A 62668-nucleotide genomic window follows, 5' to 3' on the forward strand; every position below is an offset into this window, starting at 1 on the left:
CCTTTCTCCCTTGCTTTTCACTTCCCTTCTTTCCTCAGCTACTTGTAAAGCCTCATCAGACAGCCACTTTGCTTTCTTGCATTTCTTTTTCTTTGGGATGGATTGAGTTGCTGCCTCCTGAACAATGTTACGGACCTCCGTCCATAGTTCCTCAGGCACTCTGTCTATCAGGTCTAATCCCTGAAATCTATTCCTCACCTCCACTGTATATTCATAAGGGAAATGATTTAGGTCATACCTGAATGGTTTAGTGGTTTTCCGTACGTTCTTCAATTGAAGCCGAAATTTTGCAACAAGAAGCTCATGATCTGAGCCACAGTCAGCTCCAGGTCTTGTTTTTACTGACTGTATAGAGCTTCTCCATCTTTGGCTGCAAAGGACATAATCAATCTGATTTCGATATTGACCTTCTGGTGATGTCCATATGTAGAGTTGCCTCTTGTGCTGTTGGAAAAGAGTGTTTGCTATGATCAGCGTGTTCTCTTGGCAAAACTCTGTTAGCCTTTGTCCTGCTTCATTTTGTACACCAAGGCCATGCTTGCCTGTTATCCCGGTGATTTCTTGACTTCCTACTTTAGCATTCCAATCCCCTATGATGAAGAGGACATCTTTTTTTGGTGTTAGTTCTAGAAGGTGTTGTAGGTCTTCATAGAACTGATCAACCTCAGCTTCTTCGGCATCAGTGGTTGGGGCATAGACTTGAATTAGTGCGATGTTGAATGGTTTGCCTTGGATTCGTACTGAGATCATTCTATCGTTTTTAAGATTGTACCCCAGTACTGCTTTTCCCACCTTTTTGTTGACTATGAGTGCTACTCCATTTCTTCTTAGGGATTCTTGCCCACAGTAGTAGATATGATGGTCACCTGAATTAAATTCGCCCATGCTTGTCCATTTTAGTTCGCTGATTCCCAAGATGTCGATGTTCAATCTTGCCATCTCATGTTTGACCACCTCCAGCTTACCTTGATTCATTGATCTGACATTCCAGGTTCCTAAACAATATTGTTCTTTACAGCATTGGATTTTCTTTTCACCACCAGACACCTCCACAGCTGAGTGTCCTTTCGGCTTTGGCCCAGCCGCTTCACTCTTTCTGGTGCTACTTGGAAATACCCTCTGCTCTTCCCCAGTAGTATATTGGACACCTTCCGACCTGAGGGGCTCGTCTTCCAGTGTCATATCTTTTAGCCTTGTGATACGTTCCATGGGGTTTTCTTGGCAAGAATACTGGAGTGGGTTGCCAAAAGAAAAAACTTCAAGTAAGAGAACTTACTTGCTATAATTAGCCTAAATGCATAACTCTTAAAGGTTTGTTTGTTCATTTTTATAGTTGACTGTCTTATGTTCCATCACTGATCAACTAAACAATATTATTGCAGGTGATATAGAGAACATTCAGTGAGAACTGTAGTCTTGCTTGTCTAAATAACCTGAAAAAATATTTTGCTTGGGAAATAATTAGTGATGCTGCCGAATTTTGTAATCAGTCAGCTCGTTGGTCAAAACTCATGCATTTGTAATGTTCACCTTTGTAATGAGGTTGGATCCCAATTTGATATTGCGCATTTGCAAAAACCGATATACAGAGAATGAGATTAAAAGAGAACTCTTGTCCGAGAGCATTGCATGGATGAAATTATTACTTTTCAAGGAAATAATGAAATCATTTGGGGTAAGTTTGTCCATCACTAGAAATAATCAGGAACACATTGCCTTAATCAATACACATGTAACATATGCCTCTTGTAGCAAAAGAAGACCTCTTGCAGCAAAAGTGCTCATCTAGCATTGTGGTGAAGGCTGCAATCCCATGCATGCTTGTAGGAAAGTAACTTCCACTGAATACAGTGGGATTGACTTCTGCGTAAATATCACAGAATTGTGCAGCAAGAGAATGAGCTGGCAAACAGGAAGTCCCTAATTAAATCTCTGGCATAAGCTTACCCACTAGCAGTAGGCAAGCCACTGTCTGATAATCAAACACGTTGAAATGTGAGGATAGTCATATTTATTTATTATTTTTCTGTGCTTTTCCTCTAAGGAACTCATAGCAGCATCCATGTACCTTTTTCCTTTGAATCTTCACAACAACCCTGCACAGTTAAGCTGAATGGAAATGACTGTTCCAGGGTTACCTAGTGAGCATACACCTAGATTGTACTCCTTTCGGTGCCAGGTGAAGATCTTTTTATTTTCCCAGGCATTTTAGCTTTCTAAATTTTTATCTTTGCTGTTTTAAATCTGTATTTTAAACTCCTGCACTGCTGCTAGGTTTTATTGTGGTTGTATTGTTATATTGTGGTTTTAATGTTCTATGTATTTTAAATTGTTTTATTGTGTGCTGTTTGGTTTTAATTTTTGTGAACCGCCCAGAGAGCTTCGGCTATTGGGAGGCATAGAAATGAAATAAATAAATAAATAGAATCATGTCAAGCAGGGATTTGAAGCTGCAGTCTCCTTAGTCTAGTCCCAAGGCTATAACTGGCCCACCACACTGGCCCACCTTACAGAGTTGTTGTAAGGATTGCCAGTATGCACTGTACATGAAGTGCATAAAGGGCTTAGAACATATGGGAAACCAACTCCCATTAGCCCCAGCCAGACAGCATGGCCAATGATTCGAGATCATAGGAGTTGTAGTCCAACACCATCTGGGCTACAGGTTCCCCATCCATGATGTACAGTAACATGGTTATTATTACAACAATTGCGATTTCAAGTATAGGACATGAATACATTTTGTGGATAGTGAAAAAAGAGTAGGCTTTCCCCCCTTCTTTTTCTTTCCCTTCCCACTCACCATGAAAAGCTCCATGGAAACAGCTTTGGGGGCAACCACTGCATACCCATTGCTCATTGGGAAGGCCCTTTCCCTGACATGGTGGCCAGTTTTTCCCAATTTTGGTTCCAGGGATGGAGCTCCAGGGATACCTTTTGGTTCAACTGCCTCTCTTCTTCATTTGAGAAATGGGACCTGTGGAAATGTTTCCTGGTGTGTGTGTGTGTGATGTGGGATACCCCAATAAAATGTCACACAGTCACACATACCAATAGGCTAAGAGTATTAGACTGGGACCTGGGAGTACCCACTCTGCCATGAAGCCCACTGGGTGGCTTTGGGTCAGTCACTGACTGTCAGCTTACCTCGCAGGTTTGTCGTGATGATAAAATGGAGACGAGTATCATGTATACTGCTTTGGACTCCGTGGAGGAAAAGGTGGGATATAAATGTAACAAAGAAATAAAAATATTAATCACCTTCTTCCACTTGCCCCCAACCTCCCCTCCCCTCCCCTCTGCTCCCTCCTTGCCCTCTGTCCCCCTTCCTCCTGCTTCTCCTTACCTGTGCCACAACTGCTGCCTTGCAGACTTACCATACAGCTCCACAGAGCTGGTGGACAAGAGGTCTGAGCAGCCAGCCATGGGGGACTTGAGACATGGCTTCCATCTGGCAACAGGAGGCAAGTCGATGCAAGCAGCATTTGTGGCCCAGAAACTTGAGATGGATTCTCCAGCTTTGTGAAGGAACTGGACAAGCCACAAGCCAGGGTTGATCTGTGGCTGCAAGAGACTGGTAGGCAAGAAACTTTGGTAGGCAAGAAATTGTGCATGGCTGCTGCACCCTGAGGCATGAGATGCAGCTTCCACTTGGCATATTTTCCATTTGCCTAGTGGCTTCACAGAGCCAGCAGTTAAACAATCCAGGTAGCAATCATGCCCTGGGAGATTGGGAGTAGCTGGGAGTAGCTGCCACCCTGAAAGAATTCTTCTTGCCTGGTGGTTCCATGGACCCTGGATGTAAGAGGATCTTTGCAGCTAGGGATGGACGGAACACTTACCTTCTGTTCCATTCTGTTTCCGCTGGGGAGGGGGAGGCGCTCTGTCCCCCCCCCAGAATCCTCGACGGGGGGGAGGCAGCGCTCCGTCCCTCCCCCCCGGAATCCTGTCCGGCCAGCTCCGCTCTGCAGCCAAGACACAAGGACATCCGGCTGCTGGGCAGCCTGCAGGGACGCAAATGGCGGCTGCCGTAGCCACAGCCATTTGCGTCCCTGTATTTAGCTGTGATAGGCTATGTAAATATTTACGTAGCCTATCACGTCTGGGTAGGTTAAAACAAAAAACAAAAACACGTACGCAAATGGCGGTGGCTATGGCAGCTGCCATTTGCGTTCCTTATTTTTTGGCATCTTAGTCTATGTAAATATTTATGTAGACTATTACGGCGAAAAGAAAGGGGAACGCAAATAGCGTAGTGGGCACTATTTGCATTCCTTTCTTTTTGCCATAATAGTCTATGTAAATATTTACGTAGACTAAGACAGCAAAAAATAAGGAACGTAAATGGCAGCGGCCGTAGCCACTGCCATTTGCATACTCTTTTTTTTTTTTTACCTACCCAGATGTGATAGGCTACGTAAGTCGTTACGTAGCCTATCACGTCAATGTAAAAAAACAGACCAGACTGCAAATGGCGGCGGCCGGTTGGAAGACCAGCTGCCGCCGCTGCCACCGAAGCCACCACTGGAGCCATTGCCAGAACATCCGCCCCAGGTTAGCTTTGTCCCAAGGGGATCCGCAGGGGGGGTGGCAGGCCATTCCGCCATGGTTTTTGGGGGGCCAAATGCCAGTGCATTTGGCCTCACTGCAATCCGTGGCGGAATTCTCTGCCATCCCTACTTGCAGCAGCTCCTCTTGCCCAGTGATGCCAACACAATTCCTCCACCCCAGTCTTTTAGGGTGCAGTCCTACTGATATAGTCGGTAGCATCTGAATTCAGAGGCTACTGACTATCCAATGCAGAGTGGACAGAGGACATCCTGTCCTCTGCTCCTTGCCTGGTCTGCATTTGTGGTTAGATGAGTATTTTCAGGGAGGGGGAGGGAAGGGGCCTGGAGACCAGACAGGAAGCTTTCTAAAACAGCTTCCACAGTCTCCTCCCCACCCCACCCCTGGGAACACCCCATTTTCACCCTCTCCATGCTCCATGTTTATGAGCATGGAGACACAGAGGTGGTGGGGAAAACCATGCCAGTTACAAGGGGGAGGAGGCAGGGAGCACGGTTGCTGGGAACCAGAGTGGGACAACCTTGGTTCGTAGAAACCGAAAACTCCTATGGCCATCTAGACAGTGTCTAAAGCCTGTAGGATTGCTCTCTTAAGCCCTGAGTGGAAAATCTCCCTTATATGTAAGCCCTTCACATATTTTTAAATATGTAAAATATGTAACATGTCAAAGGCTCTTGAGTAAACACCAAAGGCTCTTGAGTAAACTTAGCAGTCGTGGGATAAGAGGACAGCTCTTGGTAACTGGTTAAAGAGCAGGAAGCACAGAGTAGAAATACATGGACAGAGTTCTCACAATTTGTTCAGTCATTCAGTTGTGTCCGACACTTCGTGACCCCATGGACCATAGCACGCCAGGCCTTCCTGTCCTGTGCTCTCTCCCGGACTGTGCTCAAGTTCATATTCATTTCATCGGTGATGCTATCTAGCCATCTCATCCTCTGTCGTCCCCTTCTCCTTTTGCCTTCAGTCTTTCCCAGCATCAGGGTCTTTTCCAGAGAGTTTTCTCTTCACATTAGGTGGCCAAAATATTTGAGCTTCAGCTTCAGTATCTGTCCTTCCAATGAGCACTCAGGGTTGATTTCCTTTAGGATTGACTGATTTGACCTCCTTGCAGTCCAGGGGACTCGTAAGTAGGAGTGTACGAAAGTCACTTACCTGGTCTCACAGCTTGCTTCGCAGTGGGGGGGAGGCGCTTCGCTGCTCCCCCCGAAGTTCAGGCCTAGGGGGGGAGGCTTCCTGCCTCGCCCAGCCGAAATTCAGGCAGGGGGGGAGGCTTCCCGCCTCGCCCAGCCGAAATTCAGGCCGGGGAGAAGCGCACCGTCTCCCCGGCCGCGAACTTCAAAAGAAAAAAAAGCAACACCCCTGTTATAGGCTACGTAACGATTAACGTAGCCTATCATGGCTAGATTTGCAAAGTCAGCCGTGATAGGCTATGTAAATCGTCACATAGCCTATCACGGGTGACTTTGAAAAAAAAAAAAAGCGCGTACGCAAATGGCGGCCCCCATAGGGAGCCGCCATTCGCGTTCCTTATTTGGTCCCTGTAGTCTACGTAAATCTTTACGTAGACTACAGGGACCAAATAAGGAACGCGAATGGCGGCTCCCTATGGGGGCCGCCATTAGCCGTAAGCGCTTTTTTTTTTAAAGTCACCTGTGATAGGCTATGTGACGATTTACATAGCCTATCATGGCTGACTTTGCAAATCTAGCCATGATAGGCTACGTTAATCGTTACATAGCCTATCACAGGGGCGTTTTTGTTTTTTTTTACTTTTCTTGTAATGGCGGCGGCGGCAGCCGGTCAAAAGACCGGCTGCCGCCCCTGCCGAAGACCTGCCGAACCACCACCGGGACCTGCTGCCGGGAGGGACATTCATGAAAGGTAAGTCCCATCCCGGGGGGGGGGGGCAGGGTGTGTGTGGAGAATTTCTCCCCGAACAACCTTCGGAGGACTGAATGCGTTGGCACTCAGCTCCCCGAAGTTTCGAGGAGAAATTCTCCCCCATCCCTACTCGTAAGAGTCTTCTCCAGCACCACAGTTCGAAAGCATCAATTCTTCAGCGCTCAGCCTTCCTTATAGTCCAGCTCTCACAGCCATACATTACTACTGGGAAAACCATAGCTTTGATTAGATGGACCTTTGTCGGCAAGCTGATGTCTCTGCCTCTTACTATGCTGTCTAGGTTTGCCATAGCTTTCCTCCCAAGGAGCAAGCGTCTTTTAATTTCATGGCTACAGTCACCATCTGCAGTGATCTTGGAGCCCAAGAAAGTAAAATCTGTCACTGCTTCCATTTCTTCCCCTTCTATATGCCAGGAAGTGATGAGGCCAGATGCCATGATCTTAGTTTTTTTAATGTTGAGTTTCAAACCAGCTTTTGCACTCTCCTCTTTCACCCTCAACAACAGGCTCTTGAGATAAAACCCGGATTTCCCCAAGGATCTGTACTGGGGCCAGTGCTTTTTAATTGTTCATAAATGAGGGTGAGCAAGGACATGACCACATTTGTTGATGACAACAAATTATTCAGGACAGTAAAAACAGAAAGTGCTTGTGAAGAGCTCCCAAGTGTTAGCAGGTATCATACGGCCCAATATAGCAGGGGTAAGTCCTGTCTCACTAAAATTTTAGAGTTCTTTTCCAGAAAGTAAAGGGCTTGGCAAACTTTACTGAGTCATAAACAGATAGTCTCCTGGCTAAGCAGCCAGAAGTATAAAATAGTAGAGCTAATTATTATACTAATATTGAACAGCCAAGCTGAGACACATAGCTATTACTTCGGTTGTGTGACAATAATTAGACATGTCTGACAAGATGTTCATTACCTTACAACAACTCAGATGGATTTAGGTGAGTATTTGCCATCTATAAACTCACCACATGTTGACTGCAAGTACATGGAGATCTTGTCAACTGTCACATACAGCTGCATTTTAAGGTCACACCACCCCTAATTCCTGAGCAATTGTAGGGGTATGGCAAAGTATCCCCACTTTGCAGTGCAGGATGCTTCAGATGACTTATGCAGTCACAGTCACCCCATGATGTAAATGCGTTTCCCCAGACTTCTCCCAGAGGAAACAAACCAACAAAAACATTTAACTAGAATTGGGGTATGTGTGTGTGTGTGTGCATGCATGTGTGTGTGTTTGGATTTTGTTTGCCTCCTTCAAGTTTATTTGCTTTTCTGCCATGTTGAAATAGAGTTGTCCACATAACAACATGCCATTTCAAGGACAAAATGGCCCCTTGATGATCCTGTACTGGGAGTCCCTTTCTCTAATGATGCTAGAAAATTGCAGAGGCAATTTGAGTGTGTCCATGTTCTTTCATTTTGACTGTATCTTCACCCAGAGGGGTCAAGAGCATATCCATTTGGGAGTGTTGCTTTTTGAATGTCATTGCTTTTTGACTCTCATTCATTCATTTGTAGGTCCTTTCTTTGGTCCTAATTATTTACAAGTGAGGAACTAGGATGCTTGGTAAATAACAGCAGTCTACAGGGTTTATGCTGTTTCTCCTTTCCTATATCCAAGAGAAACAGCATGCACTAAAGCCCTATGGTGTCTTCCATAAACATGTTGGGATGTTTCTCACTTAGGTCAATAGTGACAATTATTAGAACTGGCACGTATAAACACAAAAAGCAAAAGGCATTAACAGGTCTATTCACTAAGGGTTCTGCACCCTTTAGATGAAAAAAGTCCCTTTAAGTAAAAGCAACATGTCTAAATTGTGTAAATGTCAAGATTTTTGTATTCTTTAATTTCCATCTCCTTGATCTACAAAAATTGCAACAGCGTGCAGATTCCATGGAAAGGTGTGGGACCAAAATAAGTGCCATTCTTGCATATTTGTGAACTCAAAAAATAAAAAAGAGGAGGAAAATGGAAAAGGATCCAAAAATGCACTTATGTGAATTGCACTTAGGAAGCATTCACTTCGGCACTCATTTTGCTCTGTATCCATTTGGGATTTCCAGCAATAGTGTTCACTGCATGAGCCCTGTTGTCCATGAGAACAACAATATTACGGTGTACATCTTATTCATGATATATACAAACCTACACGCAACATTTCAGAACAGAATATGCAGACAACACAAACTATCGGCACTACTTTGCTTTCTTCCATTAATTTTTTGTCACAGGACTAGTCTTTTTAAAACATAGCTGAAAATGAAATACCATTAGAGGCATTTTATTTGTTCCCAGGGAGCAATTTAGCCATTCTCAGGGCAAGATCAGATGAATTCACAATAGCACTTCTGGTGCTGTGGCCACAGTTTGTTGTTTTCTCTTATTATCCTAATTCAAGAAAACTGTGTCACTATCCTGCAAAGGTGTTGACTTCTTCTTTTCTTTTTTAATAAGAGCACTAATCGCCACATGTCACATTGCTTTTAACTTCAGGCTGGTGATGGTTCTAAGGCTGTTTGTGATATGGAGACTGCGGTTTGAATGCAGCAATGCAGGGCATACCAGGGAATAATATATCCCACCAGTGTCCAATGAACAGACGAACCCGGGACTTAGGCCCACCACTCTGCCACTGCCAGTCATTCAGCTCTGAGGTACTGGTGAAGTAGGAACTAATCACAGCATAGGATAACATACCAAATACATATTGTCTAAATAATCTGTCTGTTAGGGTGTGGCCCTTAACAGCTGTGATCTCCCACCATTTTGGCACTTGAGTGAACATGGAAAACTCTTATCCTTCCTAAAGGTTTTTTGTTACTGTTAATTGAATATTGTTTATCATGGTCCTCCTCCACTTTGCCCCTTCATTAAATATGTTATTCTTATGTACGTATGTACAGTACTTTTATGCCACCTAATAATAAGTCTCTGGATAGTGTGTACAATACATTAAAACATTAAATGCAAACATTAAAACAAAGAATAAAACCAGTGGAGAATAAAACCAACATAAACCAGCAGCAAAGAAAAAAAGCCATTCCAGCACACAAAACCAAATCAAAACCACCAGCAGAATAAAGTACTAAAAGCACTAAAAAGAAGTTTTTGAAATGCCTGGGAGAATAAAAAGGCCCTCACCAGGTGCTGAAAAAACATAGGAGCCAGGCGAAAAGGCCCTCTCTGTTGTAGCCACGCATCTCACCTCATAACTTTCATTCCTTCAGCCCTGTACAGTTTATGTTAAGGAACTTGGATTGAAATATTTTGGAAAGTTCTAGACTGATTTAGCCATTCTGAGATTGAATAGTACTGGCCTAGTGGGCTCTTTTACACACACACTAAGACTCTTTGGTTTGGCGGTCTGAAAATGAGAGGTCTACAAGCATTTGCACACAGTAATATTGTAACTCTCATCCATCTCATCTCGGTTACAATTACAAACCAAGGTTCCATAGTACCTTCCTGCAGAAGGATGGAGAAGAAAGTGAGATACGTGTTATATATCATTGGATAGTATGCTGATGCCAAATAGCAAATATTTGGAAGACAATTCAAATAATATTTTCCAAAAAATAGCTGAGAAGGTTTGAAAGAACATTCATTTATGAACTTTAGATATGGCAGAAAGCCAAAACAGACATTACTTTAAATCTGTATCGAGCAGGATGTCTTCTTCTTTTCATTTTTACTCTAGGAATGTAGGATCATTGATCCATCTAGCCCAGTATTGTCAACACTGACTGACAGCTTCTCTGAATGGCAGCCCTACCTGGAGATGCTGGAGATTGAACCTGGGACCTTCTACATTCAAAGCATGAGCTCTACCACTGAGCTACAGCTTCTATTCTAGAGTAGGCACAGGGCCCCCAATCTGGATTGGGACACTAGCTTGGTGGGTAGGGGGCTTTTAAGATCCAGATCAGCCCCCCTCCACCTACTTTCGAATATAAATGAAAAAACTGTAGCTGCTAGATACAAACTTAAAGTAATGTCAGTTTTGGCCCTTAGTACAGTACTGCAGGATTTCCCAGGATGAATGCTCCCTCCTAAATAAAATCCTTCAGTCATGCCTATGACAGTTTGCTGCCATCTAAACTACCTTCAATTATAGGAAATCTTTTGGGCATTCTCTAGAACTGAGAAAATATGAGACTGAAGAATTCCCTAAGATTGAAAACTTTTCAGGCTTGTTTCACATTTCTTCACAAAGCATGGGTCAAAATGAATCCTGCTTAAATCTCCCACATATACTGTAACAATCTATGGATGCATAATAAGAAAATAGAGTGGGGAGCAATCTAGACAGTAGAATAACTTCATTCATTACCATCCTATTTGAAGAATTACGTAAAGTGCTTAGATGCCAACGAATAGTGCTCTGCAGTGCAATCCTATACATGTCTACTCAGAAGTATATCCCATTGAGTTCAATAGGACTTACTCCCAGAATGGGTGCATGGGATTGCAGCCCTAGTTGTCTTGCAGGGACAAGATCCATATAATAGCATCATACTCAAATGGGCTAAAAGTTTTCATACACATTTGTCTCCTGCACTATGCAAGTACTGAAAAGTGAAAATGTCTCCTTCATCTGCTACCAGCACTAATTGTATTATACAGTTCCTCACCCAGAATTCATTGTATATTTGTTGAGATCATGACATCACCCAACAACCTTTATTTTGTTACAAAAAGTAAAACTGCATTTTCTACTGAATTGGGTATTAAACTACAACTTTGAAAAAAAATGTTTTCTATTTTCTCTCAATTTAGTTAAAGTTTCAAATGAAAAAAGTGCTTTTGTCTTTTGCTAAATAATAGACTCAACCAAAGAAAAATGTGGTAATTTGTAATGATGTTTCCTTTTAAAAATAGTCACTGTGTTTCTTCTTTTAAATTACCAATGATCTCTGCAATCTCTCCGTGTCACTTTGAAAAGCATGGGTCCTTCCAGAGGACCGCCCCCAACCAAACAACCTACCGAAAAATAGCATGAAATATGTCGTCATGCTGACCTTCTACAACTTCCCTTCAGTCGTCTTTTCCCATCTGGGAAAATATATTAACACAGAAGTGTTGCCAACACATCTGCTAATCTGTGCCCTGATACAGAAATCTGTGCATGCTCAGACCCATATGTGGTCCTTTTGTGAGTGTGGATTTCCTCGTTCAGTTCAATGTAGAAATGCAATCCACATGCACATTCTACAACAAATACATCCTAAAATGGATGTCTGTGCCTTTATTCACCATGCCCATGCATTATAAGTGCCCTCTTTGGTGGAAGTTGACAGGAGAATGTTGTTGTGTTGTTGTTTTGCCTTTGGCAGTCCAGTTGCAATCACACTCTACATCTGTTTTGATTGTCAACCTAATTCTGGAAGCAGTCATAAAACTTAGTTAGATCTCCCATGAATACCCTGACAGGTTATAGCTTATTTAGTCTTCGAGGAACTCTTCTGGCATCATTTCCAAACGTATCAGAAATTGACCTATTTGCAAGTAGGAATCCTTTGTCATTTAGAGTACCAATTTCTGACCATTTCTTACAGGGAGGGGGAAGCTTCCCATCAACAAAGATGCATAGAGTAGCCTGCTAATTTCCTACTATTTTCTGTAGCTACGCTTATGGTATCTAAAGCCTGGGCATGTCCGTTGCTAATAGTCCTCCTTCTCTTCCCCATCCAGTTGGTCTGCGGGTGGGGCTCAGTTTTTACGCAGCTGCAGCCGCATCAGCAAGGTGAAGTGAGGGAGCTCTTCAGGGAGGGCAGAGCAAATTAAAGCTCACCGCAGGAAAGTTGTGCCCCTGGCACTGTTCTTATGCAACAGCTGCAGATACAACAACTATCATCTGACATTCTGACATATACGTTGAGCAAAGCAGCAAGCAAGCCAATGCCTACACAATATCGCACAGGACTCCAAGTCCCAGCCTTAAGCAAAACAGGTGTATGACATCCTGTTGCTAGTCTTCAGAGGTTATGGGCACAAGCAGAGACATCTGAGAGGAGAGCAGATGAAAATAACAAAGAAGGTTAGGGCTTGGCTTGACAAGCTCATTGATAATATTTTAGATGGAACAGACCTGCATGTTGAGTACAAATTGCTCCTAATATCTCTTTGTAGACTGCAGGCCACAGTCAGAGAGGTAATGGGTTCATTATTCATTATTTTAGGCAAGCAAATTTCTATGAAAAGGAGCCCACGGTAACCCAGGCGGCTCCCAGTTGTCACAAGGGCTTTGACTGGAAAAGATGTTTTAGTACCAAAACAAGATGGCAATAGAATGTACCTCAGTTGTGTTCCTGCTCAAGATTAAATAAATATGGATGCTGAAATCCTTTAGTAAATATTTGGAGGGAAAATCTGCTTCAGTGTATTGCATTTTAATGCTCCAAGGCTAATTGAGTATTTGCTGTGAGGCATGTACATTGGCAAAGATTTGTTGAAATTATCCTCACACCACTGTGGCCAGACACCCTACCCTCCCACCCTGAAATGTTGTGAGCATATTCATTAAATAAGTAGCAAAATGCTTTTAAACAATGGAAGGATACTACTTTCTGTTATTGATCATTAGTTATGTTACATTCACTATAGTCCAGTAATGGAATGTCAACTGTCATTTTTATGAGCTGATTGCTTCATTACACACAGCGCACTAGGCTAATCAGCCTTTACCAAGCTGGCATATTTCTGGGAAAGGAAAAAAAAACTATATTAAAGTATGGACACATGCATATAAAAGATGCTCTGAAGAGCACTGTTGGATATTAAAGTTAGCATCTGCTATTGTCTGGTTAACAATTGGCAATAAACAGCCAGTTTCCAGTATGGCTGATGAAACCACAGATGGCTGATGAAAAGTACACTTGGTCTTACCAAGTATAGTCCTACAGTATAATATATTAGGAAAATACAAGTTTAACTAGCAGTACTTAAAAATAAAAAGTGAAATAACAGGAGTCCTCGTGTTCCTGTAAGCTCGTGAACTCTTCACATTTTAGTCCCCTTCGCCTGCTATTGTGAATACACAACAAACCCAAAGGTAAGGAAAGAAAAATAAGACATTATACATGTTGCCAGATTGTTTGATTCATTTTAAATATGTGTGATATTGCTGGCTGGTTTATTGTTGTTTTATAGTGGTCTGCTTGTAAGATATTTTGAGAGCCATTGCTGAAAAGGTGTGGTAAAAATATGAGAGATGGGAACAAGTCATCAGTTAATTGTGACTAACAGAGCAATCCCATACGTGTCTACTCAAAAGTAAGTCGCATGGAGTTCAGTAGGGTTTGCAAGCTAAGTACCATTGGAAAATAATGGAAATGAGGCTTGGCCCTTTAGTACCATTGATTTCAGTGGCACTTTGGCTTGATTCAAGTGTTACTCAGGCCATCTACTGGCTGTGGGAAAGCCCATGTTTGAGCCAACATTACACTCCAGGAGAATAATATTTAAAAGCTTATGAACATGTGCACAGTGCACAGCTGTGGTAGCACTGCGTAGAGTAAGAAGGTTAACACACATGATAAGGAAGTTTCTAATATTCTGTGCCCTACGTACCTTGGTGCAAGTAAGGGCTTTCCTCATGGCATCCAGATAGTGTAAGTAGCATTTAAATTGGGCCTAACTCACAGGTACTGTTTGATGGATTACAGCTTTGAATAGCAAAGAGATACTGCTTGACTTGATCTCATTTGGGCAGAGTACAGGTGATGATTTTGTAGATTCGAGCAAATGCTGGCTTAGAAATACTATTTTCTGCGGAGGCAGTTCACACCTCCAGTTTACCATTTGCTGTCATAAAGCTGGATCCACTTTGGCTCTACCAATATTGGAGGAGGACTCCTGGAGGCCCCCACCGTGTGCAAATGCATGGCTATCATGGCTATCAGTGGGGACTAGTCATGATGGCTATTCATTACTCCCAGTATCACGGGCAGTATGCCTCTGAATACCATTCAGGAACATGAGTGGGAGGGTGCTGTTGCACTGATGTCCTGCTTGTGGGCAATGCTGGCGCCTGGTTCTTCTTCTTTATGATCCAGGCTATATGTAAAAGGTGATCATTCCTAGCATCGTATGTCTGGGAGAATAGTTAGCGTTGTTTAATTATTTCATTGGTTTAGCTGCTTAGGAAATGTGATTTCTATAGAGTTCTTTCCAATGGGGCTTGCAAAAAAAAAAAAAAAAAGAATGCTTGGTGCCCGCAGTCACTCTCTGGATTTGTTCTCAACATATAAACTGCTACTATTTGGCACTTGGTTCAATGTTTGCCTATAAGAGTGAATGGGGTATTCAGCTGAGTAAATTACCTCAGCAGAAAAGAGCCTTTAAAGCCAGGATTCACAATCACAGGATCTGCACAACGACCACCTACACTCTGACCTAACAAATTAAAGCCAAGCACACTCTGCCTTTGATATGATTGCTTTTCCGCTTCCACAAAAACATGCTTTATGCTAGAACACAGGTTTCAGTTTGGAGTTCTTTCTCTGCCACATTTCTAAGCCTCCGTGTTTGTTTGTTTGTTTTAGGTGTGGTACATGCTTGCGCGCTCCTGAAAAGTTTTCTCCTCAGCTTATTCTACAAAGCTGACAACCAGTTTGCCAGGAATTTCCTATTATGTGCTTTATTCCATATGAAACCATGTTTCTCGATGTAAGTAAAAAAATGTAAATAGTCTGGGTGATTATATTACTACTGTCATTTAAATTAGAAATGAAAGCCAAGTGTCTCAATATTTAAAAACAGCCATCTAATATGAAAAGGAAAATGCCCAAATGACATAAAATTGGTTAATTTAACTAACTGATTGCTATATTTCATTAAAATACAGAGGCTGGCTTTAACAGTCTGCATTATTATTCTTTCAGGCATGTTTGTTTAAGTATAGGCTTGCTGGTGTTCATTGATAACAGTGTGTTCAAAAGCCAAATAATGCCATTTCTGGAATTATCTTCTTCCCACAGAGAAACAAAACTAAAATTAGACTTTGGAGCCTATTAGGCAAAATGCACTCTTGTAACGGCATTCCACTTTGGCAGTGTTTTGTTCTCTGGAAGCCATGTAGTTTTCCTATCGCTGCTGTATCTTGGTGTGAACTCCGATTGCATGCAGAGCACCAACAGGATAAATGGTGGATCTTGAAGAGTTAATCGCAACATTAGGAATGGAGCTGTTATTTCATATAAAATTTATTGCATTCAAATATTCACCCCACACACACACACCGCATTTTTGAAGTGTGTATGTGTGTGTTTCCATCCTTGCCGTGAAGGAGTCCAAATTTTGCACCTGCCTAGTTCTAAAAGGCAAACCCTGGATAAAGCTGTAAATTGTTTAACAGCCAATCTGGATAAGGAATAGTGCTTTAAAAAAAAAAGCATAATACCTCTGAAAGGCTGGAGGCAAGATTCGTTTTTAAACAGTTTTCACTGTCATCGATGTCACCAATTTGAAGCTTGTCTTGTTTACCGGATGAAGGTTTCACACTGTGTCAGTGTTCTGCCAGGAATCCGCATTAAAATGAGCAGTTAGTACAAGTCAGCCATAAACATGGCAGATCTGTTAGACTGGCAGAAGCCACTGTGAGCTCCCTGGTGCAGCTTTTAAGCACTTGGCATGCTGTTAGCTCAAACTGGAGAGGGGGCTGTGTGCATCATTTGGGCCTGAGTGCAATGCACTTGAAATAATTACTTTAATCAGCAAAAGTTAATTACTTTAAATCATAAATTAATGGCAGAGCATTTGGCAGAGCCTGATGTGTGTGGCGAAGCTGTCAAGCAAAAATCACAGGTGAACCTGCGACCCGTTCTCAATATCACGGGGATGAAAGAAAGAAGCACACCTACTGTGCGCGCCACCTCGGCTGCATTAAAAAGAACTCTTTGTAAGACGGAGAACGGCCACCTTAAACTGTCACCTATAAAAAAAAGGGGGGACTATAAACAAGCAGATTGCTGCTAAGCAGGTGCTGCTGGAGGAGTTGGCCCTTGATAATAATAAGATGTTAAAATGGCATCTGCCTTTATTTTATAGCACAATTGGAAAGATGGTTAAAAGTAATAAAGCCAGCTGATATGTTTTATGAGTTAGTAGTTAGCAGTGTTTACTGTGGGTGAACCAAAGATTCCAGAGAAGATACAGCATGTTGGAAAACGGCACATAGAGAACCTTATGAAGGAAAACAGCGTTGTGTTGAATGCATGCAATTCAGGCTGGAAGCAGGTGGGGTGGGGGGACAACTACAGGACTAGGAGTTTCAAAGGGTCCCTCGTGATATTTCCAGAACCGCAATCCTCATGTCTGTTATTAAGGAGCATTTCCATGGCTTTCAGTAATAGACAAAGAACTAACAAATGGCCCGTCTGTATAGGCTGCTGCTCTATGGCAGTGCTGAGGCATGAGGCTGGCGAGGCTGACACACGGAGATAGATGATACCCTTGTGCTTCTGACTGAGAGAGCCCAGTGCTGGAGCTCTCTCCAAGAGTAAGTCAATCTTCTCTCACTGGCACCTCACTGTCTGTGTGGCACCTCCTCCTGGCCACACAACAGATATTGTGCAGTACAGGAACAGGGGTGCCCTCAAGGAAGGACTTTGGGGCAGATGTCCAGAGCTCCGCTTAGCAGAATGAGCAGGAGGGACCCCAAATGCAGTGGGGCTGGCTTAGGGATGTATGGATTTTGTAAAACCCATTCCATCTGCATTTCACGGATTGTCAAGTGCCTTTTATTGTATTGTCCGCTCATTAATGGAACTGGATTTTTTCCCCAATTTCCCATCTGCAAATTCATTTGTGCAAATTCACATTTATGAAAATGCCCAAATGCTCCCACCCTAGTGTGCAAATCCTCCCTAAAATGTGCATTTTCATGCTTTAGCCTGTGGGGGAAATGCACATTTTCATCCAGTGTTTTTTAATTTTACATATTTTTCTCTAACTAAATTTGCATAAAACTACGGAAAGTACAAAAAAACAGTCCACAAGTCCACAGAATCCATGCAACTCAGGAAAAGCTGGCCCAATGTGGAATCTGCAGATTGGATTCATAGAAATCAAAACTCATTTGTTTCCATTGCAGCTTTTTCCAACATCCCTAAGCTGACTTACCACATTTTGAAGTCAAGTAATACATCTTACTGTCTAAAGAGTGGGGCCCTATAAGATTATTGCATCCAGAGACTAACATTATTTAACTGCACTGCACGGTTTGAGAAAAGGTACAAGATCCTCCACCATTGTCTTGTCTGGTATCCTAAGCTTATAACCAGAGGTTTCCCACTGAGCCAGTTGAAGCAAAGCCTTTGAAATGATTCCAGCTCCTTATTTTCCTTTTTTAAAATCATAAATCTGTATTAAACATTGCCTGAATTTGGTTTGCATAGCTACTCATTATCTAATTAGTAATAGGCATATGATAACGTGTCATTTATTGTTCGGCATCTGGCATGTTAATCTACAAACCAATTTCGTTTTATGGCAAACAAGTTTAAAAAGTTGTAAACCAAAATGGCAGAATGGAACCAAGTGTTGTTCCCTGGAAAACATGCATGATTTAAATCAAGGGAGAATGAAATATTAATGTTGTTGTTGTTGTTGTTCAGTTGTTCAGTCGTGTCCGACTCTTCGTGACCCCATGGACCATAGCACGCCAGGCCTTCCTGTCCTGCGCTCTGTCCCGGAGCATGCTCAAGTTCATATTCATTGCATCGGTGATGCTAACTAGCCATCTCAGCCTCTGCCGTCCCCTTCTCCTTTTGCCTTCAGTCTTTCCCAGCATCAGGGTCTTTTCCAGAGAGTTTTCTCTTCGCATTAGGTGGCCAAAATATTTGAGCTTCAGCTTCAGTATCTGTCCTTCCAATGAGCACTCAGGGTTGATTTCCTTTAGGATTGACAGATTTGACCTCCTTGCAGTCCAGGGGACTCGTAAGAGTCTTCTCCAGCACCACAGTTTGAAAGCATCAATTCTTCGGCGCTCAGCCTTCCTTATAGTCCAGCTCTCCATACATTACTACTGGGAAAACCATAGCTTTGATTAGACGGACCTTTGTTGGCAAGGTGATGTCTCTGCTTCTTACTATGCTGTCTAGGTTTGCCATAGCTTTCCTCCCAAGAAGCAAGCGTCTTTTAATTTCATGGCTACAGTCACCGTCTGCGGTGATTTTGGAGCCCAAGAAAGTAAAATCTGTCACTGCTTCCATTTCTTCCCCTTCTATATGCCAGGAAGTGATAGGGCCAGATGACATGATCTTAGTTTTTTTAATGTTGAGTTTCAAACCAGCTTTTGCACTCTCCTCTTTCACCCTCAACAACAGGCTCTTGAGATCCTCTTCGCTTTCTGCCATTAGAGTGGTATCATCTGCATATCTGAGGTTGTTGATAATTCTCCCAGCAATCTTAATTCTGACCTCTGATTCATCCAACCCAGCATTTCTCATGACGTACTCTGCATATAAGTTAAATAAGCAGGGTGACAATATGCAGCCTTGTCGTACTCCTTTTCCAATTTTGAACCACTCGGTTGTTCCATGTCTGGTTCTTACTGTTGCTTCTTGACCCTCGTACAGGTTTCTCAGGAGACAGGTAAGGTGGTCTGGTACTCCCATCACTTTAAGAATTTGCCACAGTTTGTTGTGATCCACACAATCAAAGGCTTTAGCGTAGTCAATGAAGCAGAAATAGACATTTTTCTGGAATTCTCTTGCTTTCTCCATGATGCAGCGAATGTTGGCGATTTGATCTCTAGTTCCTCTGCCTCTTCGAAACCCAGCTTGTATTTCCGGTAGTTCTCGGTTCGCCTACTGCTAAAGCCTAGCTTGTAGGATTTTGAGCATCACCTTGCTGGCATGTGAAATGAGCACAATTGTGCGGTAGTTTGAACACTCTTTGGCGTTGCCCTTCTTTAGAATTGGAATGTAAACTGACCTTTTCCAGTCTTGCGGCCATTGTTGAGTGTGCCAAATTTGCTGGCATATTGAATGCAGCACTTTAACAGCATCATCTTTTAGGATTTTAAATAGCTCAGCTGGAATACTGTCATCTTCACTGGCTTTGTTGTTAGGAATGCTTCCTAAGGCCCACTTGACTTCACTCTCGAGGATGTCTGGCTCAAGTTCAGTGACTGCACTATCATGGCTATCAGGGACATTCAGATCTTTCCTGTATAGTTCTTCTGTGTATTCTTTCCACCTCTTCTTAATCTCATCTGCTTCTGTTAGGTCCCTGCCTTCTTTGTCCTTTATCATGCCCATCTTTGCACAAAACGTTCCCTTGATATCTCTGATTTTCTTGAAGAGATCTCTAGTAATTCCCATTCTGTTGTTTTCCTCGATTTCTTTGCACTGTTCATTTAAGAAGGCCTTCTTGTCTCTCCTTGCTATTCTCTGGAACTCTGCATTCAGTTGGATATATCTTCCCCTTTCTCCCTTGCTTTTCGCTTCCCTTCTTTCCTCACCTACTTGTAAAGCCTCATCAGACAGCCACTTTGCTTTCTTGCATTTATTTTTCTTTGGGATATATTGAGTTGCTGCCTCCTGAACAATGTTACGGACCTCCATCCATAGTTCCTCAGGCACTCTGTCTATCAGGTCTAATCCCTGAAATCTATTCCTCACCTCCATTGTATATTCATAAGGGATATGATTTAGGTCATACCTGAATGGTTTAGTGGTTTTCCCTACGTTCTTCAATTTAAGCCAAAATTTTGCAACAAGAAGTTCATGATCTGAGCCACAGTCAGCTCCAGGTCTTGTTTTTACTGACTGTGTAGAGCTTCTCCATCTTTGGCTGCAAAGGACATAATCAATCTGATTTCGATATTGACCATCTGGTGATGTCCATGTGTAGAGTCGTCTCTTGTGCTGTTGGAAAAGGGTGTTTGCTATGATCAGCGTGTTCTCTTGGCAAAACTCTATTAGCTTTTGTCCTGCTTCATTTTGTACACCAAGGCCATGCCTGCCTGTTATCCCGGTGATTTCTTGACTTCCTACTTTAGCATTCCAATCCCCTATGATGAAGAGGACATCTTTTTTTGGTGTTAGTTCTAGAAGGTGTTGTAGGTCTTTATAAAACCGATCAACCTCAGCTTCTTCGGCATCAGTGGTTGGGGCATAGACTTGAATTACTGTGATGTTGAATGGTTTGCCTTGGATTCGTACTGAGATCATTCTATCATTTTTAAGATTGTACCCCAGTACTGCTTTTCCCAACCTTTTGTTGACTATGAGAGCTACTCCATTTCTTCTAAGGGATTCTTGCCCACAATAGTAGATATGATGGTCACCTGAATTAAATTCACCCATGCCTGTCCATTTTAGTTCACTGATTCCCAAGATGTCGATGTTCAATCTTGCCATCTCATGTTTGACCACCTCCAGCTTACCTTGATTCATTGATCTGACATTCCAGGTTCCTAAACAATATTGTTCTTTACAGCATCGGATTTTCTTTTCACCACCAGACACATCCACAGCTGAGTGTCCTTTCGGCTTTGGCCCAGCCGCTTCACTGTTTCTGGCGCTACTTGGAAATACCCTCTGCTCTTCCCCAGTAGTACATTGGACACCTTCCGACCTGAGGGACTCATCTTCCAGCGTCATCTCTTTTAGCCTTGTGATACGTTCCATGGGGTTCTCTTGGCAAGAATACTGGAGTGGGTTGCCATTTCCTTCTCCAGTGGACCACATTTTGTCAGAACTCTCTGCCATGACCTGTCCGTCTTGGGTGGCCCTGCACGGCATAGCTTATGGCTTCGCTGAGTTACGCAAGCCCCTTCGCCACAACAAGGCAGTGATCCATGAAGGGGAAATATTAATACATGTGGTGAAAACTGGAAGTAGAAAAAAGCAAATCAACATTAACTCTGGGTGACATCAGGACAGTTCATATATTTATCTTCAGAATTTGAGACACATACTGAGGTTATTCTTTTAAAAAGAAAAGTACTTATTTTATTTGATGGAATTTCCTTATATTTTAATATATTATTCACAGTCACCATTACAACTATTACTGAAAATGTACTTATAATGCAGGTCTAAGTATTTTAAGATGTCTAAAAGGCCCTCTTTTTAATCCTTGCTAGATATTTCCTTTCATCTAGCTTTCATATGTATATACAATGTAGGATGAATACAGACAATCATTTACCAAGTAGTAGGTTATTGCAGTTGCTGGACATACAACCATATGGTGAACCAGAAGTTTCTGAGCATCTACCCACATGGTTAGGAAAATGTTGCCACACATCTGCCACCAATCAGACATCTGGCAAAATAGGGGCATGGAAAATGCTACTTACCATGTGGGTTAAACATTGCAGGTAACCAGCTCTTCATTTGGATTTATGCCAATCTTGGTAAGTTACCAGCTGGTAAATGGTCTTTCTATACTCTATACTCACTATTGTCATGCCACTTGACATGGCAAAATGTAGATGGCTTCTTTGTGATGTTTGTGAAATCCGTGCTGTACTATTGATGAAAGATAGCGTCTAACACATTTCCCTTCTGCCCTGGTGTGCGCATGTCTCCTAGCACTGTTTCTGATGAGAGGAACATCCCACTCAATAGAGGGATAATGAACAGTGTATATTTAGTGTTCTCTATTCCTTGTGCATGATTGCCCACATTTATTCAGAAACTACCGATCCTAAATGTGAGCATGCAAAAGTCATTCATGCAGATGTTCATGAACAGTGAAGAGAAAGCGCTTTAAAGGCAAAGTAACCAGCTGTTTGGAATTTAAATGAATGTTTCTGAGCAAACTTCTGCCCATAAAACTCCAGCTATGTTAACTGTGCTGACCTGTGTTAACAGCAATTTCCAGAATGGTTAAGGTGTTTTTGGTGTTGATGCTCTCCCATACAATTTCCAAGTGATCTGTGAGTTGCTTGGGAAAGAGTGGGCCAGTTAATAGGCATACTTTCCCCATACCTCACCATAACCACCAAAATGAAGACCTGAGACAGATAAATTGGATGAAGATTCACAACTTTGTTAACGACAACAGGAATCTGCAATGAAGCAAATAATTACATGGATATGTGTGGACACCTTCTAACCTTAGAAGACTTCTTGTAGTATCCCATTCTCTCTCTCTGGGTGATACCACCCTGGCTCAAAGCACCAGAAAAACCAGTGACCAATCCATTCTCTTCATTGCCTGCCCTTAATGAAGGTGCACTCAGGGGACCCATGGCTGATTCATCCCATCCCTGCTGGTTAGTGTTTAATGTGCTGAAGCCTAAATGAGCCAAGGTCTGCTTCCTTCCTCCATACTCTTGACCTAGCTGGAAATGAGAGGTAGGCTGAGTAAGCAAACCTTCACCCTCAAAGAAAAAGAAATGCAAGAAAGCAAAGTGGCTGTCTGATGAGGCTTTACAAGTAGCTCACGAAAGAAGGGAAGCGAAAAGCAAGGGAGGAAGGGGAGGATATATCCAACGGAATGCAGAGTTCCAGAGAATAGCAAGGAGAGACAAGAAGGCCTTCTTAAATGAACAGTGCAAAGAAATCAAGGAAAACAACAGAATGGGGAAGACTAGAGATCTTTTCAAGAAAATCGGAGATATCAAGGGAACGTTTTGTGCAAAGATGGGCATGATAAAATGACAAAGAAGGCAGGGACCTAACAGAAGCAGATGAGATCAAAAAGAGGTGGAAAGAATACACAGAAGAACGATACAGGAAAGATCTTAATGTCCCTCATAGCCATGATAGTGCGGTCACTGAACTTGAGCCGGACATCCTAGAGAGTGAAGTCAAGTGGGCCTTAGGAAGCATTCCTAACAACAAAGCCAGTGGAGATGACAGTCTTCCAGCTGAGCTATTTAAAATCCTAAAAGATGATGCTGTTAAAGTGCTGCACTCAATATGCCAACAAATTTGGAACACTCAGCAATGGCCACAAGACTGGAAAAGGTCAGTTTACATTCCAATTCCAAAGAAGGGCAATGCCAAAGAGTGTTCAAACTACCGTACAATTGCGCTCATTTCACATGCCAGCAAGGTTATGCTCAAAATCCTACAAGCTAGGCTTCAGCAGCATGTGAACCGAGAACTACCGGAAATTAGGGATGGTGGAGAATTTCTCCCCGAATCTTTGGGAGGCTGAGCGCTGAGGCATTCAGCCCCCCGAAAGTGTTAGGGAAATTCTCCGCCGGCCCCCCGCCCCCCCCCCCGGATGGGACTTACCTTCAGTGAATGTCCCTCTCAGCGGGGGGTCCTGGCAGCGGTTCGGCGACGTTTCATGGGGGGCGGGGGCAGCGGCCGGTCTCCCGACCGGCTGCTGCCGCCACCATTACAAAATAAAAAAGTAGGTAAAAAAAAAAAAACACCCGTGATAGGCTACGTGATGATTTATGTAGCCTATCATGGCTAGATTTCCAAAGTCACGGGCTATTTGCTTTGCCCTTATTTTCACTGTAGTCTACGTAAATCTTTATGTAGACTAGACGTGCCAAAATAAGGAACGCAAATGGCAGTGCCCATGGGCCGCCACCATTTGCGTACGCGCTTTTTTTCCCCCCCAAAGTCACCCGTGATAGGCTATGTGACGATTAACGTAGCCTATCACGGCTGACTTAGGAAATCTAGCCGTGATAGGCTACGTTAATCGTTACGTAGCCTATCACGGGTTTTTTTTTTCCACTTTTTGTTTCGCGGCTGGGGAGACGGGGCGCTTCTCTCCGGCCTGAATTTCAGCTGGGCGAGGCGGGGCGCCTCCCCCCCCTCACCTGAACTTCGGGGGGAGAAGTTAAGTGCCTCCCCTCCACCGCGAAGCCAAGCTGCAAAAAGGTAAGTGACTTTCGTACATCCCTACCGGAAATACAAGCTGGGTTTCGAATGGGGATGTCAGAGAATTTTGCCATGAATCTCGGGGAGGCTGAATGCCAGCGCATTCAGCCCCCCGAAATAGGTGGCGAAACGGTCTGCCCCCCCGCCCCCCCCGGGACGGGACTTACCTTCAGTGAATCTTCCTGGCGGTGGCGGCTCCGGCAGCAGTTCGGCAGCGGTTTGGCGGCAGTGGCGGCGGCTGGCCTTCCAACTGGCTGCCGCTGCCGCCATTTCCAGTAAAAAACAAAACAAAAAACAAAAAACGTGATAGGCTATGTAAAGATTTACGTAGCCTATCACGGCTAGATTTTTAAAAAACACTGTGATAGACTATGTAAATGTTTACGTAGCCTATCATGGCTGCCTTAAAAGAAAAAAAAAACCCGCGTACGCAAATGGCAGCACCCATGGGCGCCACCATTTGTGTACGCGCATTTTTTTTCTTTTAAAGCAGCCGTGATAGGCTACGTAAACATTTACGTAGCCTATCACAGCTGACTGCGGGGATGCAAACGGCGGCGGCTACGGCCGCCGCCATTTGCAGAGCCGGCCGGCCAGGATTCAGGGGGGGAGGGACGGAGCGCCCCCCCGGCCAGAATTTCAGGGGGGAGGGACAGAGCGCCTCCCCCCCACCGCGAATGTCACCCATCAAAAAGGTAAGTGACTTTCATACATCCCTAGTTTCGGAGAGGCAGAGGAACTAGAGATCAAGTCGCCAACATTCACTGGATCATGGAGAAAGAAAGAGAATTCCAGAAAAATGTCTATTTCTGCTTCATTGACTACGCTAAAGCCTTTGATTGTGTGGATCACAACAAACTGTGGCAAATTCTGAAAGAGATGGGAATAGCAGACCACCTTACCTGTCTCCTGAGAAACGTGTACGAGGGTCAAGAAGCAACAGTAAGAACCGGACATGGAACAACCGATTGGTTCAAAATTGGGAAAGGAGTACGATAAAGCTGCATATTGTCTCCCTGCTTACTTAATTTATATGCAGAGTACATCATGAGAAACTCCAGGTTGGATGAATCACAGGTCGGAATTAAGATTGCCGGGAGAATTATCAACATCCTCAGATACGCAGACGATACCACCCTAATGGCAGAAACAGAAGAGGATCTAAAGAGCCTCTTGCTGAGGGTGAAAGTGGAGAGTGCAAAACCTGGTTTGAAACTCAGCATTAAAAAAACGAAGATCATGGCATCTGGCCCCATCACTTCCTGGCATATAGAAGGGGAAGAAATGGAAGCAGTGACAGATTTTATTTTTTTGGGCTCCAAGATCACCGCAGACGGTGACTGTAGCCGTAAAATTAAAAGACGCTTGCTCCTTGGGAGGAAAGGTATGACAAACCTAGACAGCATAGTAAGAAGCAGAGACATCACCTTGCCAACAAAGGTTCGTATAATCAAAGCTATGGTTTTCCCAGTAGTAACGTATGGCTGTGAGAGCTGGACTATAAGGAAGGCTGAGCGCCGAAGAATTGATGCTTTCGAACTGTGGTGCTGGAGAAGACTCTTACAAGTCCCCTGGACTGCAAGGAGGTCAAATCAGTCCATCCTAAAGGAAATCAACCCTGAGTGCTCATTGGAAGGACAGATACTGAAGCTGAAGCTCAAATATTTTGGCCACCTAATGCGAAGAGGAAAAGACCCTGATGCTGGGAAAGATTGAAGGCAAAAGGAGAAGGGAACGGCAGAGGATGAGATGGCTAGATAGCATCACTGATGCAATGGATATGAACTTGAGCACACTCTGGGAGAAAGCGGAGGACAGGAAGGCCTGGCGTGCTATGGTCTATGGGGTCACGAAGAGTCGGACATGACTTAACGGCTGAACAACAACAACACCCTCCATGTAACTCAGGGTGCTCACCACACCAAGGCAGCCTGTCTTACCTCCCACACTACTTGTGACCAGGACTAAAGAAGCCAATTAGCCAAATAAAGTGTGAAAATGAGGCATCCAAGGCCAATCAGGACCCACCAAGAAATTCCTGTTCAGTCCCCAACAGGGTGACTGGGGAGCCTCACACTATTTCACAGGAAGATTGCGTGAGCAGCCACACCAAAATGGAAAGAGGCCAAGGGAGAGGTGGGGCTTCCTTAAACAGATGCACTTCCCACTCTCCTGCACAGGCCAGACACTTCACACAATGATGCGGAGATGCATCCTACCTGTCTGCCTTCAAGTTTGGGGGGACGGGCAAATTCGCCCCCAGCTTCCCACATGTCTGCATGAACATGATGTTACTGTAGCTGTGTCAGTGCAAGCCATTCACTCTGCCACTCCTACAGTGATGATAGGGCTGGGGTGTTAATATATCACTTCTGCTCTTGCATGTTCCAGCCCAGGAGATGGGGCAAATTCGCCCCCAGGTAAGGCAAGAGGAGTAGCATTCCTCTCTTGCGGTTTTTAAAATCCCTTGTTGTTGTTGTTGTTCAGTCGTTCAGTCGTGTCCGACTCTTCGTGACCCCATGGACCATAGCACGCCAGGCCTTCCTGTCCTGCGCTCTCTCCCGGAGAGTGCTCAAGTTCATATTCATTGCATCCATGATGCTATCTAGCCATCTCATCCTCTGCCGTCCCCTTCTCCTTTTGTCTTCAGTCTTTCCCAGCATCAGGGTCTTTTCCAGGGAGTTTTCTCTTCGCATTAGGTGGCCAAAATATTGGAGCTTCAGCTTCATTATCTGTCCTTCCAATGAGCACTCAGGGTTGATTTCCTTTAGGATGGACTGATTTGACCTCCTTGCAGTCCAGGGGACTCGTAAGAGTCTTCTCCAGCACCACAGTTCGAAAGCATCAATTCTTCGGCGCTCAGCCTTCCTTATAGTCCAGCTCTCACAGCCATACATTACTACTGGGAAAACCATAGCTTTGATTAGACGGACCTTTGTCGGCAAGGTGATGTCTCTCCTTCTTACTATGCTGTCTAGGTTGGCCATAGCTTTCCTCCCAAGGAGCAAGCGTCTTTTAATTTCATGGCTACAGTCACCATCTGCGGTGATCTTGGAGCCCAAGAAAGTAAAATCTGTCACTGCTTCCATTTCTTCCCCTTCTATATGCCAGGAAGTGATAGGGCCAGATGACATGATCTTAGTTTTTTTAATGTTGAGTTTCAAACCAGCTTTTGCACTCTCCTCTTTCACCCTCAACAAGAGGCTCTTGAGATCCTCTTCGCTTTCTGCCATTAGGGTGGTATCGTCTGCATATCGGAGATTGTTGATAATTCTCCCGGCAATCTTAATTCCGACCTCTGATTCATCCAACCTGGCATTTCTCATGATGTACTCTGCATATAAGTTAAATAAGCAGGGTGACAATATGCAGCCTTGTCGTACTCCTTTCCCAATTTTGAACCACTCGGTTGTTCCGTGTCTGGTTCTTACTGTTGCTTCTTGACCCTCGTACAGGTTTCTCAGGAGACAGGTAAGGTGGTCTGGTACTCCCATCACTTTAAGAATTTGCCACAGTTTGTTGTGATCCACACAATCAAAGGCTTTAGCGTAGTCAATGAAGCAGAAATAGACGTTTTTCTGGAATTCTCTTGCTTTCTCCATGATGCAGCGAATGTTGGCGATTTGATCTCTAGTTCCTCTGCCTCTTCTAAACCCAGCTTGTACTTCCGGTAGTTCTCGGTTCACATACTGATGAAGCCTAGCATCACCTTGCTGGCATGTGAAATGAGCGCAATTGTGCGGTAGTTTGAACACTCTTTGGCGTTGCCCTTCTTTGGAATTGGGATGTAAACTGACCTTTTCCAGTCTTGTGGCCACTGTTGAGTGTTCCAGATTTGTTGGCATATTGAATGCAGCACTTTAACAGCATCATCTTTTAGGATTTTAAATAGCTCGGCTGGAATACTGTCATCTCTGCTAGCTTTGTTGTTACTAATGCTTCCTAAGGCCCACTTGACTTCACTCTCTAGGATGTCCGGCTCAAGTTCAGTGACCGCACTATCATGGCTATCAGGTACATTCAGATCTTTCCTGTATAGTTCTTCTGTGTATTCTTTCCACCTCTTCTTAATCTCATCTGCTTCTGTTAGGTCCCTGCCTTCTTTGTCCTTTATCATGCCCGTCTTTGCACAAAACGTTCCCTTGAGATCTCCGATTTTCTTGAAGAGATCTCTAGTCTTTCCCATTCTGTTGTTTTCCTCGATTTCTTTGCATTGTTCATTTAAGAAGGCCTTCTTGTCTCTCCTTGCTATTCTCTGGAACTCTGCATTCAGTTGGGTATATCTTCCCCTTTCTCCCTTGCTTTTCGCTTCCCTTCTTTCGTGAGCTACTTGTAAAGCCTCATCAGACAGCCACTTGGCTTTCTTGCATTTCTTTTTCTTTGGGACGGATTTCGTTGCTGCCTCCTGAACAATGTTACGGACCTCCATCCATAATTCCTCAGGCACTCTGTCTATCAGGTCTAATCCCTGAAATCTATTCCTCACCTCCACTGTATATTCATCAGGGATATGATTTAGGTCATACCTGAATGGTTTAGTGGTTTTCCCGATGTTCTTCAATTTAAGCCGAAATTTTGCAAGAAGCAGCTCATGATCTGAGCCACAGTCAGCTCCAGGTCTTGTTTTTACTGACTGTATGGAACTTCTCCATCTTTGGCTGCAAAGGACATAATCAATCTGATTTCGATATTGACCATCTGGTGATGTCCATGTGTAGAGTCGCCTCTTGTGCTGTTGGGAAAGAGTGTTTGCTATGATCAGCATGTTCTCTTGGCAAAACTCTATTAGCTTTTGTCCTGCTTCATTTTGTACACCAAGGCCATGCCTGCCTGTTATCCCGGTGATTTCTTGACTTCCTACTTTAGCATTCCAATCCCCTATGATGAAGAGGACATCTTTTTTTGGTGTTAGTTCTAGAAGGTGTTGTAGGTCTTCATAGAACCGATCAACCTCAGCTTCTTCGGCCTCAGTGGTTGGGGCATAGACTTGAATTACTGTGATGTTGAATGGTTTGCCTTGGATTCGTACTGAGATCATTCTATCATTTTTAAGATTGTACCCCAGTACTGCTTTTCCCACCCTTTTGTTGACTATGAGTGCTACTCCATTTCTTCTAAGGGATTCTTGCCCACAATAGTAGATATGATGGTCACCTGAATTAAATTCGCCCATGCCTGTCCATTTGAGTTCGCTGATTCCCAAGATGTCAATGTTCAATCTTGCCATCTCATGTTTGACCACCTCCAGCTTACCTTGATTCATTGATCTGACATTCCAGGTTCCTAAACAATATTGTTCTTTACAGCATCGGATTTTCTTTTCACCGCCAGACACATCCACAGCTGAGTGTCCTTTCGGCTTTGGCCCAGCCGCTTCACTCTTTCTGGCGCTACTTGGAAATACCCTCTGCTCTTCCCCAGTAGCATATTGGACACCTTCCGACCTGAGGGGCTCATCTTCCGGCGTCATATCTTTTAGCCTTGTGATACGTTCCATGGGGTTTTCTTGGCAAGAATACTGGAGTGGGTTGCCATTTCCTTCTCCAGTGGACCACATTTTGTCAGAACTCTCTGCCATGACCTGTCCGTCTTGGGTGGCCCTGCACGGCATAGCTTATGGCTTCACTGAGTTACGCAAGCCCCTTCGCCACAACAAGGCAGTGATCCATGAAGGGGATCACTGACATCTAACAATAGGTATGCCGCAAGGAAGACGTGAGATGTTTCGGTCTCTGCCAGTGTGCAGAATAGGCTTCAGGAAGCAGGATGAGCAGTGAGTAGACTAACATAGTTCCTATGCCAAATGGTGTGAGGCAATTGCAAAAATGCCAGCCCCTTTGACTCATACCACTGGCAGAGAGAGGCGTAAGGAGGAAGGAATGTAAGGACAGCAGCTCTTGTACAATTCACAAATGGAGAGGGCGTTTTTCTCTCCCTCTCATAACCCTAGAACCCAAGTTCATTCAATGAAGCTGACTGATGGGAAATCCAGGACGAAGGCAAGTACTTCTTCACTGGTGATGGCCACTAGTTTAGATATCTTTAAACAGGGGCTAGAAAAAATAATAGAGGGTAAGTCTATCAATGGATATAAGTCATGAGAGCCAAGTGCTACCTCCAGGTTCAGAGGCAGTATGCCTCTAAATTACCTTTTGCTGGGGGAGAACTGTGCAGAAGGGTTACTGCCCTCCCATCCTGCTTGTAAACTTCCCGGATTTGCCCCCTGCAGGAAACAGGCTATTGGACTAGACAGGCCTTGGACAGATCCAGCACAGGTCTTCTAATGTACTTATGTTCTTAATGGCCATAGCAAGTTCTATTGACTCATGCTGATGTTGCTACATTAGCAATAACTTCTGCTGCCATATGTAATGCAGTGGCACATTAATAAGACCTTGTTCATGTGATGTTTTGGCGGAACAGATCAGGAAACTTATCGATCATTGCAAAGCCCCTTGCTTGCTTAAGAGCAGGAATGGGCAATGTGCTGTGCCTGTTGCACCCTGAAATTGTAAAACAAAAAACAAAATGGTGTCCAGGGTGGCCATTCTGAAGCTTTTTTTTTTTTTTTTTGGCCCTTTGAGTGCTCCGAAGCACTAAAAGGGTCTAACTTAGCTTAAAAACAGGCTACATTTGATCATTTTGGTGCTCTGTAGTCACTCCAGACACTATTTATTTATTTAAAATTCAGCATCCTGTGGTTGGAAGTGAGGCCTGCAGGAGGAGCTCTGGGGTGTGTGAAAATGGCCCCTGGACCTCCCGAAGTTGCCCACCCCTGCTTTAGAGCCAGCGACATTGACGCAACCCTACATTTCTCAAAATGGGATGCGAACTTTATAATTCGATTACACACCTAACAAGCAGAAGTGCACCATGCAATGTTCCCACTTGTCTCACACTGGGTGTTGTTTAGTGAACAGAAGAATTATAAAGCCCCTTGCACAATAAAATCATGATTATGGATGATTGATTGTAATAGTGCATGTACATGATGTTATTGTAGCTGTGTCAGTGCAAGCCATTCACTCTGCCACTCATACAGTGACTATAGGACTGGGGTGTTAATATGTCACTTCTGCTCTTGTCCTACAGGTTTATTGTGATTTGTTTTTCATAACCACTATAAAAAGGGGGGGGATTTCAAGGAGCCTTTAATGACAGAGTCCTCGAGTGCTATGGATTTTGGAACAGCTCAGCTTTGGTTCATAGTTCAATAATTCAAAATTACATAATGCACTACTTCGGCAGCCTTTCCTGGTGCTAAGACAAATTTTATGTAGCACAGTATTTTGATTAGGTTCTCTAAATTTACGTGATTCTAGGCATTGCTCTATGCATGACCTTGAAAACACATAAGCAGATATCCTTGTTGCAGAGATGAACATTCCAATAAAACATATGGTTAGTGCATCAAGAATGAATGTGCAAGTAAGAGTGTCTGGACTTTTGAAACAGAGATTAATTTGGACAGCATATGAGATGCCTTTGCTCCATTTTCATCTCTACTGAGTACTAGGATACTGCTTGAGCTTCCATCATGCCCTCGACCAAAGTAATACTTTTCTTCCTTTCTTTTGTTCATTTTTTGCTTGTTGACAGTGCTGTGCAATTGAAAAGAAGCTCCCCCGCTGCTTTGTGGGTTCTAGTTGGTCCTAAGAAAAGTATTGCTTTACTGTCCCTTAGGATACCGCATATAATTTAACCAGCCCAATGCTAGTAGAAGCTACTACACACAGATTTGAACCAGAATAAACTATCTGACAATTTGTGTTCTTCGTTGGCCTGGTGTCACTATGTATGCCAGGGGTGGGCAACTTGTTAGACTACAACTTCCATCAGTCCTAGCCAGGTTAGCCAAGTGTGAGGGATGATGGGAGTTGTAGTCCCACAACATTAGGAGGGCCACAACTTCCCCATCCCGATATACACTCTTTGTTCACTGTGCTTTCCAATCACTATATTTCTGTTTCCTTCCTTCTGAACATGTGTGACTTATGGATAATGGTTCTGGCAGTGACTATGCTGGAAAGCTTACTATGTTGTTAATTTGTGGCATAACTTGCTTCTCCCTTCATGTTCTGTCTGGACTGTCTGGGTTGCAAACCTTGGCAATGCTCATGTTCTGTTGTGTGGTTGCAACACTGCACTGATACAAGGTGGTCGTGGTGTCCACTACTGTTGATGTGGTTAGTATTGTACTTCGCTCTTGCATTCTTTCACTATTATTACTCTGACTCATGCAAAGCTTAGTGATATATCATCCTGAACTTCTGCACTGTGGCAACATCCTGGATGTTTTGCTGTACTGGTGTAGCAAGTGGTGTGGGTTGCGAACGAATTATGAGTGAGGAAGTTATCAACTCAGCTTTACTCATCATAGTAGAAGGGTGTCTCCACTAGCTATTTACTCTGAGCTGGCTGTGTGTTGAGGTCATTAGGGATACATGATGTCATGGCCATCCAGCAGCCACCCCGGAGCTTATCAGGGAAAAACCAGATTTCCTGAGATTTTCCTTAAGTCAGGTTCTTCCCGGTAGAGTTGCTGTGTGCCCCAACACCCACATTTAGTTCGGGTATGCTACCCCTGCCCAGGGTTGTGTCTTTCACTGTGACTCCAGTCAAGGGGTGTTTCCTGTGTGTTTCCCATCCTTGCACAAACCAATTAGTGTCTCCTGAGAAGTAACTCCCATTGTACTCAATGAGACTTGTCCCATGAATGCCCACATCAAAATTTACAGAGATCCCCTTCGTTTGAAATGGCACATTTTAAAGCACATTCACTAAATGTTCTAAAGCGCGATCTCGAGGCTACGATTCTCTTTTGTTTGGTTTATTGTCTTAGGAAGTAACTACTTCACAGCATTGCTATAGAGATCCTGTGCCATACTGGTTTGTTTAGAAAGGAGGCTGGTTTCCCATGCCTGTGTTTCCCCCCACCCCTTTCCCATCACAGGCATATGTGTGTCTACTCAGGAGTAACTCCCATTGTGCTCAATGAGGCTTGCCCTCTGAATGCTCACATCAGAATTCACAGAGATTCCCATGAATTTAAGCCTGTAAAGTGCTTCACCAAACCTGCAATTCTCCTTTGTTTGGTTTATTGCCTTAGGAAGTAACTACTTCACACTTTCCTTATAGAGATCCTGTGGTTAGAAAGGGGCCTGGTTTCCCATCCCTGTGTCCCCCACCCTCTTTCCCAGCACAAGCATATGTGTGTCCACTCATAAGCAACTCCCGTTGTGGTCAATGAGGCTTGCTCCTGAAATGCAGGTGCATCTGGCCCTTAAGGGAAAGGAGAAAGGAGGGCGAGGGGGAAGCCTCTCTTATTGGCTGAGCCTGGCTTGACCATAAAGCCACTTTGTGGATTGTATAAAGCATTTTCTTTCCCACTCAGCTCCTACCAATAAACCCAGAAAGGTGACAACAATTGGAACAGCAATATTTAACCATGATACAAAGTGGCTTTAGAACATGATTGAAAGCATTTGAGCATTAAAATGCTGCATAAAACAATGCTAGTTTAAACTTTAAAAACACACACAACACATTCCCATAGAAAAGCCATCCAAAAATTAATGCCAGTCAGGACAGAATTTGTTGCTGCCAAGGGACACTTTGAGTGGTGGCAGTGATTTGTGTCTTTGTGAGATTTTGCTCCCAAGTAAATTAACTAGATGTGTTGTGATCGACAAATCCTAAAATAGCATTGGCAAATGGCTTACATAATTGCAGGCTATGAGCTCTAATGTACTTAACATAGGATCATGGGATACATGGAGCTCAAGATCTTGGGCTCCACGTTGCATGCAGCAAAAGTTCACAACTTGCATTTCCACTGAAGAGTCAAGTTTTCCTCATTTTACTGCCAGTGATCTTGTGCCAGTAGTACATTGAGGTGGCAGCATGTGTTGATGGGCATGGCAATTTAATAGGGATGTCAGAGAATTCTGCCATGGATCTCCCGAAATCTGTGGTGGAATGAAGCCCCCCCACACACAAAAGGTGCGCAAAACGGAGCACTTACCTGCTGCCATCCGCACTGACTTGTGAATGGTGGCTTTGTCTGCGGCCGCCATTTGCTTCCTCATCATAGCCGTGATAGGCTACGTAAATAATTACGTAGCCTATCACGGCTAATACAGGGATGCCATTTGAGTCCCTAGGGAGGCCGTGTAGGCTACGTAAGTATTTACATAGCCTATCATGGCAAGCAAAAAAACCTCAACAGCATACACAAATGGCGGCTATGGCGGCCACCGTTTGCGTTCCTTTTTTCACTGTTTTATCCTACATAAATGTTTACATAGGCTATTATGGTGAAAAGAAAGGGGAACGCAAATAGCGTAGTGGGCACGTAGTGCGTTCCTTTTTTTTCGCTGTAATACCCTATGTAAATATTTATGTAGGATAAAATGGTGAAAAAAGGAATGCAAATGGTGGCCGCCGTAGCCGCCGCCATTTGCATACACTGTTTTATTTTTTTTGGCTTGCCGTGATAGGCTACGTAAATATTTATGTAGCCTATCAGGGGCTACCATAGGGACGCAAATGGCGTCCCCTACTCAGGACGCCATTTGTGTCCACACCAGCCCGGCAGCGGCTGGAGGCCCCACTGCGGGTTGGCCCAGCTGGCCACGAGCGGAGCCGGCCGGGCAGGATTCCGGGGGGGAGGAACAGATCCCCTCCCCCCCGCCGAGGATTTCGGGGGGAGGGACGGAGCGCCTCCCCCCCACTGCAGATGTCCCTGGACAAAACCAGCTAAGTGTTTTGTACATCCCTACAATTTAATTGTTGCAGTGTAGGCATCAGTAGTTTAAATTATTAAATTACTACCTCATTGCCACAAGTACGTCCAAATAAAGTGCAGAGGCTGTTAATCCACCAAACGTTAATCTTTATTTTTCTCTGTCATCTGCTCAGGAAGTTCTTTTATAAATTAATACTGTTTTATTAATATTCCTTTCTGGACATGAATCGAAAAAATTTGAAGCAAAGAATGGACTTAACAGAAGCATTCTTTTTCCTTTTTTCTTCCCCCTCCCCTCCATTTTCCTCAGCACCTAGGCTGTTTCAAATTAAGGCGAATCCGGCATTGGGAGGAATTGCTATTTTAATCATTCCAGTGTGTCCAGTGTGGGAGATGAACTCAAAAGGTGAATATTAAAAGTAGTTGTGGAATTCAGTCATTTCACGAATGAACACATAATAGCCAAAGGCAAAACCGGAAGGCAACTTCACTTCCAATCAGTGTTTCCATTTTATTGAAACCAGATTGGAATTCCTGGAAAGGAGCCTACATATCACATCTTTAATACTAATTTTCATATACTCCAGTAAAACTGTCAGGGTGAATCAGTTGTTGAAGAAAGCTTCCTGTATAATTTACAGATGTGTCTCCCTGTAGCCCATTATTTAGTCCAGAATCAGAAATGTGTTTTTGATCATAAGTATAGTTTTGCCCATACTTGTGTGGGTTTTTGTTGGGTCTAATCTGTTGATTAAAATTAGCCTTTTAACACTGACATGACCCCCTTGTGCAAAGTATTCTAGTCCCTGCAACCATAAGAGCTTCTCTTATGGGCATCATTGATTCTCCTTGCTATGACAAGACATTCTGACTCAAAAGGATTTCTAATGAGTATATCTGACCTCTACCACACCCCCTGTGAAAAAATACACTCACAAATTTCTTTGCAAAATGCTGGTTAGTGACTACAGGGTTTCCTTTAGAGAAAATAAAGCTCTTCCTTACTGTGCATAACTAACTAATTTCTACTTCGCATTTTGGGGAGGCCAAGTCAATATATATTATCATGGCACCTTATAAAAGAAAGAAAATAATTTCTTCTATCTCAGAAATTGATCAAAGCATGCTACAGTTTTACGCTGATAGTCATTTTTTGTTGTTATTTCCCAGAGAGAGTGGTCCCAGCAATCTTCCGTTCTGCCAGGATGTTCTGCCAAACCCATTCTGCAAAAGCATTTAGAAGAAAGAAAAGCAAGCATATTTTTCAAGTTCCTCATTTAAAAGAAAAAGAAAAATTCCCACAAGTATGACATTATGAAATGCTTTATTATTCCTGTGCATGAAAAGGAGGTGGCACAAGAGGGAATGGGTCATTTTACAGGAAAATGCTTGGGGGTTATGTTTGGAAAGCTCAGGTTATTGTAGCAGTCCATTTGCACTATTCTAGTTTAGGTAGTATCAGCACTTCCATCAAAGGTCCATTAGTTGGGGTTTATAACTCATCTGTAAAAATTCGCTCAGGCTGCAACAATCTGGCATGTAATTCTCCCCACCCCAATTGTTCAAAAACATGATTTGGATGTATTTCTTAAGTATTTTCTGATGCAGATATAAATGTGTATTGGTTTAAGACATTTTAGTGCTTGTAAAGTTCAAAAACATTTTTTAGAAAGTTTTTATAACCCCGTGGGAAACTTGAGAGCATCTCTGGAGGCCAAACATTAGATACTGATGAGGCCACTAGTATAAGCATAAGCTTACTTGCCTCCCTGTATGTGGTATATGTGTGCCTTAATTCATTGTGTTGGTAGAATGAAAAATATTCCTACAAGAACTGCAAAACATGAATAGGTAGGTTCTTCAGATCACATCGTATCATAGCAGATTTGGTGGAAATGTGTGTGAGAAGAACACGTGGTCCTCTGCAGGCTAGGCTGAAATGCCAGCACACCCTTTTTCTTTCTTTTTTTTTTTTTGAATATATTTTTATTTATTTTATCTTTATAAATGAAATAAACATACCAAAATTACCAACAACCTGATCAACACTACAGTTTCCCAGCGATACAATATTCTGATGAGGACACCACAATAACAAAAAGAGAAGGAAAAAGAAAAAGAAAAAAAGGAAAAGGGAGGAGGAAGAGGAAAGGAAGTGAAAAAAGAGAAGATTGTTTCCCCTTCCCTCCCCCTCTCCCTCTCCTTTAAAGAATCAAGTTTAAACTCCAATACCCCCTGGCCTCCAATGCCATCTATTTTAAAAACTATATCTATAACCTTAACAATCTTACAATTTAATAAACAACCTTACATTTCAATATCATATCATCAATCTTATATCAAAGAAACAGGTCTACAGTTCATTCCCAGTAGCCCATATTAATAATAATAATAACAATTAGAGGAAATATAGTGTTATATAATAATAAAACTTAAAATAAACCTTCAACAATCAGTAATATATTTTAGATATAAATGCATGTGCACAATTACCCTCAAACAATAAATTTAAATACAGCATACCATATCTATTTTGAAATAAAAAAATATAAAGAAAAGCAAGAAAAAAAGAAAGATGAAAGAGAATAAATGAATATATGTATAATCATTTATCTTCTGACCTAGCCTGGGTCATGTAGACTAAACACAAGCAGTTAACAAAGCTTGTTTAAAGATTCCAGTTCATGGGGTTGTAACAGAATTCTCACGCATTTTTACATTCAGCCATTCCTCTGCCATTTCATGATTTAGAAACTTCTTCATCTGACCTTCAGACACAATACAAGTGTAGCAGGATGTTTTAAGTAATATTGTAAGTTCATTTGTTTTGCCATATGTTTTGCTTTGATAAATTGTCTTCTTTTATTCACCACCTCTTTGATGTAGTCTGGACATAACATAGTTTCCACCCTCTCTTGCCAAACGGAGGATATAATTCTTTGTAGAGACTTTTGCAAATTGGACTATGATTGTGTAATCAGTCCCTTTAGTATTTGGCACACAAAATGCCTGCTCAATATCAAGTAAATAATCACATGGGATAGGGAGTATCTCATGCAAAAGTTTATCTACAAAAATAGGCAATTTTACATCGACATATTTTTAATCCCAATAATATGTACTTTGGATCTCCTCGTGAAGGCCTCCAGTTGAGAAATTCTATCAGAGGCATTTTTAAAATAAATTTGTGTCGTAGTTTCATTTCCTGCCACTCGGTCTTCTAGCTCATTAATTTTTGTCTCCATTTTTTGTCATGACGCATTAATTAAATCTACAGCTCCTTGCAAGGCGTTGGTGGAATTTTGAATTAAATCCAGTCTTTTGGCTTGCTCCGTAAATTGCAAAGATAAAGTCTTTATCAGACTAAATAATTCCCCTATATCTTCTGTTCTCGAAACTTTTGACACAGCGGGTGCGGGGGGAGTTGATGCCGGCTCCTTTCTTCTCCTCAGCGCAGACATGTTTCTCTCAAACAGATCTTGCAGGTCCTCAGATATTCTTAAATATTGTTAACGTTTCTTAAATCATCCCTCAGAAGTTGTTGATATTTCTTAAAGCATATATTATTATGGAACACGTCAGACCTGTTTTCTCCTATGAAATAGGAGTCTCAGTACAGCTTTTTGCATTGGTAAAGCTCTGGAGAGTTAATCCTGGAAGCCAGCCCCCCCCCACTATCTCAAGGGGGGTACTTTTTTCCAGTATATTATCCAGATGTTGCCTTGCCCCCCCTTTTAATTCCAGGGGGGAATGAAAAAGTTTTTCAACCTTTTAGAAAGTTGTTTGAGAAAGCTCCCACAGGAGCGCTCATGGGATGCTACCAGAGCGACATCAGTTCCAACCAGAAGTCCCCAGCACACCCTTTTTCAAGAGAGATGAAAAAGATTTGGTACAAAGATTCAGAAGTGGGTGTACAAATGTGTCACCTGCATTACAATGTAACCTCTTAATTCTTGGGTCTCCAATGTGGTTCACATGGACATCTCCCAGTGCCCAGCAGGCTCTCTACCCCTCCTGGGTTTTATTTCTTAAGATTTTTGTTTAACTGAGAGGGCTGGCATGCTGCAAAGTGCAGTGCTGCCCTCCAGCACCATATTTATTTGGGTCTAAAAGACTGTCTCTGTGTTTTGGAGCTCAGACCCCACCTCTGCCTTGTACTTAGGTTCTGGGCAAGTTACTTTTCTTTTAGTCTCACCAATTTGCCTTCTGGGAAATGAGTGTTTCGTGACTGGCCATGCCCACCATGGCAGTCATTTTATGAAAGGGCAAGCCCCCCATGACACCATTTTGTGAAATCACCCACAAGAGTCACTCAAAATTTAATTTCAATTGTGCCCACTAACACAAAGAGGACACCTGTCTTAATTTATTTAGAATTAAATCTAAAAGGGGTTATAATTATGAATACCCATAAATATGAATACATGACTACAGCACAAAGCAAAATCAGAGTGAGGTCAGGAAGCATTAGGCTTTCTGAAAACAGCACATAGACCAAACAGATCTGGCTGTGTGAGAACATCACAAAATCAGTGTAAGGGCAATACTTCCTGTTTGTTTTCACAGAGTCTTGCAAATAAGTGTAAAACAAGAGTGTATTTTACAAGGGGCAAAGTTTTTCATGAAATGAACCCTCCATTTTGTATCAACTCTAAAAGTAATGAAAACATAGCAAAGGCAAATTAACAACTGCAGAGATATTCAAATCTGAGGTCTTACGCTTATTCAAATTCATGTGTTATTGTAGAGATATCATATAGATTTTTACAACACAATTTACTCTTACGTATTCTTTCCTCCATACAGAAGTTGAAAAAGCATTTAGTGAGAGAATTGCAGAATGTGGTACATGTCTTGGAACAAAGACCCTGGATGCAACATAAATGGAGTGTTCTCTCCCCAAATCCAATCACTGATGGTGGGAATCACTGAAGGATTATTGACTGGTGAACTGATCTGTTGTCCCTCTTATGGGTTACCGGGTTCACTATAAAAACATGAGGTTCACTTTTCATTTACCTTTTACCTTTAAAAGTTTCATTTACCTTTAAAGTAAAGAATGAGCCCAAAGGACAAGGATTATCTTTAATCTGAACATGATAATGAGAGCAACCTGTGTTTGAGAAAGATAAATATAATATTTTGGGAAGAAATACATACCCACAGACAAAAAAATGTATGGGGTTGTGGTAAGACCTATTTTTATGGTCAAAGAAGTAAACAGCACATAATTTTATATATAATTTTTTTTTTTTATTTATTTGATTTCCACCCCAAAATGGCACTCAAATCAGCTAATACATTGTTTCTTAGATGACTTTATAGGAGGAATAAATAATTGCATTGCCCCAAAGCAAAGTTAAACAAGGGAAACTAGAACAGCAAAGGTACTTTTTATGCATCCAGAATATGAAGGTCTAGGCAATGACATTGACTTTATTACACTTCTTAATGAAAACATCTTGACCTCCTCTCCCATAAAAAACCCTGGAAAAATGGCATAACAGTAAGCATCCAATTCAACTCATTGATTGATTGATTTTCAAGGCTTATATACTGCTCACTTAACATAGTCTTATGGGTGGTTTAGATAATAAAAAAAATCATAAAGCACAAAAAACTAAATATCAAATAGACTAAAAAACCCACCTCAATACAAACAATATAGATAAAATAAAACAAGCAATAGTAAGCCATTACCCACCACTGAAAATTAAAGATTAGTGATTTTAAAACATCTTGAAATTTCCTTAAAACAACCACCTTTAAAATGCCTGGGAGAATAAAAAGGTCTTCATTTGGTGCGCAATGTAGGTGGCCAGGTGAGCTGCTCTGAGAAGGGCATTCCAAAATTGGGCACCACTCCAAAAAGGACCGTTCTCTGGTAGCTACCTGCTGAACCTCACTTAGCAGAGGCGCACTGAGAAGGGCCTCTGAAGACGACCTTAGAGTTCAGGTAGGTAAAAATGGAAGGAGGCAGTCTTTCAGGTAACTTGGTCCCAAGCCATTTAGGGCTATGGAGTATTCAAGATATGGAGTACATACAATTTTACCATCTCAGGAGAGGCTAGCTCAAATTTATAGTAATCACCACTTTCTTGTTATTACTCTTCACAAGAAAGGATGGGAAAACATATAGGTCTCAATGATGCAGTGCATTCCCAGGCTTTTTAAAGTATTTTTTTAAGATGCTGTTATTTGTTAAGTTTTATCTATGTATTTTATTTTGTGTTTTGTAAACCACCTTGAAAGTTTTATTGAAAGATGGTCTACCAATCCTATAAGTGAAATAAAAAATAAATATTGAGCGCATAGAGATAATACAATGTTAGAATAACTCAACATATTGTCTGGAAAGAAAATGTTGAGGTCCCACTGTTAACTTTTATTTGAGACACACATACTGCTGCCTAATCACAACTACACTAAAATCTTAGATTTCTCTATTGCTTCTTATGGGCAGCTGTCACTTCTGCCATTGGGAAGTAAAAGAAAAGAAGGAAGGAAGGAAAGAAAGAAAGAAAGAAAGAAAGAGAAAAAGGAATTTGGTAGGTTGCGTGAGTCTGGCGAGTCTGAGCCATGGGATTCTGATGATTTCAGTTTTAAAAAATGAAGGAGAAAAGGAGTGGGAGAGAATTGACCTGTGTGATCCCCTAACAGCTTATAAGTATCTTGAGAGGGATGCATGCTGTGAGGCTAAAAAGCACTCCCACCCATGCTATACGCCCCAACACAGCTATATAGCAATAAGCACTCAGTTTCAAGGTTAGCAGCTAGTCCCAATCCTAAACCATATAGCACTGTGTAAAAGGTAGGAGGTGCACTCTGGGAGGAGGCGATGATACCCACTGCTTCCTGAAATCTGCTTCCCAGCCCTTGCACTTGTGGGTGGGGCAGGATGTTAACAAAAGAAAAAAGCTTCCATTGACACCACTGAAGAATTATTGGGAGAGAAGCATGATAGTAGGGGGGAAGGTTTAATTCTCCCCTTCTGGAGCATTGTGGTCCCAATCCAAACCAGGCTGGGGCATGCTGGGAGCTGTAGTCCAACATATCTGGAGGGCAGCAGCTTGGGAAAGGCAGGGCCGTAATGGTTCTTAGCAAGCCCCAAACAGGTTTCTTTTCCTGGCTGAATGGAGCCCTGAATGTGAGAGCACCTGAGGGGCTTGGGAAAAACGGCCACATTGTGTTGCTGGTCTCTACTTCCTCCTTCTAACAGTGAATCCGGGTGGCTGAGTAATGATCAGTTTTGAAGCAAAATGGGCCACCCAAAAATAAAATAGTGGCTTTACAAACTTAGGTGGCTCCCTAGAATAGCTCCACCAACCCCCACCACCCACACATTAGTGTGGATGTCTGAAGCGGGAAAACCTACCCCACGTGCATTGGTTTCCCCACCTCATAAAGACTATTGTGTGGACTGGGGGGGGCAAAGGTGGAGGCAGGTAAGCCATATGTCATTGCTGAGAAGGCCAGAGGCGTGGCCTTGCAGCCCCTTTAATCATGACATGCACCTTCACACAGTTATCGCATTTAGAGGACTTAATGGCCTCTAAGGGCCAAACTAAATGTTCTGCTAATTGGCTTACTTACCTCCATATAAGCACACGTGGCCCTGATTTGGATCAAGACCATGGCAATTCAGGAGACGGAGATAATAAGCTTTTCCCCCTCCCATTTTCATGCCAAAATTACACACACACACACACACACACACACCCTGCGGAGTGTTTAAAAGGGAAGAAAAAAAATCTCCATTGGAATCCATGGAGACGATTTTTCTTTTTTTAACCCCCACCCCACCCCAAGGCTGGGGGAATTTCAGCACAAAAATGTGAGGGGGAAAGCGTAAATCCCCACCACCACCACAGCCCCAATCTGAATCAGGCCTGCACATGCTTACATGGAGGTAAAGAACTAGAAGTTAAAGAACATTTAATTTGGCCCTAACACATCAACGTTTGAGGGCAGTTGAGCCTTAGAATGGTGACAGTGTCACCACAGACACATTTGGGGAAGGTTTCAGGAAGACAGAAATGGGAAAAGGCATCTTCCATGAGTTCAACAAGGCTCCTGCTGCAAGCTGGTTTAAACAAAAAATATCCTAACAAAGATCTGTGGGCTTCCTATGGCATAGTGCAAGTGCATCCTGAGGATGTGAGGGGAGAGGAAATTTGTTATTGTAGCCTAGAGGGGTGATTAGAGTCAAAGAATGGAAACGAGAAGGCATGGCAGAGGAACTATGAGTCTTGCAGGACAATCCCATTATGTTTACTCAGAAGGAAGCCCTGTTGTGTTCAATGAGACTTACTCCTATAAACTCTTTGCTGTATCCTGATTCTGAAATACATTGTTGGATTGGGGCAGGGGGATTTCACTTATAGTACAACTATAATTTCACAGACTGTGTGTTTTCCTGAAATTTTGGCATCCTCTGTCTGAAGCGGCCTTCTCCAAGCTGGTGCCTTCCAGACGTATTGGACTACACAACCCTTGTCATGTACATGCACCATGACCAATAGCCACACTGGCTGTGGACAATAGGAACTGTAGTCCAGCACATCTGGAGGGCACCAGGTTGGGGAAGGCTTGGTTAACAGCAATGGACCTTTCTCCTGGACATTAAATAAAGGCCAGGGCCAGATCTGCACCTCGTGCCATATCAATACGATCCCATTATGGTGAAGCTATATCCCTCTTGTGCATTTATACCTTGTAGCACACACAATGACATGTGTTGCGATATTTTGGATAACATGGAATAAAAAGCAGGAAATAACGCTAGAAAAGCGGTATACGGAAAGTGTAACGTGCCCCAACGGTTATCAGTGCACTTTAATACTGACAAAAAGCACTAGTGCAGATCTAGCCCAGAAAAGAAAGTATTGAAGCCAAATGCTGTATGAGAGCATCTCCATACCAGCCTAAAATCCTGCATTTAAAACAGGGCTTTCTGCTTCCGTTTTAAATGCAGGATCACAATGACTTCCTTTTTCACCCACTTCCTTTCCCCTCCCCTTTCCCCCTTATCTGAGTCTTCCATATGTTTCATTGGTCTCACTCTACTTCTTGCCTCTTTTCCTCTTTTCACGGAAGGACCTCAAGTGGAACAAAATGGGTTAATTTGATAGCTCATTATCGGCAATCTTTTTAAAAACGGAACAAAAGGCATTTAGTGCAGGAGATGCTTTGGAGGTTCATGGCATCATGTAAAGAGCACGCGCCGCAAACTTCCATGAAGGAGCAATCTCAAAGCAGGATAAAAGCTCCGTGTGAAGGAGCCTGAGTTTAAGGAACAGCTATCATATTGTTGTGCTGTCCAACCAGGCAAAGCTGTAAAACAACAAAAGGAAACTGAACTATGTAGGTAGTATATCTGGAACAAGATCAGCCCTTTTAGTAAAACAAAACAAAAGGGTCTGGATGATGCAGTGTGAATAAAACAAAATTAACTACTGTGATACATATTTAATGCTTAAACATATTTAATGTAAAACATATACAGTATTTTAATACATATCTAGGTGCCAAAAAAGTGGAGCTGTTTTATTTTTATTTTAATATCTTTATTTTTAAACCCTTAACATAATGACTGAATGCTTAATTTGATACTGATAAATTTTTCTAAAGGCTTCTTTGAGGGAGTGTGTGTGTGTGCATGCGTGTGTGTGGAATCAAAGCTCAAGTTGAGCAGAAGACCACAGGGAAGTCTCTAATCTTTCGTCGGATGCCTGGCAAACCACTGTTCTGGCCTGTGTGCCAGCATTGCATTCTGACAGAACAAGTGTTGCATGAGATGTGAAGGATGACTCTGGTCTGCTGAAAAACCCTGGAGCAGGTGTTCCTCATCCTCATTTGCAATGGAGCATGGCCCCTGGCTCAGTGAGCTGGAGCAAACGTGCTGGCAGGACCCATCATATACCTGCGTGCTGAGATGCACTAATGATAATGGATGCAGGCCTATTAACCATCCCATTTGTAATGGCACACAACACTGATTGTTTAGGGAATGAGTCAGCGGCTTTCCAAAAGGGAACAGAGAATGCTGGGAACCCATGATTCCTTCTGCTCTGCCGAGTGTACAACTATGTTAGCCTTTATTTAATAATACAAATGAATACATGATTTGCTACATGATTATACATTAAGATAAGCCACTTTGGGCAGTGCAACATTAAGATTCTTTTCTTGGTGTCTTAGGCTGTAGCTCAGTTGAATTTGTATTCTTTTATATTGTGTTTATTTTTATTTTTTGGCTGGTGTAAGCTGTACTGGCACAAGCAGAAATCCCTGGGTAAACTTAATCCAAGAGGAACAACTGGAGGGCAAAAGTCAAGGGTACAACAAGCATATGTAAGCTTCAGGGTTTACAGAAGGCTTGTGGTTATCTCTGAGTGAATCTTAGAGGGCAGCCAGGGGAAAATGTGAGGTGTAGCAGCCATTGTTGCCGCTTCTTTCCTGCATAATTCTATCAGCTCTAACCTTTGACCAACCCCGCTCCATCTCTCTCTCTCTCTCTCTCTCTCCCTCTCTCTCTCTCTCTCTCTCACACACACACACACACATTATAAGTTGTTCTGTGCTACTGCAACTGCACACAGTTTGCCCTTTGCCTCTCTTGTTTTACATTGGAGAATCTTTTGGGGAGCCTATTTTATCCCTCTCCCTCCCTCCCTCCCAACACAAGAGCTGCTAACAGCATTGCGAATCGATAGATCATATTACAAAACCCATCTTTGCCTCTATGGCCAGATGAGTTAAATAGACAATTTCTGTGCAGGCAAGGCAGCAATACCACAGCATCACTGATGATTTTTGCAAATGAATGGGTCATTTTCTTTCCAAAATTAATATACGCTGCCTGCCTCTGTTTGCTTAGTGTTTAGTCTGTTGTGGTATCTCTGCAAAATGGGCTTAAAAGGATTCTTTAAAAAACTCTAAATGTTTCCAAAAAAAAAAAAAAAATAGCTGTGCAGTTGCCAGCAAAGTAAAATGGGAAAACATTTCACATGGTCAATAAATTGCAATGTTTTATACCTAATAGACAAACAGCCGAATTTCTCACTATATTAGGACTACAATGGGACTCCAGAGGCTAGGATTTTGTATCTCGAAGCTCAATTGACTGCATTCCCATTCCCAAATATGAGCTTTCGTTGTTGGTTTTTGAACAAGAAAAGTGCATAGTTAGGTGTGCATTTTTTAAAGCATGTACCAAAACGTGTACTTCCCCCCCCCATTGACTAAAGTGTGAAAATACCTATTTTTTCCCCAAGATGCCCATTTTTAAAGTGCGCATTTTTCTAGTGAACACATTTAGCAAAGCAATCACAAGCTCAAGAATATACAAACTTTCCCTGAGAACAGAGCAAGTTCTCATGTTTAGCAAACTGAAACAAAATTCTTGTATATCCCTGCATATATACAGGCTCCACATCTTTAACAGCCACATGGCAGGCAGGTACAATATATTCCTACCCATGCTGGGAATAGCTGTACCTATTGAATTTGGCTGGTGCAGATGGCTGAGAAATTCGTTTCAGTTCATATTTGATAATAATTTATCAACACTTGCACATTTCTTCATATTCAGGATGTTAAGAACTTGAGTGTTTTTTTTGTTTTTTTTAAGTGAATGCCAGAGAAAGTAAAACTGACAGGTCGGTCCATCTCTACTTAAAACTATTATGTATATCAATAGAAAAACTAGTACTAAATTATCAAGGCATATTTTAATATTGTTCAGTTATTTATTGTCCATGATCAGACATCACACTAAACTATGATTTAGTGAGACTACAGTGAGCCTCAATTCCATGTCTGTCCTGGAGCGGCATGGTCACTTTAAAAGGTTTTTTCTTTCTTTAAAACAGTGTTGCTTTAAACAAATAGTTTATTGCTCAGGCATACCTAAGACAGCCTTCTTTTGGGAAGCCCCTAGGAAGAGGAAGTGTTTTGGCTGAAAGTAAACAGAGACGGAGGATTTCAATTAAAAAAAAAAAAATATTTACGAAAAATAGCAATTCTTATGGCAGTTATGTAGACTCATGGAGACGGCTGGGCACCGGAATTACAGTTGTCGGTAATTTATCTTCATAATTTTCAGAGCAGAAAAAAAGAGGAGAATTCCGGGGGCTTGTGAACGGTGGAACGGAGCACTGGCTGCAAACTGCAGAAGTCAAGCGGCACCGAAGATACACAATTTGTACATCCCTATAACCCCATGAAATTTGCTGATTTTTCCCCTAAATATTCTGCACAATTTTTTGTGGTAGCTGCCATTCCACACACCCACACACACACAATGCTCATCATGGCCACTGGTACAGTAACCAGGATAAGTCTGGTCTGCTGTCTCCAGCTGCATTTCCTGGACCAGAATCCAATGGGGATACATGTAGCATAATTTCTGTTGCTGTAGGCCAAAACATCTGGAGAGCCACAAGTTATCTACCCCTGATGCAGACTGTGGAGCAAGTGGAGGGAAATTAGGGTGGCTACTTAACCATTACTGGAAAAAGAGGAGAAAAGAGGACTCAGATTTGTATAAAATGTGCATACGCTAAATTATACACATAGATGGAAATTTAGAAGTAACTGTAATTTAAATAGAAATTCAATGCATCCTACCATAATGGAGAAGACTGTGCCCAGGTGACCTGTGTGCTTGCTCAGTCTGCTGGCAGATACTCACAGGTGATAGGCAAGTTCAAGGCCCCTGCGCTTGCTTTTTATGGTTCTTTATCTTTAAACCGGACTGGAAGTTTTTGTGTTGTTTTTGCTTATTGCCATTATAGCCACAACCAAGGGCAAAGGAAAGTTTATTATTTCATTTCTATGCCACCCAATAGCCGAAGCTCTCTGAGTGGTTCACAACAATTCACACCACAGAATGCAGCATAAACATTTAAATATACAACATTTTAAAACAATTTAAACAGCTAAAAACAATTCCCATAAAATACTAGATCTGTTCAAAGAGCTGGCATAACATGCTCCATCATATGCCATTAAATGCCTGGGAGTAGCGGACAGTTCTTGTCATATATTCTTCTCCTTACCTCCAGTAACAGCACTGTCTAGAGTAGCACCATCTAGAGTAACGGGGCCACCCTTCATATAGAGGACACCTTCATATAAGATGACCGTCCTCTGTAAAATGGGACACGTGGCCAACAGTGAAAAAGCCAGTTTTTTCAGGATGGCAGATGTGGTGAAGAGAGTAGAAAAAGGAGAAACCCTTTAGTGTTTGAATCTTTATTACATCTGAGGGACAGCTGATATGCCCGGGGTTGCTGCTGCCTAAGGGTCAATTTCAAAAGGTGGTGGGGATCTACAATTGTATCTCCCACAGGGAAGGGTTCAGATCAGGGCTGCAGTACCTTGTGAAGGTAGTTGGACACTTTCCTTTATGTCATTCCCCTGGTCAAAACACATATGTACCCGGTGGTGTAGTGGAACCAGGGCCTGCAGGGATGCAGTGCTGGCACTTTTTGATTAATGTCTCAGCTGCCACCTCTCAGAATTCCATGCTCCCTCTGAGCTTCGCTGTAGTCCTCACAGTAGCTGGCGGGAAATGAACTTTCCCAGCAACAATATATCACCCGCCATTGTAATGCAAAGTATTTTGAAATGGCTTAGTCCTGAATGGGCAATTAAGACCCAGCAACTTTACAAAGACCTGCTTCTAGTGGAGATGAAAACTGCCAGAACTGGTTAGTTTGTTGATATGGATCAATACAGCACCCTGCATTTTTAGATTCTCCTCTGGGCCCTGGCTATTGGGACTGTCATGATGAGAACCTGCACTTCAAAACCTACCAATACACGATTGCATGCATGCAATTGTTTATTGTACCTAAAACTGTTGTATTGCTGTACATCGCCCAGAGTGGCTGGATGACCGGCCAGATGGGCGATTCAGAAATTCAATCAATCAATCAATCAGTCCCCTCTCTGTGGGACAAATGACAGCAGGGGAGCAGGGCTGGTCAAAATTTCGATCAGGGACATGGGTGAATGCCCACCCCACTCGCATGGCTGCAATTTCATTCAAGCAACTCCCATGGTTGTTTTTAGGGGTTTTTTGCTTGTTTGTTTATTTATTTATTTCATTTCTATACCGCCCAATAACTGAAGCTCTCTTGTTAATTTTTTAGGGGAAGATCCAGTCATGGCCACCACGCCATTTAATTGTGCTCTAAGAGAAAGAAGATGCTAATGGTCTTTTCTCCTTCCTCACCCCACCCCTTTGGACAATCCAGGATGTGGGCTAGGATCTGTTTAGGGTAAGCATGGTTTGAAAGGACTGGATGTACTTAATCCCTGGATGTTCAGTCTCCTGGATGTTCACCCCTTAATGTCCTACAACCTGAACCTATCTTCAGCTCTTTGTCAGCAGTCAATTTTGAAAAAACCAACACTTTTGGAACTCCTCCATATTCATTGTACTGCGTATGCCAAAGGACTTTCCCTGCCATACATTGTATATCAATATTCAGTGTGGGAGTAATTTTACTTCTTAATTTATAGCAGCAGTAACCACATTTTCAAACTGATCATAAAATATTTCTGTACGGTTGTAATCTGGCTTCTCAATGTTCTATAATAGGAATTCTATGAATAATATTGGGAAGTGAGTGATATTTTATATTATATTTTATATGGAATCTCTAAGGGAACACAGTTACTTAAAAAAAAAAAACACCTTGGTGAAATGGAACATACTGAGGTGGAATTTGTTTTGTATTTTGTATTTTTTTTAAAAAAACACCCTTCACAATTTGTCACTTGTGAACTAAAGATTTACTGACATTTTCCTTCAGAAAAATCACTGGAAAGAAGTCTGCAAACACAGAATTTTAATTATGCATGCCTCCATGTTATATGGAAGAACAAACATTTTCTCCTCTCTTTAAGGATGTAAGCCAGTTAGAAATATCTTTGTGAAATCTATTACTAATTGGTATAAGAAGATTAAGCGATATATAGAAATTCAAACATTTGAGGCCAGGTACAACTATTATGTTCATTTGACATCATGTTATGGATGACCACCAAGAGCTCGATAGAGAAATAAAAGTAGAGGAACTGGTTTCACAAAAGGGATTAGATCCAGATTTATGGTGGATCAGCTGTGGTGTTAGAAGTGACTTGCCACCCACTCCTTACCTTGGCAGCCCCTCCAGTCCCCTGAAAATGCTACACAGGGAGTCAGGAGACCCTGCTGCCTGGGGTGAACTGTGGTTTGTGGGGGGGCATCCCCCAATACTGGGCACAGGGACCTTCTGTGAGTGGAGCCTTTCTTGTTGTGGAAGATCCCTTCCTTTCATGGAAGGCAGATCCTGGATCCAACCCTGCATCAGAGATGCATTGCTTCTCCCCTTGCTTTCCAAAGCCAGCACTGACATGGGTAGTAGAACCCCCATCACTTCCCCAAGTTGGGGATGGTGGGTGGGGCTGCTTTGGTCATGATTGTGGCTGGTCATTTAGGCAGAACATGCTTAGGAATGCAAAAAGGCCATGCCTTGAAAAGCTGCCAGACAACCTGTTGGGACACACAACTTCCCTCCCCAGCTGTGTTTGGGACCATTGGCAGAAGCAATGAAGAGAAGGAAGCAGAGCTGAGATTGGTATAGGGTCAAGATAGAGGCTCCATGACAGGGGGCATGGAAAGGAGGATGAGAGAAAGAAGGGCCCAGCCCCTTTGTTCATACAAAGGGGACAGGATGGGCAGGAATGAGGGGCATTGGCTCATACTGCCTTACCCCCAAGAAATACACCTCTCTCCCACTCAAGAAAGTCATGCTTCATGTATTTGCATATATCACTAATGTCCAAATTGGGGATTTATGCCTCACTTGTGAGGAGATGCATGTGCTGTGTAGTACTTTTATTGGGAGCAGAATCTCTCTTGGGGTGAAGAATGAATCTCCACTTTGGACATGAATTGTAAGCATTACAAAAAGGCTTAGACTGCCTTAAGCATCCTTATCCAGCTTCAGCTGGTATGTCAGCTGTGGCTGCTCCTGGACAGAGATAGCTTGGCCACTGTGGTGCAGGCACTGGTAACCTCAAGATTGGATTACAGCAATGTGCTCTATGTGGGGTTGTCCATGAGTCTGGTCCAGAAGCTGCAGCTAATGCCAAATGAGGGTGGCTGCAGCTGCCCAGCTGTTGTCAGGTGCCACTCCATATCAGCATGTAAAACCACTGCTGAAGGCTCTGCACTGTTTGTCTATCTGCTGCTGGGGCAGGTTTAAGGTTCTTCAGCCAGCCCGCAAAGCCCTGAACAACTTAGGACCAGGACACTTGAGGACACGCCTTCTTCCTTATCATCCTGCCTGATCACTTAGGTCTTCTGAAGAAGCATTCCTGGAGGTCCCACATAGGTCGGAGATCCACTTGGAAACCACCAGGAGTAGAGTCTTTAGTATGGCAGCTCCCACTCAATGAAATGCCCTTCCAACTGATATCAGGCATGCACTTACACCACTTTGTTTTTGCATGTGCTAAAGACTTTTCTTTTCAGGCAAGCGTTTCCTGACTGATGACTGAATTCTAGCTACTGTTTTATTGAACTATTTGTTTTTACAGTAACTTTTTTGTGTTTTAATTTATGGTACACAACTTTATTATTTCTCAATGTGGCATGGTTTACAAATTTTATCTTACTACTACTACTGCTAAATATGGAAAGTGATTCATGGAATGTATCCCTCAGCTGCTCTCTCCCCCATGTGGGAGTCACTTATTCATGAGCAGTTCCCACATGGCTGAAAGAATATACGGTTGATGTGTGGACAGGAGACAATTGCAAATATCTTTGCAATTGGTCTTCACTCATGTGGTTTGGTCATGTGTAGGACAGTCCTAGACGTGTTTAGTTTGACATAAGCGCCTTGAAATTCAATGGGACTTACTTTCTAGTAAGGGTGTTTAGGACTGTGGCCTTAAATATTATCCCCAATGAGCAGGAGCTGCTTCCACCTGGATGAGAAAACATCTAAAAACACACACCGGAGGGCAGGGGTGGGGACCCTCTTTCAGCCCAAGGGCTGAATTCTATTTTGGAGAAGTGACAGGGAGCGATGCAATAGAATAGTCGAGTTGGCAAGCTCAGCTGCAGTAATCAGGGCTCCCTTTCCACAGCCTACTCCTGAGGAGTCTTTTTCTCCTGAGGAGACCTTTTCTGGAGGCAAGCACTTGGTCGCACAGAAGCCCTGCTAGCCTGTCACTTGAGGTAACAACGCTCCTGGGGATTAGGGGGTAGCTCAGCCTCTGCCTCAGAGGCAGATTCCCTCTCTCCTGACAAGGATGGCCCTGCAGCCACTTCCCCTGAGGGTTCAGGCTCCTGTGGGTCTGGCAGCAGTCCCTGGTCTGGGGTACCCTGGACTTCTGGGGCCTCTAGCTCCTCCTCTGAGAAGGACTCCTCCAGTTGGGGCATGACAGGAAGGGCTGAAAACAAAGGGGTGGAGCCAAAGGCAAAGGGGCAAAAGGCAAAAGGGTCCGGGCCAAAAAGACCAGCATATTGCTAAAGCTCTTCTTGCCAGTAATTAAGCCTCAGGAGACACATTTCAAACTTTTAGAAAGGGTCGGGGTGAGGGAAGGCTTGGGGGTGATATGCTAAAGGTTTTAGAATATACATTGCAATTTTGCAAGCGGCTGACTGAGGACTAACCTACAAGTTTAATGGATAGATACCTATAATGTCACAAAAATCAGACAAAGCAAATGGGAGTTTGTGTTTTAAATGAATGAAAAAAAGTGTTTTGAGTGGACTGGCCCAGCTTTGATTATATGCTTTGCTGTAGAAGATGTATGACACACTTCTTTGGTCTGTGTAAAAGCCACAAAATATGGAACGGGATTCCAAGCCAATCACTCCCCTGTCCTTATTATTTCTTACAGTGGTTTGCAATACAAAAATGATTGATAATGATGATGGGAGTGATGGTGGCTAACATCATTCGCAGATATCATTATATGTTTGCTGTCTGACTACTCTCGAAATTACCCCAGTGTAAATCAAGGATAATACCAGTTATGTTATTGGAATAACAGTCATACACAGAGATTAGACATTCTAAGTCATTGAGATTACAGCATCATGGAGCCGTTCTCCAGAAGAGCAGAACATTTGAACATGGCAGATTCATCTAACTGCTCCCTTTCATAATAATTAATCACTTCATCAGTCAATTAGCTCAGCTCATGAAATGCCTTTCCCAATGTTGGTGGAGTATTGCAGTATCTGAGATTTTCTTTCCCTCACCGTCTTATGAGAAGAGCACATATGACGCAACAGTTTGAATAGATGACAGAGCTGAAACATCTTTTCCATGAGAAAGGCCTAGAGAAGTCTTACATTCTAATGTTTTTGTTAACTGGAGCAATCTACTTTCATGGACTTTTCCCTTTATATAATCATGGCACATTTAAGTCTGGACTGAGATGGCCCACCATTGTCAATTGCCTACACTGGGCAGCTTAGAAATACTATTATATTAAGTGGCATACAGGTATTACTTCTGCTACAACCGCCACCATTGGCCCCTCTGACTCATGAACTGGAATGTCCCTACTTTCATCTGTGAATTGCTGGAGGATTTGTCATCACAGATTTAGAAGCTCAGGGAAAATGCACAGAAATGCTCCTAAGAATGGAATCTCCGTTCAAAAAGAAGGTTGAGTTAGTGTCCTTATCTTGATGGCCCCCAGTGAACCTAAATAGCAAGTCCAATTCAGCAGCACTTACAAATGCCTGTTATTGGGCAAAAAGGAAAATAACATCTATCAACCAGCTCTCTTGGGAAAGGGAAAGGAAGAGAGATCAGAGGAAATCCTGCTTTGGAAAGATGCTAGCTATAAAACTGGAATTCTACAGAGGACCATGGAACTAAGGTACTTGCAAAGAGGGTAGGTAATGCAGGCAAATTCACCAGAAGGGGCTTGCGTTCATGCACTTGTCAGTCTAAAAGCCTGTTTATGCTTATCCAGTCTGCTGGAAGCACATCTGCTAATATCCACTAAAGAGAAAAATGGTGTAGGGAATATGTGAACATTCTCTCTCTCTCATGATAGGAAATGTACAAAGGACACAGAGTATAGAAAGGTTTACTGGATGAAAATGGTTTCTTAGGTGGTGAAAGGAAGTGGCAGCAGACTCCAAAGAGGTTTTGAGTAAGGGTGTGGATTAGATTCGGATGAATCCCGAGGCAAATTGGGCAGATTCAAACAGATTTCAGGTTTTGTCCAAAGCAAAGCAAAGGCCCTCCAGATTGCTCCAATACAAATCTGGGTCTTCCTGAGGCTTCTTCAGAAATTCCGAGGGATGCACAGACAGGATGTCTCTAAAAATGTGTAGTTTTCTCCATGCTCTCCATACAAGGAAAATACCAGGCTAGAGAAAAGGGGAGGGGGATGAAGTGCGTGTGGTGAGAGCACACCTCTGAAACTAGCCAGGCCTCAGCCTAGATCAGACTCCAGGCAGTGAGGTTCCGTGATCCAGGGAAGCAGAACTGTCAGTCCAGATGGGTTAGAAGTAGATGTGTGATCCAAAACTGGGAGGGTTCAGGTTCCAGAGCAGCAAACAAAGGCCAGAGGGGCCAGAGATAGCTATGAGGACAATGTCTTCACATCAGAGACAAATGGTACAGACTAATGATTAATCTCTGAGGCTAGGGCTTTATAGGGTCTGGTGGGCAGGATTTGGCTCTTGGTGTCAGCTGACTATGGGTCAAACTACTTGCTGCTTTAAAGACGTAGCTAGCGGTGTCTTGTTTTCTTACTCAATGGTAAGCATGTGGGACCTGATCCGGAGGGGGGTTAGGGGGGCTTTAACCCTTTGTCTACCATTGTGGTCCCAATCTGGATATGGCTCCCGACACCTGCGATTTGCATTGCCATAAAAGGGTCCAAATGTTTAAATCGATCCTTGCGTTGGCATTACAAATTGCAGGCACGGTGCTCCTGATTTGGATTGGGACTGCAGCAGGGGGCAAAAGGTTAAAACTACACAGCCTCCAAGCTAGAGCCCTGATCCAGACCAGGTCCCCTACTTACCTTTAAGTAAGGAAAAAATTGATACTTTGTAACAGGGGGAAAGGCTTAATGCCCCCTACCTCCCCATGGTGGGATCCCAATCCATATCAGCTACTCTGTGCTTACATCTGAGTAAGAAAAAATATCATAACTGCAAGCTAGCAGAACTGACCTTATCTTAGGGCCAAAAGAGACATTACTTAACATCTCTATCTATCAGCTACATAGTTTTTCCATTTGTATACTAGGGTAGGTGCAGGGGTGATCCAGATTTTAGTAGCCCCCATGCAACACACTCTAGGGTCCTGGTCTGGATCTGCCCCCCGCACCTGCTCTAGATTTTAAAAACAAATTAAAAGACACAGATGCTTGTTATGGATTTAAAGTAAGGTTTCTACATGAGGCATTCATCATGCTCTTGTGATTGGTCACTCATGGAAGTTCGCAGGTTTTATATACATGATCACCGTCATCCTTCAGGGCACCTCCCACTCTTTACAAGCTTTATTGCAGTTTTTTTTGTCATTATGACAAAAGTCTGGCATTTTCACTCCTCCTGCTATGAATCATGGTACATCTATGGTGTACTGATGATTCATGAAATGGTCCATTATCACAGCAATATCACAGCACCATCCAGTGGCTTTATAATGAAACTTGCTCAGAAACAGGGGTGGCGGGGAGAGAGGAAAACACCATGTGGAATGGAGCCAATCGTAATCCCACAAGGAATCCGGGAGCAGAAACCCCAGTAAAGTTGTGGGATTTTAGCTTCATGTAGAGAGAGCCAATGCCTGTTTTGGCCTTTAATCATGTCTTAACATTCTATGTTTCTTTACAGCCACCACCAACCAGCAGCCAATGATGTGTTGGGGTGTGTGTGAAATTCAGGACATGGGTAAGTTCTATTAAATATTAGGATGGGGTAGGGAGAGCTAAGCGCAGCATCCAATACTGCCATTACACCTCTGCTCATTCTGCGGCTCTCACAGGCCCCACTAGCTCAACAGGAAGCTAGTGCTAAAGCATTGCCAAAAAGTTGTCACTTGTTTCCAGATAGGGGCAGACCAATAGAGCTCCCTTCTGTGAGCTCTTCTGACCAGCCCAGTTCCAGAAATGAGCTTTTACTTATTTCTGATTGTTTCAGGAACCTCTAGCTTCCTTTTGGGCTAGTGGTGTGTCCTGTTAGTGCCCAGACAGCATTGGATACTGCCCTAAATGTGTAATTGCTGCATGTGTAGTGTAAAATCTAGTTTGGCCCTTATGAAGAGAATGCTTGTGGAAATGCTATGCCATTTAGGCACTGTGATGAATCCATGCATATCCATTTCTATTTCTCAAATCTGGACACCAAATCTAGTCTCAGGTGTAGGTCCCATTGGTTTGAATGTAATGTACTTCTGGATACATATGCTTAGGTCTGAAGTCTTAAGCTCTGTAAAATGTCTGGGTTCATTGTGAATCTGAAAGCCAGATGAGGAAACGTTTGCTTAGAATCATGGAATGAATGAATCCGGGAGCTATGCTCTCACTACAGATACATTTCACATGGATCCACCTGTAGCATAAATCAGGAATGTAAAGCACAGGTCTGCATGAGAAATACTCAAACTAAATCATACAACAAAGCCTTTGATGTCTTCCCATTTCAGTACACAGCCAGGAAGACGCCACCACTCTAAATGAGACAGCTGGGGCTGTTAAGTCATGTTTCCCAAAACCTAGCACTGGCGACAAAAAAATGCCAATTTAAGTGTAGATACTCAAGGGGAAAAAATCTGCGCCCATCACATGGATTCTTCAGGCCAATGGCAAAATCAGGAGAGAACCATTCTTTGAGCATCGGTTCAGTGGAGCTGCTAAAAGCACCAACTCCAGTGAGGAGAAAATGAATGTCAGCATGCTTTTTAAAAAATGACCGCACAAGGTGCGGTTTGTTCAACCTGAACAACTCTGCATGTTATACAAGCTTAAGAAGGTGGAAAATTAATTTTAAAATAAGAGCATAAGAAGAGCCATGCTGGATCAGACCAGCATGTCCAGCATTCACACAGTCGCCAGCCAGCTGTGGACAGGAAATCCATGAGCAGGACTTAAGCGCAACAGTACTCCCATGGTGTACATAGGCATACTGCCTCTGGTACTGGAGGCAGCACATAGCCAAAATGTCTTTGTTTTTACATTCAATTTCTTCCAGACCCCTTCTTTCCACTGTAATTTTTTTTTTATCCATGTACACTTTTATATATGAGGCTATATAATTACATTTCACCTTAGGAGATAGTGACCCTCACCAGCACCAGCATTCTGAAACATGAAAGTTATTCACTACTGTGCACAGTGATTAAAAACTCTCTGGAATAGACATATGAGATAATCACACCTGACTGGGGAATAACAAACAAACACAAACACTAGTCTTTACACAGAATTACAGTGTCACTTAGACCTAGTTCTCACTCATACGGTAAGCATATATCTGGGCAGTAGATTCCAGATGGGAGTTTCTAGGAATGAATGGTCATCCAAAGACAAGAAAACAATTACGTCCCTACATGCTGCATAACTAGCATATCAGAAAGTTGGTTAGGCTTCTCCATGACATTTAATTTTCTATGAGAAACCTGGCTGCCCTTATTTTGGAGAAAAAACAGCCATGAGATCCCAAACCAGAACATGTTCCTTATCCCTCCTGGCTGCTTTTTGCCTGCCAAAGTTCTATTTACTGCTAACCGCAATTAAGACCATAAAATACAGCACAATAAAACATAATATGAACATTTTAAAAAGTTTAAAACTACAGTATAAAACCAAAGGAAAAACAGCAGCAGTGTAAAGATTTAAAAATACAGAACCTGACTTAAAAACATCAGAAATCGAAAAACTAAAATGCCTGGGAAAATAAGGTCTTCACCTGGCACCAAAAGACCACAACGTAGGCGCCAGGCAAGCCTCTTTGGGAAGGGCATTCCACAACTGGGGTGCCACAACAGAAAGGCCCTCTCCTTAGTAACCACCCACCTCATTTCATTTGGCAAGTCCTGCTTCTGCTAATAATATTCAGGAGAAAAAATGTGCAGGGCATCAATCTGGATTCAGAGCACATTTTGGATTGGATCCCACAGCTGCTTTCCCCCCCTTAAAAAATAAAAGCAGGTAGGTTAAACGCACTTGTTTAAACACATAATTAACATATTTTGCCTTTCGTTAAGTTAGTTAGGCCTTGAGTTAATCAGTCAAGGTTTAGTTAGGGTGCAACCCTATGCATGTTTAGATAGAAAAGGCCTAAAACTGCCAGTTTGCCACAGCCAGCCAGTTTTTTCTGTCTAAGCATGCATAGGATTGTGCCATAAGTTAGTTAGGGCTCAATCCTATGGGGATAGGTGGCCACCTCCGAACTTGGAGGTGACCGCCTATCCAATGCAGGGCAGGAGAAGCACAGAGGGGATCGTTCCCGCCGCACTTCTCCTGCCCTGCATTTGCGGCTAGACAGCCGATTTCAGCTGTCTAGCTGTGGGAAAGCGGAGCAGGGGAGGAGGCTTCTGGACGACATGTAGGATGTGACATACTGGCATTTCCGCCTTCCCTGCCCCAGAACACCCCCCAGAATGCTCTGTTTTGGATGCTCCATGCTCCTCTTCCGAGCACAGAGCCATTCTGCGCTGCCTGCGAGGCCACGCAGAAGGGGGGGGGGAGTCGGTTCTCCAGGCACCAACCTCAGAGCGCAGGCTCCCAGAAAACCACACATCCTATGGCCGTCTAGCCTCTGACTAGCGGATTGCTCCCCCCATTAGTTAAAACATTTATATCAACTTTACTCCAATACTGGCCCTCAAGGTGGCTCACAAGAGAGATTAAAAAGGCTATCCATTACAGTTGAGCAGTGGCAAAATAGAAACAACAGCTAGTGAAACAGCAGCTAAATTATGGATGAAAACAATCACAAATTAGATGTTGCAAAAAGGTTGGGGCTAACTCAACATTTTACAAGTCCTAAACAACCTGTAAAATGTTAGGAACATTATACAGGTTCCTAAAATGTGGGTCTGAGGAGGGTGTCACCATGGAAAACACTCTGTTCCAGGTTGCCACCTACTACTTCCCCTTTGACAAGCAGAAGACCTTAATACATGGGCAGTTCATATGGATTCTCTGCAATGATTTCCATAATTAAACCAACATTTTTATAACCATTGCCATAACAGAAAAGGTGGTGTCATGTCATGAACACACAAACATCACTTCTGGAGACCCCACTATGGGGTCTCCAAAAGTGAGATGAATCATTTTTGGAGGCCTGCCCTTGCAGGAAATTCAATTAGCAGACACCAGAAATAAGGCCTTCTTAGTGGTGGTGCTACAGCTACACAGAAATTTATTTCAATATTCATTGAAATAAATGTTCTCCATGTGATCTGCACAAAGGCATAGGATTGTGTGGAGAAATAAGATGAGATTTGAGATCCATCTCTTAGTGTGTATATATTCTCAGAATATAGACCGGTCCACACAGCCCAATATCAGCTGTCAGATATCATATTCCCCTACTTAAATAACCATGTTGAGAAACATATAGCATGGATATATTTTGCCCATTTGTTTCTAGAGTTGTTGGCAAAATGCACCTTAAACATGACAATATCCAACATCTGATACAGGTTTATAGTGAACAGCGGGCCGAACATGCAGCTAATCTTGCTCTCCTGCAAGCACACACAGTCCCAATTAGATTGGGACCGCCCCACTTGAGGAGGGGAGTTAAACCTTACCCCCCCACACACACACACACACACATGTTTTTGTCCAGAAATTCCACCTCCTTCTCGGGGTGTAAGCGTGCTTAGGATTGCAGCCTTATCATAGTGTAACATGGTACATGGTCCTATAATATTGAATTCTTCCTAATTATCACTGTGTGGAACATAGTTAATAAAAGCTGGACAGATTCGGGGTAGGAGGGTGGGGGGAAGTGGTCAAAGCATCTGTAATGAACATTTCAAGTTGTGTGACTACTTACTATTCCACTTTCTGAGTACATTAACTTTATTAATGTAATTATCCCACTCTAATAATAACAACCATTTAAAAATATGTTGAAATCATTAGGCCAGAGATTACTTATGTATGAGAATAATCATGACTAAAATACTCAAGTGGTCATATCAGTACCTTGGTCTCTAGAGTTAATTGGTCATTTTGTCCATCCAAGCTCTAGGGGTTTCCAAGAATATTTAAATACATCAAAAACTACCACACTTTGAATCAGCTCATCCTCTAGTTAGTTTTCTGTTTTGAGCAGCAGGGATCTTAAGCTTGTGATCTTTTGATGAAGGTGTCAAAGAATTCAATAAACACTAGTTTATTAAATAAGAAAGCAAGTGTACTGGTTCATTCCCTTCGTTCTGAAAAGTCAACTACAGACCTTGACATTCCCTTCAATTTTGTAAGAAGTGTTCTGTTCATTTCTGAGGAGTATACTCCATGCATTACTTCACCAACTCATTTTGACATAGGGACATAACCCTATATGAAAATCCTCCAGCATACGGAAACCAGTGCTGTCCCAGAACACCACATGCCCTTTCACAATGTCTTCATTTCCCTGCAAAAGAGGCAGCCATTTTTCTGCCTCTTTCACATGGATGTTGAGAATTTCTGAGACATATCTCAAGGTGTAGGGCTTCATTGCTTACCTGACTTTAAGGAGGTGGCTGAAGGGTTCATGTGTGTGCTTTGAGCTAATAGCAGCAGCAACTCCTCACTCACCTTCCAGGCACTCAGCAGGGAGCAGCACTGGAAAACCCCAAGGGAGGAAGACCTGGTTAAGTCTTCTAGGGCAGGGGTCCCCAAGCTTTTTGGACCTGTGGGTCTGTTTGGGAATTTGACAAACTGCTGTGGGTGCCAACACAAAATGGCTTCCACAGCGAATGTGGATAGTTGCAAAATGGCTGCCTTGGGGGCCTGGCTAATCAAAAGTGAGCTAAAGAGGTGATGGGGGAGGTGAGAGAAAAGTGATGCTAGAGCATGGGCGGGAGAGGGAAAGAGGGGAGAGAAAGAGCAAGGCTAGGGGCTAGGAAGGGAGAGAAAGAAGGAGGCTAGGGTAGGGATGTACGAAAGTGACTTACCTTTTTGCGGATTCTGTTCATGGGGGGGGACACGTTCTGTCCCTCCCCCTGGAATCCTCAACGGGGGGGAGGCGATCCAGTCCTCCCCCCTGGAATCCTCGACGGCCAGCTGTGCTCCACGGCGGCTCTGCGGAGCAGCCGGCCAGGCCCAGGCCAGGGCTGTCCGCAGCCAGATTTCCGGCTGCGGAGGGCTCTGGGTAACAAACAAACAAAAAACGCGTACGCAAATGGCGGCGACTGCGGCCGCTGCCATTTGCGTTCCTTATTTTTCGCCATCTTAGTCTACATCAATATATATGTAGACTAAGACAAAGAAAAGAAAGGGGAACGCAAATAGCGTAGTGGGTGCTATTTGCATTCGCCTTTCTTTTCTTCGTCTTAGTCTAAGTAAATATTGACGTAGACTAAGACGGCGAAAAATAAGGAACGCAAATGGCGGCGGCCATAGCCACTGCCATTTACGTACGCATTTTTTTTTTAAACCCAGATGTGATAGGCTACATAAGTCTATGGGGGAAAAAAAAAGTCTTTACGTAGCCTATCACGAATGGGGGGGTGGAAAGACTGCAAATGGCAGCGGCGGCAGCCAAAGCCGCCGCTGGAGCCACCGCTGTCCGGAATATCCGCCCCAGGTAAGTCTCGTCCCAGCGGGGATCCGCGGGGGGCGGGGGGTGGCAGGCCGTTCCGCAGTGGATTTCGGGGGGCCGAATGCACTGGCATTTGGCATCACCGAGATCCGTCGTGGAATTCTCTGACATCCCTAGGCTAGGGAAGGGAGAGAAATAGTGAGGAAAGGAGATGTGGGGAGAGAAATAGCAAGGCCAGAGACAGGAGAGAGAGGGCAAAGGGGAAAGGTCCGTGTGGGTGGAAGAAGATTGGACAGAGCCAGAAAGCAACTCTTTGCTTCTCTGCCTGCCCACCAACAGCTGATCTGCAGCAGGTGCTGGAACCAGAAGGAGAATCTGGTACCCTAACGTTTTTCAAGGTTTTTATTAAAAATACATTTTTGAAAGGAACAGGGAGTCGAGAGGTCCCCACGGGTGCCATGGCACCTGTGAGCGTTATGTTTGGGGACCGCTGCTCTAGGGTGCTCTTCAGAAAGCTCAGAAAGCTGGAGAGTCTGCAAGGACAGAATGAGATTTAAAAATTGTGAAATAAAGAGCACACAAAGCACCACCATCCTCAGCCACCTCCATATAGCAAGGTAACACTAAAGACCTGAACTCAGAAATTTCTCCAAAATTCTGACCCCATCCCAAAATTTTTGGGTGCAAATTTCTTTTCATCCCTCCCCCCACCCCCAATGAATGGTCGCAAATAAATAGATCAAAAAATTCAGCAAAGTGCTAAATTCCCCTCTACTCAGCACTGGTTAGGCCTCATCTGGAGTACTGTGTCCAGTTCTGGGCACCACACCTTAAGAAGGATGCAGACAAGCTGGAGAGGGTTCAGAGGAGGG

At 43.0% G+C, this 62668-nt stretch overlaps 1 protein-coding gene across 1 annotated transcript; it reads left to right on the forward strand.

Moving 5' to 3' along the window:
* The first annotated feature begins 30261 nt into the window (after positions 1 to 30261).
* LOC146350889 (uncharacterized) lies at positions 30262 to 49624 on the forward strand. The gene is made up of 4 exons (XM_084841942.1): positions 30262 to 30366; positions 35352 to 35447; positions 36212 to 36345; positions 49201 to 49624. The coding sequence occupies exons 1-4, from the start codon at positions 30315 to 30317 to the stop codon at positions 49243 to 49245; spliced, it is 327 nt and encodes a 108-aa protein (XP_084698068.1). The 5' UTR covers positions 30262 to 30314; the 3' UTR covers positions 49246 to 49624.
* Positions 49625 to 62668: the final 13044 nt, after the last annotated feature.

This window comes from Heloderma suspectum, chromosome 3 (genome assembly GCF_057233095.1).
Source record: "Heloderma suspectum isolate Gila_16-S chromosome 3, 16-S_ref, whole genome shotgun sequence".
In the NCBI taxonomy this organism is placed as follows: domain Eukaryota; kingdom Metazoa; phylum Chordata; class Lepidosauria; order Squamata; family Helodermatidae; genus Heloderma; species Heloderma suspectum.

Coding starts and splice junctions, on each gene's coding strand:
- LOC146350889 (XM_084841942.1), top strand. CDS start 30,315: ATGGCCACTAGTTTAGATATCTTTAAACAGGGGCTAGAAAAAATAATA. Junction 30,367..35,351: donor GCTAGAAAAAATAATAGAGG/GTAAGTCTATCA, acceptor CATTTTCCTCAG/CACCTAGGCTGTTTCAAATT. Junction 35,448..36,211: donor GTGGGAGATGAACTCAAAAG/GTGAATATTAAA, acceptor GTTATTTCCCAG/AGAGAGTGGTCCCAGCAATC.